Source organism: Haemaphysalis longicornis, unplaced genomic scaffold (assembly GCF_048455015.1).
Source record: "Haemaphysalis longicornis isolate Haplotype H1 unplaced genomic scaffold, Haemaphysalis longicornis Haplotype H1 scaffold_2, whole genome shotgun sequence".
Lineage (NCBI taxonomy): Eukaryota > Metazoa > Arthropoda > Arachnida > Ixodida > Ixodidae > Haemaphysalis > Haemaphysalis longicornis.
Window position 1 is genome coordinate 70,897,125 of NW_027526295.1, and position 72,089 is coordinate 70,969,213.

The 72,089-nt window shown below is 48.0% G+C and overlaps 1 protein-coding gene across 1 annotated transcript; it reads left to right on the forward strand.

Annotated features, from left to right (window-relative positions):
* Positions 1–22,551: 22,551 nt before the first annotated feature.
* Positions 22,552–60,535, forward strand: LOC144168049 (patched domain-containing protein 3-like). The gene is made up of 2 exons (XM_077697136.1): positions 22,552–23,709; positions 60,399–60,535. The coding sequence occupies exons 1-2, from the start codon at positions 22,713–22,715 to the stop codon at positions 60,533–60,535; spliced, it is 1,134 nt and encodes a 377-aa protein (XP_077553262.1). The 5' UTR covers positions 22,552–22,712.
* The last annotated feature ends 11,554 nt before the right edge of the window (positions 60,536–72,089 follow it).

Here is a 72,089-nt window from a genome sequence, read left to right on the forward strand (position 1 = left end):
AGGAGATGCAGTTTTCCCTCCCAAAACTGCATTAACTAGTTTTCCTGGCGGTGGTTAGCGATGTAAGACGCAGGACGAAGAGGGGAAACTGAACGGCGACCTGGTGAAGGCGAGCGGGGTCGTTGCGCACGTGAGCTGCGAGGGACGTCGTCAGTCTGAGGCGGAGACGGGGAGCGGCGTGGAGGCGACGGGTACGCACGCCGCCGGTAGCCGTAGTAGTTCGGGGGTACGCTCTCGCGCTCGTAGGCAGCATAACCACGTCGTTCATCCCGTTGGCGGCGTCGACAAAAGCGGGAGATGTGACCTCGAATGCCGCAATAGTAGCACACGGGCCGGTTGGAGAAGGCATCCTGACTTGGTGGAAAGTAGGGCTTTGAGCTCGGCGCGTGTGGCATGGCCGCAACATAGCCACACGAAGGGTGGCTCATGATCGGGGACAACGGCAGAGGTGTCCGGCCAGCGACATCTGAGTAGGACGGTGTTGATGGGGCAACTGAATGGACAGGCGGCACTAGCACAGGCATAGCCGCAAGCTCCTCTTTAACCATCTCGCGAAGGCCAGGAGCCGTAGCGGCTTGGCGAACACCGTGCGGAAAATGAGAGGTGTTGCCGTACACTTCTTCGCGAACTATAGCTCGAATCATCGCACGAAGGTCTTCGTTCCCAAGATGAGGAGTAGGCGCCGTGTCCCGTGGGAGGCGGATGGATTGAAGTTCGTCGATACGCTGACAGGAGGATCTTACGTCTGCTACGGTGGAAAGGTTCTGCAGGACAAGTGCGTTGAAAGCGAACTCGCCGATCCCTTTGAGAATGTGACGAACACGGTCAGACTCCGGCATATCTTGGTCGACGCGGCGACACAGCGCTATAACATCCTCGATGTATGAGGTGTATGTCTCATTAGCTTGCTGCACGCGGACCTCCAGCTCCCTCCTCGCGTTGTCACTCCGCGCTTTAGGGGAGCCAAAAATCTTTTGCACCTCCGTGGTGAAGCCAGCCCAGTCGGTAAATTCATGTTTGTGGTTTAAATACCACGTCTCGGCAATCTTCTTCAGAGAGAAGCGAACGTTGAACAATTTGAGGCGATCATCCCACCTATTGAACTCGCTGACGCGTGTGAAGCTGTCCAGCCACTCCTCCACGTCTTCGCCCCGAAGACCAGTGAACTCGGGCGGGTCGCGCTGGGGAGTGGTGACGATGCATTGCAGAGGCGCAGAGGCTGCGCTACTCGGAGTGTCTTGCGACATGGACATTGGTCTTGAGGGCAAGCGGCGACCTGAACGGAGCTCCAGGGGTGTCGAAGGAGAGGTACAGCTCGGGATCGAGTTGCAACTCCACCACTTGTGAGGCCGTAGATAGAAGGTGACGGGACCGTTGCTTTCGCAGCTCCTTTATTCCGATGAGTCAGGCGGGGACGAACCAAGATGGCGACCCAGCGTCCCTGCTGATGATGATTAATACCAATGGGGACAAATATCTCCTAGCAGGCAGCAAGACACAAACTCAGCTCACAATATAACGATTTTAGTGAATGAAAAGTAAACAAAGTCCTACAATTAATAATATTTTGTTTGTCTTAAGTACGGAATATTATATTTTTATTGCCGATTGAAGACGCTGTGCGCGACAGTGCTAGAAATGGTATCCGAGCGCCTTAAATGTTCCTCTGGGTGCTCATTTGACTCGAATGTCATTTCAGCCGAATGACTTTTTAAAACGCAGTGAAGCAACACGACTTCGCATTTGAGTAAATGCCAAGAAAATGCTGAGCGCTCGTGAGCGCGTGCCTCGCGGTGACCGCTGAGCGTTTCCGTCACGCCCAGTGGCTTTAACAAAAGAAGGACTGGCAAAAACCCCGAGGAGCGAGAAAATGCTGAGCGCCCGTGAGCGCGTGCCTCGAGGCGAACGCCGAGTCCCCGGCTCGCGCAGTGGCTTTAACAGAAGAAGGACCGACAAAAACCCCGAGGAACGAGAAAATGCTGAGCGCTCGTGAGCGCGTGCTTCGTGGCGACCGCCGAGTCCCCGGCTCGCGCAGTGGCTTTAGCAAAAAAAAAAAAAAACTCCAGTGCTGTCGCCAAGCGCTACTGCGCATGTAATGCTTCGCAAAAGCAACACGGTAATATCGATACGCATTCCGATGACTACTACTAGCCCAGTGCAAAGCAACGACGGAAGATGTAAATAAACAATTTCAAACTTGTACAAATGCAGGTTGATGTGTCCGATTCAGTGCTCACGTATAAAGAAAGCATGCATCTTCGCTACTGTTCAAGCCTCGCGAGACGTAGTGCAAGCTTAGACAGTTGAGCTGGTGGAAGACCACAATGCTGAGGATCACTTTGCATCCACCACTCGCCTCGAAGAAGGGGACGACCTCTTGGATTCATATGACGACGATTACTAGCACCGCAACTTTTCAAATAAACAATGACAGTGAATCCTAACTATGTGTCCGGCAATGCTCACCTACAACAGCTTCGCCATTCAGGTCTTGCGCGTGAGTGCAAGCTTCCCTGAATATTTATTCAAAATAACTGGTGTTTTGTAACTCGCTCAGCAATATCTCGGCCCTGCGGGACGTTGTTCTCCCCACAAAAGTGTTGCTCAATTTTTGTTTCACCATACTTAACGTCGGCAGTGGCGTAATCGGGAAAACAGAGCTATCAGCGCGTTCACTCTATGCTAGCACTAAAGTGGTACGATGAAGGAGTACTGGAAATGTTGCCTTCCTTATTCCTAGCGTTGCCTTAGGACGGCTGCTGCTCATCGCATCTATCCCTGTGTCGCCCTAAAGTGTGTGCATGAAATTGGCTGCTAAACGGTGACATACATTTTTTCCTCTTACGATAAGAGATTGGAACCACCTTCCCGAACAGCTAGTGTCCATACGTGATAATAAGTTGTTTAAATCAGCCTTATCCGCCCACTTCTCTCTGTAAACAGCTTCACCCGTATCCTAAATAAACCTTTGTGTACATTGACTATGTCATTTTGGCTGTTTAGTGTGTGTTTTTTTTTTTTCGTTACTGCCTTGCCGTTATAATATGTCTCGACGCCTGAATACACCATTCGTTGTATTACGCGCACGTGTATTTTTATTGTTAGTCTATTGAGTATCGCCTTTGAATTGTACATTTCTGCGCATGTGCGTGTCTGTTCTTTATGCCTTTGCAATCAGTGTTCTACGTTTATTTTTTGTTGTCGTTTTGTTTTCTTTTGGCACCATGGTACTTTGTATTCTTCTGCGCGCGTATTGCCTTCAGTCGTGTAATCATTCATTCTGCTGTTGCATTTCTTTCTCCTATACCTTATATGAAGTCATCACACCCACCCCCTCTGTAACACCGCACCCGGGCCTTGAGTTTACAATAAATAAATAAATAAATAAATAAATAAATAAATAAATAAATAAATAAATAAATAAATAACTTAAAAATATTCATAAGTTTTCTCTATGATCTAGCTTATTTGTCTAATGCTGGCATTATAATCGATGTCATTGTTATTGAGACTAAGCCATCTTGACAATGAACCAATCTCGCATTTTTTTTAGTGATAGTCCCTTTAAGCTAAATATTTTTCCTCTTTTAGTTATAAACTTACAGAATCGGTTTGCGAACAGGCTCGGTGCGCAATTTAACCGAACCAGAACTGAACCGGACAGAAATTATTTCATTGGAACCTGAACCGGTTCTTTTTCGTTCTTGTTGTTCGACACCAAGCCGTGAACCCCGGCTCCAAAGAAGAATTCCTCTGACCTGAGTGAGTTGGTGCCCATTCGGATGGGAAATAAGTTTGAACTTGGAGGAACGCTAAAACACGAGAAATACAGCACAACGACCTCTCCTGTACTTCTTGTCTTTTTGCGCTCATATAAGTTCAAGCTGATTCACATCCGAATGTGCTCCAAAGTACGCGCGCGTTGCATACGTTCAAGCAAAAAAATTAGCAGTGGCTTAGCTTGGCTATGCCAGAATATACGTAGCGTGAGATAAGGTTCAGCTGGTTATTCTTAGGTTTTCTGGTTGTCTAAGATTAGCTGATTATGTGCTTACTGCTTCTAAAACGATTTCCTATCCAATCCAATCTCATCCAATTCATTTCAAATTAGTCCAGTACAGACCAGTCCGGTCCAGTACAGTCCAGTCACTGCTCCTCGAGCAAGCGCAGTACGGCTCTCCAGGAGCCACGCGAAACAGCTATCAAGCGGCTCCAGCACAGCGTCAGACTTGGCTACTGCGTAACGGAGGCGCAGAGCTAGGCACGCGCCGGCGCCAGTGCGTCTGCCGCGGCTATGACGTCACTCCTCTGGAATGCACAGAACGGCGAATGCGCAGACCCAACTCTCTTCACACGCGTACTCCAATTGGATTGGATTTCAATCCAACACAATCCAATTTAATCCAATCCAATCTAAATCAGACCAAATCCAATCCAATCCAAACCGGTCCCATCCAAGTCAATCCAATCCTCTTCGCGATTGCGCAGAACGGCCCTTTACGGCACACGCGAAACCGCTCAACCTCGGCCAGTGTAGCTTACGCTACAAAAAACAAAAACACGCAAAGGGCACTCCCAGAATGTAGAAAATGTTCAAACGGGTTGCGAAGGGAGGCGCGAAAACTGGACAGCGCCAGTAGCGCAATGTGCAAAGACCCGGCGTTGTGCTCCTTTGTTGTCGGGAGTTTGAAGCCTCGGCGTCAGCGGACTGGATAAAGGAGGCTGCAAACACTCTAGAGGTGGCGGGAGAGGGGAGGGAGGGAAGGAGAATGGGCGAAGAGGATTCCTTCAGTCAACGCCACACAACCAAAACTGCCCCCTGCCAGCACAGACGTCAATGGGAGTCAGGGGCGGATACAGATGCCTACAAGGTCGGCGGTTCCAAATTGTCATGGTTTGTTTCCGGTTGCACACCAAAGCTCTGCTTTTTTCATCAACATCTTCCAGACAACCATTTGCCCGTTTTAAAAAAGGCTCCCTCCTGCTGCCGGACTGATACTCCATGAAGAGGAAAGACTGGCTGTGGGGAAAAAGCGATTTGCACGCTCCCACTAAGGCGGATGTTGAGTTAGGCAATATCAGACCTAACAGAAAAGTTACAAGTGAGGGGTGCTTTGGTCGCCGCGGACGGTGATGGTCATCGCCGAGGTCTAAAAAGTCACACCTGCCGAAAAGTCAATGTTCAATGTCGAGGGGCGTGAAAAGGGGAGGGGGGGGGGGGGGCGATCGCCCAACCGCGCCCGCCTTAAATCGGCCACTGGTGGGGATTATCGTCCAATAATTTCTGTTTCTTTAAGTTCTCGTCCACCTCCGGAGAGGCGTTTCTCTGGTATGATTCTTTATCCTTCGGTGACTGTTTGATTTTCTGCCGGTCTATTTCCGATGCATTGTTATAGGAATAAAGCACCATAGCTGTGGCTCCAAACAAAGTGTTCAGTTGTCCCGCCATCTCCTTTTCTTACCCAAATCGCCCATGAATGTAGCGCTTGTTGCCCGCAATGCACGGGAAGCCAGAGAGGCTTGGAGCCGAACGCAAGCCCAGTACAGTGGTTGAACCGCTCGGGATGCCGCTTATGTTCTTTGTTTGGGAGATCAACGACCCGCATGCCTTCTTCCTCATTCGGAGAGCCCCGCAAGTGCGAAGAGGGAAAGGAGGGCAGACAAAGGTGCGGTGGGGGGAAGGGGAAGAATGCCCCGTGCCATCGACGACGCGACGCGAAGCGCGGCTTCCGAACCTCTTCGAGCTTCTCGGGAGTAGCTTAGGCCGCCCCGTCTCGTCTCATTTTGCTGACCCGCGAACGGCAGGCGTTCTTCACAATGCCTGTGGCTGCTTGCTCGCAGGCGCTTTGTCGCTGTCGTGCTAGTGATGGGGGAACAGGTGACTGTGTTGTGTGCGCCTCCTTCCAAACCTTGGCCGCGTTCCATGGGTACCACATAACCGGTTGCCAGGCGTACAATGAGTCAATGACAGTATGAAAAGAAGAAAATAAAGAAGGGGCTCTCCGTTCCACGAAAAAGAAGCGGAATGGTAACCATGGATGCAAAACCTGGCAGTGATAACTGCAACGAAAGGGTGCTGCAATGCGTAAAAGGAGAAAACAGTTGCCTAAAGCTCGCCAGTGTTCGCTCGTGAACACTTTGCAGCATTCTGATGCTCGCTCCCTCAGCGGTGGCAGCCCCACCGGTAGTAAAGTGCCAAGCTCGGTATCGAACGCACACACCGACGTGACGAGTAGGGCGGTAACAACCCCTTATCATGCGGCTTATCGCGCCGCCCTACCCGTATAGTGATCACAACGGCACCCCTGGGCGGCTCGGTTCAGACGGATCAATTTCACCTTTATGCAAAGGGAAACCAGGAAGCACCTTTCAAAATGACCAAATGTACTTGCCAGAAAAAAAAAAATGCGTGGTGGGGGCAGGTAAGACTGCGTGCGTGATTTGAATGCTAAACCATTCTAAACCATTGTGTTTATTGAATATGTATGATCAGTCGTGAGCCTCTGGGCGATATTCCTTTACGAGATAGTCACAAGTAGTGTCACTAGATCTTCCGGTGTGACGCATAACATTAATTAATAGCGGTGGGTGATTGATGGATTAACCTTCCTATTAATGTATTAATACTCTAGTCGCGATTCGTTTTTTTAACCGTTTAATTGGTTGCAGTCATGTGAGCAAACTGAAACAAAAGGGCCATGTTGAAACTGTGCGCAAGCGTATCGAGAGTCATATTCGTGTTCAACCAGTTTGACGCCACAGCAGAAAAGGATGCAGGTACGCTCAGGGACAATCGTGATTAAAACCGAAAGCCTATAGCCAAGACAGACAAGAATGTGGCTACTATATGAATACAAATTTACGCTGTACAAAAATCGGCGAGCGGGCACTCGCGCCTTCTGGCCGTTGTGTAAAGTCACTCTGTCGTAAATAAACCATGATTAATTGGCTTCGCTTGAAATTACGGCGAGAACCGATTTTCCTGATTCTACAAAAGTGTGTGTGCGGAATGCGGTGATTAGCGCCTCACCCGCATCAGCGTCATCATAAGGACCTGCTTACCTTACGTAAACAGGCCGACGAGCACACACATTGTTCTTCTTCTTCTTCTTATTATTATTATTATTATTAATATTATCATTATTATTAATATTATTATTATTATTATTATTATTATTATTATTATTATTATTATTATTATTATTATTATTATTATTATTATTATTATTATTATTATTATTGGTAAATTTCCTCGTGCATGGAAGATTGCTCGAATTTTTCCAATATTTAAGTCTGGTGATAAGTCAGCCGTTACCAACTATCGCCCAATCTCACTCCTTTGTGTCGCCTCAAAACTCTTTGAGTCAGCTCTGCACAACATTCTTGCTGCCTGCGTCAAGAACGTTCTGATACCAAATCAGCACGGCTTTTTCTCGGGTCGATCGACGGTTACAAATCTTGCAAGCTTCATGACTCAGGCTTCGGCTGCAGTTTGTGAAAACGGCCAGTTGGATGTAATTTATTTTGACCTCAGTAAGGCGTTTGATGTAGTGAACCATAAATTATTAATTAACAAGCTTACTATCTCCGGTGTTGATGCAAGTCTTGTTGCCTTGTTGTCCAACTATCTCCTTGACCGGTCCTTTTACGTAGATGTAAACTTCAAAAGGTCTAGTGTTTACACTGCAACGAGTGGTGTACCTCAGGGTTCTGTGCTGGGTCCACTATTGTTTTCTATCTTTATCAATGATGTGTCAACAGTATTAGCAAAATCTTCATTTCTTCTCTATGCTGATGATGTCAAACTATTTAGGCACATTAGCAGTTTTCAGGACTGCTGTGCCTTGCAGAGGGATGTGTCGGAATTATCGGTCTGGTGCAGCAAAAACTGTCTAATTTTAAATCCAGCTAAAACAAAGGTTGTCACGTACAGCCGGAAAACCCATCGTCTACTGTTTTCCTACAGTATAGCGGGAGCTCCGTTGCAAAGGGTTGAGGAGATTAGGGACCTCGGGGTTCTTTTCGACAGTACCCTCTCTTTTTCTTCTCATATTAGGCTCATCACCCGGCGAGCACTCCGAAGTCTTGGAAATGTGTGTCGGATTACAAAGGAATTCTCTTCTCCAGATCCATTTCTAATGCTATACAATGCAATATGTATCCCCCAGTTAGAATATGCTTCTGTTGCCTGGAACGGCATCTCCAAATCTAGTAGTGAATTAATAGAACGTGTGCAGAAGAAGTTTTTATCCATATTTAAGCACCGTCATCACAATCACAGTTCGGGTCCTGATTCTGACTTACCCATAGTTCCTTCCATTCCTTCGTTGACCTGCAGACGTATGCGTGCAGACCTTACATTTCTTCACAAAATTGTTCATGGTGACCTTTCTTGCGCAGACCTGCTTAACTGTTTAGAGTTTAGTGTTCCACAGAGGCCCACCAGGTCGCATCGCCCTTTCTTGACCGCTGCGCGCAACTCCAATCATTCTCCTGTGCGCAGAATACAGAATTGCTACAACCGCTTCTCTGAACGCCTTGACATCTTTCAAAGCTCCTTTACAATTTACCGTACTGCTTTGTTGAACACAGTATGTTAAACATCTATGATATCTCTGTCGTTCGTTTTTCTTTTTTTTTTATTGCTGAAATTTGGTTTCTCTGTGGTTCTGTTTAACCACTATAGTTGCCTGTTTTTGAAACTGTTTACTTATCATGGTTGTCTTATCATTTGTCTCTATACTTTGTCATTGTTCTTGTCGTCTTACTGTTAAACTTTGTTCTCTGCTTGTTGTGTATTCATTATAATAAGCTGAGCCACAAAGGCATCTTCTTTTTCTTTTTTACCTGTACCCAGGCTCCGCCTGTGCTTTATTTCTGTAATTTTCGCTACTTCAATTTGTGTGTGTTGTCGCTTGTTTATTTCTTTCAATATGTTTCTTGTATTTTGTTTTCATGTAACTATCCGTGCGCCAGCACCCAGGCCTCTGGCTGTTCCTGGGCACGTAAATAAACATGATTGATTGATTGATTGATTGATTGATTGATTATTATTATTATTATTATTATTGTTGTTGGAAGACTGCGCGGGTTGTTCCTATATTTAAGTCAGGGTCAAAGTTAGACCCCACAAACTACCGCCCGATTTCTATTCTCTGCGCTGCTTCAAAACTCTTTGAGACTGTACTACATACAGTACTCTCTTTCAGCGTAAAAACTATATTATTACCTCAGCAACACGGCTTTCTCGCTGGGAGATCGACCACCACTAATCTCGTCAACTTCATGCTGCATGCTTCGGAAGCTGTGCAAGGGAGAGGTCAACTTGATGTAGTCTACTTTGATTTAAGCAAGGCTTTTGATGTCGTCTGCCACGAGCTCTTAGCCAAAAAACTATCTGAGCTTGATATACAACCATCCCTGATATCTCTTATATGCAATTATCTATGTGATAGGTCATGTTTCGTGCATGTAAATGGACAGTCTTCTCTTTCCTATGAGGTCACCAGTGGTGTCCCTCAGGGCTCAGTTCTCGGGCCACTTCTCTTCTCAATCTTTATAAATGATGTCGCGACAATATTTAATGATTGTAATTTTCTTTTATATGCCGATGATGTAAAAATATTTAAATCTGTTTCCAACTCTGCCAGCTGTTCCGCTCTCCAGAGAGCAATCTCGTCATTCTCGCATTGGTGCTCATGCAACAAACTCCTCATTAATACATCTAAAACTAAGGTAATGACATACACAAGAAAGACTGACAACATCTTGTTTCCCTATAACATCAACGGTGAATTACTCCCACGTGTGGTAGAGGTTAATGACCTAGGCGTCACTTTTGACAGTAAACTGAGCTTCTCTCCACATATTCAGGTAATTACTCGTAGAGCTCTTCGATCGCTTGGCGTTGTCTGTCGCGTGTCCAAGGAGTTCAAGGAGCCGATTTCTCTTCTCAAGCTCTACACAACAATATGTCGTCCTCAGCTTGAATATGCATCTGTTGTCTGGAACAGCACGAGTAAAACAAACCGTAAGCTTGTAGAAAGAGTCCAAAATAAGTTCATATCTATCTTCAACCATCGCTTTGGCGATAGTAGTAATTATAACCCTGGATCGCCCTCTTCATTGACGCTATCATGCTTAACTTCCAGGCGGAACAAGGCTGATATTCTCTTCCTCTTTAAAATTATGCACGGCATAGTGTCTTGTGGTGAGCTGCTACAACATGTTCGTCTTTATGTGCCGCAAAAGTGGACCAGGAAACATGATACCTTTTGCAACTCCAATTGTCTGCGTGTCTTGTGCCCTGTGTGCCGACTGCAATGCACGTACAATCGGTACTCGGATTACCTTGATATATTTAATGATTGTCCTACTCTGTTTCGCAAACATGTCTGTGAGTTTGTATTGGCGTAACTGCCAACTTTTCTTATTCTGCATTTGTCTTTTATCCTTGAGTTCATGCACTTAAATTACTTTCATTCCGTAACTTCAACATAAGCTATCCTTTCGTTTTTTTTTCGTATTTTATTTTGTATTTGAGAGATGTGTACATTATGTTTCGTGTGTTTCTGTTTCCGTGCGCCAGCACAAAGGCCCCCCCGGCTGTTCCTGGGCACGCAAATAAATGATTGATTGATTGATTGATTGATTATTATTATTGCTTCATGGAGCAGGCTGTCCCAGCAATCGTTGGTAGAAGCCAACTGGATGTGGTCTACTGTGACATGAGCAAAGCCTTTGATGTTGTCAACCACTCGTTATTGCTTGCAAAGCTCACTCTGTTAGATGTACACGCTTCTTTGGTGGGTCTTATACGTTGTTATCTCAAGGAGCGATATTGCTATGTAAGTGTTAACGGTCAAACATCATTTAGGTACAAAGCAACCAGTGGTGTACCCCAAGGCTCTGTTCTGGGTCCCCTTCTTTTTTCCATTTTCATTAACGATGTTGCTTCTGCCATTCAAAATTCTTCTTTTTTGTTGTACGCTGATGATATAAAAATCTTTAGAGAAGTGCGTAGTGTTCAGGACTGTAATTCTCTTCAGGTTGATATTGTGTCATTCCATCGTTGGTGCACCAAAAACGACCTTATTTTGAACCCTTCAAAAACTAAAGTTGTCTCCTATAGTAGAAAAACTCAACAGCTGCAATACCCTTATGAAATTGCAGGCACCACACTGCCGAGGGTGACCGAAATTCGGGACTTGGGAGTACTTTTTGATTCTCCTCTGACTTTCTCTTCCCACATTGCACAAATTACCCGTCGGTCTCTTCGTTGTCTGGGTGCTGTTTGCAGGTATTCTAGAGAGTTTAAAGGTCCGCTTCCTTTCTTAAAGTTGTATTCGGCTCTCTGCTTACCTCTTCTTGAATACGGGTCTGTTGTCTGGAATGGAACTTGCAAGTCCAATAGTGACCGCATCGAAAGGGTTCAAAATAAGTTCCTTTCTATCTTTAGGCACCGTTTCCGTCATGTACAAGAAGACGCAAACGGCAGCATGTCTTGTCTCAAAAGTATTCCTTCCCTTTGGTGTCGACGAATGAGAGCTGACATTATCTTTCTTTATAAACTTCTTCATGGTGATATTTTGTGTGATGACTTGGTTGCACTTATCAATGTCAACTTGCCGAACAAACTTTTCCGAAGATTTCGAACTTTCAGAACAGATGCTTTAAGTAGACGACGCTCGTCCATCTGCAGAATACAATGTGCATATAATGAATATTCCGATCGTCTTGATATTTTCCAGAGCTCTTTGTCTTTGTTCTCTAATGAATTGAAAACTGTTGTAGGTTAAGTGCCTTTATGTCATTTATGTGCCGTATTTCTGTTCCATATTTATTTTATGCAAATCATCATTTTGCTTGTTTGTTTTTCACTTTTCCTGATTTTGTGTTGCTTGAATTTCTGTCGGTTTAAGTGTCAGTGCTTGTAATGCTGAACTTCGTTTTTCAATTTTGAAACTTCCTAACATTTTGTTACAAAACCTTTGTTTTATGTGTATAATCTATCTCCGTCATGTTCATTGAGTATTTGCTTGTGTATTTTCAATTTTTCACGTGCCTTCAACGTTTTTGCTGGCCGGGTGTCATGGCTTCTAACACTAGGCTTCCTTTTTTTTTTTTTGCTGTTTTGCATTCTGGGATCTCTGTAACTATGTTTACCTTATTGTTTCTTTCATATATATGGTTTTCTGTGTTGTGTTGTCTTGATTTTAGTTTGTTTTTATGAATGCTTGTATATGGTGTACCAGTACCAAGACCCTAGGGTTGTTCCTGGGCACCAAAAATAAAGGTTGATTGATTGATTGATTGATTGATTGATTATTATTATTACCATTATTATTATTATTATTATTATTATTATTATTATTATTATTATTATTATTATTATTATTATTATTATTATTATTATTATTAGAAACTCAAGCAACTCACCTTCGGTAGAAACTCAAGCAACTCACCAACCTGGAGCCTTCTGGAAATACATTAATTCTAGATCTAGTACAACTAAAGATTCTATTCGTCTTCTAGACTCCAACGGAGATGAGGTTGTCAAGGTGGCCGACTGCTTTGCTCGTCAATTTTCTTCTTTTTTTGGGATTAGCGGTGGTAGTGACAACAGCAGCGCCCCTTGTCACCAGGGCGAGAACTCCGGTTGTTTACAACTGGACGAGAACATCATTCGGACCAGCATCAAGCGGCTCAAGCCCTCGCTTTCTTGTGGGCCAGATGGTATTCCTGCTGCAATCCTAAAAACATATGCAAATATATTCGTTCCTGTGTTCACTTCAATATTTAATAACTGTCTCCGGTCGGGAACGTTTCCTCGCTCATGGAAAATCTCTCGCGTATTCCCTGTTTTCAAGTCAGGCCTAAAAACTGATGCTATAAACTATAGGCCTGTCTCGCTGCTTTGTTCTGCCTCTAAAATTTTCGAGTTATCTCTTCATACGGTCTTGTCTTTCTCATTTAAACATGTCCTCATTCCTAATCAACATGGATTTATGCGTGGTCGTTCAACTTCCACGAACCTTGTATGCTTCATGGAGCAGGCTGTCCCAGCAATCGTTGGTAGAAGCCAACTGGATGTGGTCTACTGTGACATGAGCAAAGCCTTTGATGTTGTCAACCACTCGTTATTGCTTGCAAAGCTCACTCTGTTAGATGTACACGCTTCGTTGGTGGGTCTTATACGTTGTTATCTCAAGGAGCGATATTGCTATGTAAGTGTTAACGGTCAAACATCATTTAGGTACAAAGCAACCAGTGGTGTACCCCAAGGCTCCGTTCTGGGTCCCCTTCTTTTTTCCATTTTCATTAACGATGTTGCTTCTGCCATTCAAAATTCTTCTTTTTTGTTGTACGCTGATGATATAAAAATCTTTAGAGAAGTGCGTAGTGTTCAGGACTGTAATTCTCTTCAGGTTGATATAGCGTCATTCCATCGTTGGTGCACCAAAAACGACCTTATCTTGAACCCTTCAAAAACTAAAGTTGTCTCCTATAGTAGAAAAACTCAACAGCTGCAATACTCTTATAAAATTGCAAGCACTGCATTGCCGAGGGTGACTGAAATTCGAGACTTGGGAGTACTATTTGATACTTCTCTGACTTTCTCTTCCCACATCGCACAAATTACCCGTCGGTCTCTTCGTTGTCTGGGTGCTGTTTGCAGGTATTCTAGAGAGTTTAAAGGTCCGCTTCCTTTCTTAAAGTTGTATTCGGCTCTCTGCTTACCTCTTCTTGAATACGGGTCTGTTGTCTGGAATGGAACTTGCAAGTCCAATAGTGACCGTATCGAAAGGGTTCAAGATAAGTTCCTTTCTATCTTTAAGCACCGCTTCCGTCATGTGCAAGACGACGCAAACGGCATCATGTCTCTTCTGAAAAGCATTCCTTCCCTTCGGTGTCGACGAATGCGAGCTGATATTATCTTTCTCTATAAACTTCTTCATGGTAATATTTTGTGTGACGATTTGGTTACACTTATCAATGTCAATTTGCCAAATAAACTTTTCAGAAAATTTCCAGCTTTCAGACCAGTTGCTTTAAATAGCCGACGCTCGTCCATCTGCCGAATACAATGTGCATATAATGAATATTCCGTTCGGCTTGATATATTCCAGAGCTCCTTTACTTTGTTCTCTAATGAGTTGAAAACTGTTGTAGCTTAAGTCCTTTATGTCATTCCAAATTTATATACCCTATGTATTATGTGCAAACTGTTCTTGCTTGCTTTTCACTTTTTCTTGTTTTGTGTTGCTTGAATATTTGTACGTTTTAGTGTCAGTGTTGGTAATGCTGAAGCTTTTCCCCCTTTTTTTTTTTTTGGAACTTCCTAATATGTTGTTAGAAAACCTTGGTTACATACGTATACTCTATGTCATGTTGATTCAATATTTGCTTGTATAGTTCCTATTTTTCACATCTACTGAACGTTTCGCTGGCCGAGTGGCATGGCTTGCAACACTAAGCCTGCCTTTTCTTTTTTGACTTTCTGTTCTTTTTTTTTTCCTTTTTTGCTTTCTAAGATTTCTGTAACTATTTTTACTTTATTGTTTATGTCACACATATAGTTTTTGTGTGTTGTCTTGCCTTAATTGTAGTGTTTTTTTTTTTTTTTTTTGTATGGTGTACCAGTACCAAGACCCTAGGGTTGTTCCTGGGCACCGAAAATAAAGGTTGATTGATTGATTGATTGATTGATTGATTGATTGATTATTATTATTATTATTATTATTATTATTATTATTATTATTATTATTATTATTATTGTCATTCCATCGTTGGTGCACCAAAAACGACTTAATTTTGAACCCCTCAAAAACGAAAGTTGTTTCCTATAGTAGGAAAACTCAACAGCTGCAATACTCCTATAAAATAGCAAGCACTGCACTGCCGAGGGTGACCGAAATTCGGGACTTGGGAGTACTATTTGATTCTTCTCTGACTTTCTCTTCCCACGTTACACAAATTACCGGATGCTCTCTTCGATGTCTGGGTGCTGTCTGCAGGTATTCTAGAGAGTTTAAAAGTCCTCTTCCTTTCTTAAAGTTGTATTCGGCTCTGTGCTTACCTCTTCTCGAATACGGTTCTGTTGTTTGGAATGGAACTTGCAAGTCCAATAGTGACCGCATCGAAAGGGTTCAAAATAAGTTCCTTTCTATCTTTAGGCACCGTTTCCGTCATGTACAAGAAGACGCAAACGGCAGCATGTCTTGTCTCAAAAGTATTCCTTCCCTTTGGTGTCGACGAATGAGAGCTGACATTATCTTTCTTTATAAACTTCTTCATGGTGATATTTTGTGTGATGACTTGGTTGCACTTATCAATGTCAACTTGCCGAACAAACTTTTCCGAAGATTTCGAACTTTCAGAACAGATGCTTTAAGTAAACGATGCTCGTCCATCTGCAGAATACAATGTGCATATAATGAATATTCCGATCGTCTTGATATATTCCAGAGCTCTTTGTCTTTGTTCTCTAATGAATTGAAAACTGTTGTAGCTTAAGTGCCTTTATGTCATTTATGTGCCGTATTTCTGTTCCGTATTTATTTTATGCAAATCATCATCTTGCTTGTTTGTTTTTCACTTTTCCTGATTTTGTGTTGCTTGAATTTCTGTCGGTTTAACTGTCAGTGCTTGTAACGCTGAACTTCGTTTTTCCATTTTGAAACTTCCTAACATTTTGTTACAAAACCTTTGTTTTATGTGTATAATCTATCTCCGTCATGTGTATTGAGTATTTGCTTGTGTATTTTCAATTTTTCACGTGCCCTCAACGTTTTGCTGGCCGGGTGTCATGGCTTCTAACACTAGGCTTCCTTTTTTTTTTTTTTGCTGTTTTGCTTTCTGGGATCTCTGTAACTATTTTTACCTTATTGTTTCTTTCATATATATGGTTTTATGTGTTGTGTTGTCTTGATTTTAGTTTGTTTTTATGTATGCTTGTATATGGTGTACCAGTACCAAGACCCTAGGGTTGTTCCTGGGCACCAAAAATAAAGGTTGATTGATTGATTGATTGATTATTATTATTAATATTATTATTATTATTATTATTATTTCTGGTATTTTTTTCTAAGCTAACGCAACCGATTAATTGATCAATTAACCGATTCATGTCAACTGGTTTATCGGATTGAAATTTTTGACTCATGCCCAGCCCTATTAATTAAGCGTGTTGATATGCTGTCCCTGCACCTCGACCGAAATAACAGATCCTAAGGCACCTGCATTATGAAAATAAGGCGTAGAACTGACCTCACGGAGCATTTTACAGTAGAAAAACGAGGGTTCTAGACAAAAAATGTCTGCGTTGCTCCGGCTCGAACCAAATGGAGGCCGTTCGCGTCAACGACCGGGACTTTACCCTAGGCCTGTAAGGTTGAACAGCGGAGGTCTTTTAGCAGTTGCGCAAAAGAATGGGAGGAGTGCTATGAGCGAAGCAGTAGATGGCGCTGACTGCGTGCGGGAAAAGTGAAATGAAAGAATCGGAGACAACGACATGGAAAAAGCGGATGGAGGCAAAGAAGTCCTTAGATAGGGTGGTTAGAATGGGTGGCTAGAAAGCCACCCTACCTTAGATATCTACAGAATCGGGAAGAAGGAGATCACGAGGGAAAAATTATTTGATAATAGCAAATGGGGTGCATTGCTTTTTGAAGCCCGGGCGGGTTGCTTGCGGACAAAAACGCTTATCCATGAACCAGTACAGAAAAAACTGTGCCCGGCATGCGGTAGGGGGCCAGAAACCATGCGACATATTGTAGCGGAATGTAAAGTTATCCGTCTAGTCCTCGGTGAAGACGAAATCCAGCTTCCGGAAGCCCTTGGCTTTAATGTTAACGGAAAAGTTAATTGTACAGCAGTAGAGGTTAGTAAAAGAAGGGGGTTAGAATGTTGGTGGGAAAAGAGTAGAGAACAATCTGGGAACACATGCGAACAAAGAAGTCGGACTAGTGCAAAAATTTCATAAAGGATCTTTGTTTTTGTTTCTTTGTTTTTTGGCGAGGTGATTCCACAGTGGCGTTACGACTGGGGTCACTGCGCAACGCTACCCCGTTACAAAGGGGAAGGCACTAAGCATCATCATCATCGAACGCCGTGTTTGTGCCCACACGGGGACGGAATGTCGCGAGCGTATCACACAGCTGTCATCTTCTCCCGATTAACCCTTGATCTGGATTGTTGAATAGTGCATGAAGTTCTGATGGCAGCTATCATCGTCATTGGCCAATCCCCTTGGGGGTCATGTGACCGGTCCAAAGATCATGCGGAACTCTGTACTGAACCCGCGAATATCTTTATGGAAGTTTAACCGAGAACCAGCATGAAACACATACGCGATGTGGCGGGAAATAATCGGCGGGGCAGCCACAATGCATTCGCGCTAAAATCATGTAAGCGAACTCAAGTGTACCTCCAAAGCCGCATATCATGTGGTGTAGGTGTACAGTACAACAAAATATTTACCCTCTCTTCCTAAGAAAGTACGAAAGCTACAACTGCGTCCAGCCTTCGAAGGCCCAAATCACGAACAAAGAACGAACAAAGAACGAACGTCTCATGCGACGATTTTTCTCGCATGAGACGTTCGCGCATGAGGCGTAATAGGAAACTCAAACTTGCCTTCCGCCGGCCTTTTTTAGGTTCTTGTCATCTCGTTGCCACTGTGTTTTCTCTTTTTTTTTGTTTATTGAAGGCACATGGACTTTGGGGGCCATTCGCAGCTAACAGCACTAGGATTTCGGCCTTGCTGGGCACATAATACTTTCCCATTTAAAATCGGCACCCCACTGTAGCAGCTCAGTAGTTTAGGCGCTGTTAAGTACTCAAGTCAAGTATTAAGCCGCTGTTCACGAGTACACGGTTTGGATCTGTGAGAGGGGCGGAGAGCGAAAACGCCCGTGTGACAAGATATCGGTGCACGTTAAAGAACCCCGGACGCTCTAAATTACCCTAATTTCACGATTGTAATGCCCACTTTTTTTTTTCGCTAAAATTAGCCTTAACATTAGCGTGCACGTTAAAATTCGGCTCGTAACCAAAATCGGCTTTCAATATTGCCTGCCTTCATTGTAATGCCAGGAAGAGCTGGATGGATAAGTTTATGGTGCGAAAGGGTTTTCGCTGGCACAGTTGCGTGCGTCAAATAAAATGCCTTCAGCCAGGTTCGCGGTCTCATGTCTATTACATCTTCGCGCCGGTATAATCGACTTCAAATTATATTTTCGGATTTAAATGAGTAAACTTACCTGCGCGTTACAATCGGGGGCGCGTTATAATCGTGCAAATACGGTAACTCGTTTACCTGGGCGCGGAAACCTGTTTCGGCTTTTGCTCCGCAAACAAAGCGGCACGCTGTGGGGTTAAACACCCGCTAAACGTCAGCACTGCCACGCCGGTAAGTCCATGAACGCTTGTAAAGAAATGTCGACATTGTTTATTTGCGTAAGCAACCGTCGATACAACACATCTGCGGGTGTACGCGCCTTAGGGGCGACTGACCTAATTTTCAGTTTCTGAAGGTTGCACGTAAAACGTGGTCCTGTACGGTGCTGCAACGGGGAAAATACCTGCTCGGGGCTTTCCCGGCGCAAGTCGTAACAGTACTTTCCGGTGCCGCTGGACCTCCTTTCAAGCTGCCTGAATGCTTTTGATTGCTCCTCACACGCGCGCGTGCCTCACCCGACTCTCTTATGAAGGGGGGAGCAGTGTGAATTGGTAGTGTGCCCTGCTTGGAACACCCGTTTTTGAGGCGGAAGCTTTCTTAGAGGGGCCGATCGCATACTCTCATAAAGCGAATGCATTTACCCATAGACCGGTTGGTCGACCGAAAAACTCTGTGAAGATCTCTGGACCCACTGCGCGTGCGTTAAACCGCGCTTCCATTGTACCAAAAACGGTCCCTTGAAAACCGCGAAAAAGGAACGAGTGGCTCTGGGCAGGACAATGCACGTATAGATCATGAAGTAGAAGTGCAATAGTACACCTTTATCTCAAAAACCACAACGTCTCGTTTACATTATATCGTTCGTACACGTGCGCTTACTTAATTCGCGAAAGATCGTCGCGTGGCTTCGTTCTTCGTTTTCGATTTGGACCTTTGAAGGTGTATGGTGATCGATTGGACACACTTTCAACAAAGGTTGAAAGCACTTTTAGCGAAGGTTTTGACAAACTTTTGACGCACTTTTGATGTCGGAAAGCTCTCGCGCTTCCCTGAACGTTCTTTGAGAAGGAATGGTAAACTATTTTGCGGAATGCTTTTTTGCAGGCCCTTTGTGCACACTTTTGCGCAACCCCGAAGCCAAAAGAATAATTGCAGAGCACCCTTGCTCGCTTTAGAAATGATATGTTTCAAGGAAAGTGGACGTTTTTCTTATTTCCTGGAATAAAAGATCCGTTGGTTGAAATAAGCCGTCCTTTTAAACGTAATTGTGTACCACCAGTGGCGGGTTTGCATAAAATCATGGAATACATAAATTGAACAAATGCTCGTTGAAAGTAAATGTTTAAAAAAGAAGTTTCTTCTTGCTAAGCGGGATGAGGGCATTTCAAATTACGGAATTTAACGCAGACTTTCTAAATGCCTATAGCCTACCTCCAACCGAACCTCTCTCCCTACACCATTGGCACGGTCCAGAACTCATGCGTTACCACACCTTTTCACCCTGTACACTTTACCCATGAACCCCCATATGCCCTCATATCATCGACACTCCTAGCCTCACACTGCACCATTATTTAGACAGAGCAGTCTATAGCTGTCAGTCTGCCCTTCACGCCGGTACCACATAACATTGAAGCCACCACGATACCTCCCTTCAACCCCCCTCAACCTCCCGTCCGATCGCGCCTATAGAGCCTTTTTTTCAGTAATGAACTTCCCTGGGCTCCTAATTAGGATATTTGAAACATTAATATCACCTGACACATCTACCATGACAATTAACACACGATTGTCTCGCCGTTCCATCTTCAAACTGGACAAATTGCGTCACCTGAGCGACAAGTCTAGGCTTGTCGCCCAGATGGCGCAAATTGATGAGGAAATGAGCTGCTATAGCAGCTTATTTCCTCATTTAACGTTCGTTTACTTGCGGACAGAGGCATAATAACTGATGTCGTCGACCTCCATATCAAATCGACTCGATCCTTTCAGTGGGACGTCAGTTTAGGGCGGTGGTGTCGGAGGCTGCGATCTATTCATTTAAATTAAGAAGCCTTGAATTCAACACCAGAGCACGATGGTTTTACGTTTAGAGACGTTGATGTTGGACGCGAGGCCACATTGAGATATAAAATTCACAGTTCTCTATCTCTTTCTCTCTGTCTCCGCTTCCTTTAATGTGCACTAACGCTACTTAGCATTTAGAACAAACAGTCATGAGGGATTACCAGATTTTGTTGCTGAACATATAAGCACGCAGATTTACGGCCAGAGCCGATAAATCGTTGTGTAGCAGTATAATCAGGTCCAAAGAAGAAGTAAGCAAGTGCAGCGTTCGGGGTTGCAACACCAATTGTTTGTAGGGATCGAAGCGTCGATTTAACTGGTAGCTGAGAGACGTAAACTTGCAGCTCAGTGGACGCGTGTTTTGAAGGTGTATTTGATTTGGTCGTCAACTGTAAGAATTCAAAACGTAATTGATTGGTGATGGTCTTTAACGCGCCGAAGCTACAGGTGGGCTATTAGGCGCGCCGTATATATAGTGGAAGGCTTCGGATTGCGTGACAATCACCTGCGGATCTTTAACGGGCGGCGAAATCTCGACACACGGGCGTTTTCGCCTTTTTCGTCCATCGGAAAAGCAGCCATCGCGGCGGGTATTCAAAAAGCGATGGGAAAGTGTCCGCCCTGACTATCAGTCCCAGAATCTTGGGCTCCACCATTATCTTGGCTCCAGCGTCACGTTCAACCTACGACGTTCAATTCTCACGCAGTCGCAAACTTTTCTCGTGACTCAAGCAGAGTTACAAAGAACTGTTGTGTTGTTGACATTGACACAGACGATGAAAACTACTCGGTCTTATTTCTTTGTAATTTTGAAATGCTAAATCGGTAGTTATGTAAGGAGAGAGAGGGACAGATATAATAACTGTATTGTCTGAAGAGGAACGAATGCCCTGATGGGGAATAAAATGAACTCGGAGGAAGGGAATGATAGAAGGCGGATCGCGGTTCAAGGTGATGCGGTTCGTGCGAAGTTCGTAAGGTCACAATTCACTTGAACTGGTTGGCATCATTTCGTGACACTTCGGCCGGGCACCGCAGCCTAAGCGACATGCAGTAGCTCCGAATAATATTCGCTTAAACATTTTTCTTCGTCTAGGAGGCGAAGGAGGAAGAGGAGGGGTGCACGAGAAGCTGCTCATGAGCTGACCATGCGGCCTGAAAAGAATCGACACACGTGCGGCGCGTGTATTGATCGCGTTCACCCATGAAAAAGCGCCGGTTGAAAACAACGCTCCCAGCGTGTTGCATATGTCACCGGCGGCAACTACCAGGCGCCACCGTGTCAATCGACACTTCGCGAATGCCGGTGACCGCGCTGTTGTGTGCGCCGTTCGTGCGAGACATTGATCGCCTCCAAAAGAATTAGAGGGCGTTGAACACGCCGGCCCTAGCAACCATTAAAGAGTCATTTCGCACCGCGCTTGTTCTTGTACACAGCTCGCAAAGTAATTATCGGCTTGTTGTTGTCAGTACCATTCCACCGACACTTGGGATGCTGAGAAAAAGACGTGCGTATAAACCAGCGCCCTGGGCCATGCCAGCTTGGAAATTGAGGTGACGCGCGAATGAATGGCCATTGGCGCGTCCACTTTCTGCGCCTGGGCCAGGCCATGGCCGGTCGAGCTTGTTATAATTATAGGTGCACCTACGCAGCTTGTAACCGATCAGTCTATAAAAAGAGCCGTGCCTTTTTTCTTTATTATTGTCCGGACGTTTTCCAAATATGCCATGAATACGCGAGCTTGCCTTCAAACCTGGCCGTCAGAGCACCGTTTAAAGCATTCTCGATGTGGTGGGTGGCTGAGCGGGGCAACTGAATCGTCACCATCTCAGAGCAAAGTGGTAGTATATCAAGGACTTGTAAACAGTGAGCTGTCCTGCTTGCGCGTGCGTCTATTTACTTATTTCCACAGCGGACCAAAATCCCCGCCGACTGGATCGTCCACTTGAGTGCGCCGAGGCTGAGCGGATTAGGCACAACGCCCAATTGTCGTGCCGAGCGTACTTTCCGGAGCACCATTGCACCACGAAGTGAACAAGACGCACTAAAGACCGCCTTCGTGCACCACCACACCGGGCGTATGACGCAGCACCCAGCAAGCGGAGGAGGCGTGGCACTCTCTCCCGTGCGTGCGACGTCCGAAACGCCGACCTTGCCTCCCGGCGGAAGAGGGGAGCGCTTTCTCCCTTGCGGCGGCGGAGGAGGCCGAAGGAAGTTTTTCAACTCCCCCTCTCCCCCGCCGCAGCCTCACCTGGAGGGGTTTCTCTTCTTACCTGGCGGGCCAGCAGTCGCGCGTGGAGGCGAGCCATCGGCAGCGTCCCGCTTTTCCTCAGACCAGCCCCGAGTGGCCCCCCGTCGGACGGCGGTGGATTGTGCGACGGTGAGCAGTGGTGCCGTGTTGTGTGCAGTGCGCGCGTCGGAGAGTAGCAGGTAAGCGACCCGCGGGAAACAGCAGCAGGCAAGATGCGCATGGACTGCGTGGACCGCGCCGTGTCGTGGCTCTTCAAGGTGGTGGGCGAATTCATCGCGCGCTACCCGGGCTACTTCGTCATTGTGCCGCTGCTCGTGGCCGCCTGCCTGGCCACGGGCATCCAGCGCATGGTGTACGTGGACGACCCCGAGTACTTGTTCAGCCCCGTCAACGGGCGCTCGCACGATGAGCGGCGAGTGGTCGAGGCGCTGTTCCCGCAGAACACCTCCTTCAACTTCGACATCGGCCGACAAACCAAGCCCGAGAAGTTCGGCCGCCTGATCGTCGTTACTCGCGAGGGAACCAACCTACTGTCGCGGCGCGTATGGGACGAGATCGCGCTGCTGGACCAGATCATCAAGAACATGACGGTCGAGTGGGACGACGACCTGTGGACGTACGAGCAGATCTGCGCGCGCGACGGCCGCTTCTGCTACCCGAACGAGCTGCTCGACTTCTATCCGTACATCGACCAGATCGAGAACGGCACCTTCAAGCTGGAGTACCCGCTGCGCATCGACCGCGCCCGGCAGAAGATCTACTTCACAGGGGCCCTCATGGGGGGCATCGAGCGCGACGCGGACGGCTTCATCAAGTCTGCGCAGGCCATGGCCATGTTCTATTACCTGGACACGTCCTCGCGCAAGGCGAACCTGCGCTCGCAGGCCTGGGAGTATGCCTTCCTGGACCTGATGGAGTCGCTCGAGTTCGAGCACATCTCACTCGCCTGGTTCACCTCGCGCTCGCTGGCCGACGAGCTGGAGAAGAACACCACCACGGTGACGCCCTTCTTCAGCATCACGGTGGTGATCATGTTGATCTTCACGGTGACCACGTGCCTCATGCGAGACGCCGTGCGCTCCAAGCCCTGGCTGGGCATCCTGGGCTGCGTGTCGGCCGCCGTGTCGGTCATTGCGGGCTTCGGAATGGTCATCTACCTGGGCCTCGAGTTCATCGGCATCAACATGGCCGCGCCGTTCCTCATGCTCGGTGAGTGTCGCCGTCGGATGACCCCGCGTGCATCCAGGTTTCGCTTTCGCCTTCGCGGGAGCGCGTTTCCACGGCGCTTGCCCAGCGCCGCCGCGCGCCCGTTTCGCGCAGCGCTCGGGGGCAATATCGCTGCGTGGTTCTCTTTATCAAGACGTCCCGAAGGCGAGAGCTTCGCGGTAGTATTTTGCACAGTCATCCCCTCCTCATGTCTGCATATGTTCTTTGCTGGGGGCGTTGAACAGTGTGTTAATATTTCTGGTACTTTAACGGTACAAATTTTAATCTGTACCTGCGTTGTTTCGCTGTCGTGAAGCGAGAGTCGCCGCGAATGACAAAGTAACCCCTGTTCCTTACAAAGCTTCAAATTGCGACTTTGCGCGTGGCACAGTATGGAGGACCCGATGGCAACCCTCAAACTTGGGAGCATACACGAAATGTTTCCGAAGAGAAATGTTTATATTGACGTATCGAAAGAATAATGCGAAAAGGTGGCAGCGGAAAGCCCCGCAAGTTGTTCTGGCGTAAATTAATCCAAATGCGCTCCAACAAATTTACACAGTAAAGGAAAAACATTGCCGGCATACTTATAGAACGATGAATACGCGCCATCATGTCGTAGTATGTGAAGATACGGGCGCTATTTTGCGCCTGACAAAATGGTAAAACACATTCTGGTAGGGAAAATGTGCCTAACCTACCTTCTCAAAAGCTTCCAGTTGTTTCCACCTGATTTGCATAAGTCCTACACAGAAAATACCCTTGTCATTGTTTGCAGAATAACAATAGATGTTTAAGAGTGCTACATTCCCACTTTTTGAAAGAGTGCATTGCAAAAAAAAAAAAAAGAAGACATAAATTAAAGCCCATTAACTAGTGTGACGAGGGAACAGCGAATTTATACTAATGGATAAATATATTCGCTTATAATTGGGTTACTTACATATTGATCGCATCAAGACACATACGATAATGTTTTTAGAAATATTTTTTTAAATTTATTTGTTGCGGGATAGTTTCGATAACACAATGTCACAGCTGCTTGCTGTAACCATACTCCCTGCGTATACACCTATGTATTGACAATACGGTAATTCTTTGACGTTTGCAACTTCAGTGCGAACTAATCGGTGAAAACTATGTGAAACTGGGCATCATGATGGAGTCGTCTTAGTGGCCAGTTCGAGTATGACTTCTCCAAGTTAACTATATTAGATTCAGAGTATCCAGAGCATTCAGCGAGGGCGCGCGATTCTTCGTCGACGCCACCCGATAGAGGCACGCAATTTTCGCCAGAACAGACCGCAGGACACCTTCTACGTAGACAGAGAGAGACAGAGCTCGTCAGTTCAACCCCGAGGCTTGGGCGGTGTATAAGCAACCGCTCGTAAAGACTTAACTAGCTCTCGGTGTGGTCTCCGGCGTGTACGTGTGACACTTTGGGGTCGCGACCCGGCTTTCTTAGCGGGGCGTCGTCATCGTCGGGCTCTGCGACGAGGCTGATTCGTTTCCTCGGCGCATACATGCATGCGGATGGATGGCGCGTTCCGAGAGCCGCCGGGTGTGCGACGCACTGCAACTGCGGCCAGACAAGCTCTCGGCATGCGTATCGGAAACCGCCGAGCCAGATGTTACCGTCGGTCGTGCAGCGCGCGGTACGCAGCTTTTCATCTCCTCCGTCACGGCAAAACTATTTTAACCAGCGCGGTAACTATGGTGTTTGTAGGCGTTTTCAAAACGCCGTGATCTTTGAGTCATGAAGGTGCTTTTCAAGTAGAAGATGCCACTCGGTCTCGATAGCCGCGAATCCAACTGAATAGTTTTGAGGATACTGTTTCTGTCGGATACATGCAGTAAATCCCTTTGTTTATTTACTTTTACGTTCGCGGCCTCCTAGAATAAGGGGGCTAAACTCACGTCTCTACCATCAAACTTCAGTTAATTAACGTTTATTACTACTACTACTAGGCGCGGAACGTGCACTTCGTTCCGTCGCGGTACAAAACGGGAGCAATATGGCCTTTCAGCCATTAGTGAGGGTTATCTCGGAGTTCTGCCGACACTGCAGCTCACGTGCTCGCAAGCGTTTTGCGGCGGGTTTACTCCTCCAACTATCAGCAAAATGTGCGGAAAGTTCGTTCATCTCAACGCAACCACATCGACTAATAATTCTGACTGATGGCGTGGTTGGACACGAAGCAACCTACCGACAATCGTACATGCTTGTGGACACACCTGCTGCCGAGGCCCTCTTTCCGTCCCCAATTGCGATATCTTCGGAGCAGCCAGCCGTTCCGCGGATGTTTACATCACGCGACACCGTTGCAATTGCACGCCGCTGCCCATGCGTCGCGCGACGCTGTGAAGACGGCTCATTGTACTGGCGGTGAATACTGCACGGCTGTTTCAACGGCCTTCCGAAGGCCGTTGAACCAATTGTTTATCGAGTGCCCCACTGGAAATACATAGGAAGCAGTTGTGGGCAAGAGTCCCATTGTCAAATGAAAGTTAGCGAGTAGCACAGGCATAAGACGGATCGAAAAGGATTGCCGTGTGAGACATCTGTTGCGCGGACGTCGTGGTTTTGAGCTTTAGGCGCCGGGATGCGCCCGTTCACGAATAGGAATTAAAGTTTCGTTATCTCCAACTTGCCTAACCTGGTGAATGAATGGCGCGATTTATTGATTAGGTTACTTCGTCGGCATCCTGCAAGGAGCAGGAGGCAAAAAACGCCGCGACTAGTGAAAGGCCCCATCGATACAGAGATAAGTAAAAATGTGAAAGCAGAGGTTGTTGTAGCAAAGAGATAACTAGGTATCGAATGTTATTGTGAAGGAAAAACCTAATTAAGGAGCATGTGACTTCGCGGTCAATAGTTACTTCAACGCAAATTTAATAGGTCCAGGTAAAGTTATCCATGTTTACATTTGAGACACGTGTTAGAAACTCGAAATGCATTAACTTATTGAGAGGCATTGAAGAAAAAAAAAACTGCTTTTTTTTCTTGTTTGAAAGCACTAACGTTTGCTAACTCAGTCTGCTCAATTCCAGCCACGAAAGACGTTTTATTACCCCCCCCCCCCCAAAAAAAAAAAAAGAGAGACAAAAGATCCCACGTGACAGTGAAAAACTTGCAGACTTCGCGCTGCAGTAACGTAATTTCAACAGGAGCGACGTAATGTGGGTCGGGCACTGAAGTATTTTTACAGTATAAATTAACTTCACGTTAGCGTTCAAGTGATAGTATCGAACGCAACTAGAGGCCCCACCGGTATGCATTGCCCGGTCAAGTTTCTTGGAGGTGGCTTAGGTCGGCAACCGCTATTCGCGCGGTACCTTGACGTCATAGATACTGTGACGTCATAGATGCTGTGACGTCATAGAGCCGGGGTCGGCAACCTGCGGCCCGCGGAGGCCCCCGGCATGACGTCAGAACCCCCTCCCCTTGTCGCTTCACACCCAGTTGAAGGCTGACATGGTAATTTTAACCCCAGTTGGGGTTAGAAAGGAACAAAGCAAGACCGCTTCCACTTGGAATTGGCCCCCATCTTCACATTTAGCCAGATAACATCTTCAATTCTTTTCTTTGCATCGGCAAAAAAAAAAAAAAAAAACTCCCCCTCTTCCCGCCTCGATTTTTCGCCCGCGAGCCACCTTGCGGTGTTGGCTTCATGCAAGTCGGCCCTCCACCTGGAAAGGCTGCCGACCCCTGCAATCGCCAGAAAGGGGCTGTGGATTCGCCACTGGTTCATTTGTTTTTTCAAATATCTCCATTACTTGTGCGAAATTTCAGTTGAAATTCGTATCATTGTTATCGTGACAGAGATGTATTTTTCACGAACCAAAGCTTATTTTGTCTTCATGGAGCCTTTAGGCTAACTTTATCGCAAAGAAAGCTATGCATCACGAAACGTGCGTGTATGAACCCCGGCCTCGTTCATTCGGTTCGCGACGAAGCCATGACGCATATGTGAAGCCAGATGCCACCGCGAGGTTGAATTCTGGGGCTGCTTCACCCACGTCACTGCGAGTGGCGGTGAAGTACAACGCCGATAAACATATTAAGGCAGAACTGAAGAGTCTAAAGTGAAAGGAGTGATAAGCGACCGCACGCAACTTTTCTCAGGCGAAAGCGGCTTCCGACTTAACGCGCTTAATCAAGGGGCACCCTAAATGATGATTGACGATCAGGAGCGCGTTGGTGATTATTTCGCATCACTTTTTGTATGTTTTTAATATAAGGACATTACGCAAAATTTATTCGAAGACGTTGAATAATGTGTGTCTGAGGCTTTCGTGTGCGAGAATGCGGACTTTACTTCAAGTGATATTCTCTATTTCATGATATGTTAAAGCTATCTTCCACTTTTAACTTGCCGAACGCCTTAACCAAATATCCATGAAAGATGGAACCGAGCACGACGCGTCGACGTGCGGCATCAACAGGTTCCGGTGTGAAACAGCTGCATTGAAACCAAACAGATCCCGTTTTGACGACATCAACACTTGCGTCTTTCGGATGTACAGTACAGGTGCCGCCATAAGTGAATGGAACAAGGATTGGTGAATATCACAAAATATTTGTCTTACTGGCTTTATGACAGCCATTACCGGTTTAGAGGAAGCTTTTTCTGTTAAGGAGGACTCCTTTAAACGCACAGCAACGCAGCCCAATAGTTTTTTGAGAGAAGAAATTCCTCTAAATTTACGAGACCCTGTACCAATTACTTTTGACGGCACCTGTACTTCCCTATAAAATTCCCCGCATTTCCCCGAGGGGAAGAATGTGAAAGTGCGAATGCACGAGTTGAATTGGCGCGGTTCGGTAATGTTCGCGAAAGAGAGATCACACACACACACACAACTACAAAGAAAGAAAGATGCATTTATTCACAGACATCTATTTGTGTTGTCGTTGTACTTGATTGCTAGAGCGGATCTCAGCTTTGAAATTTCGTGTCAGTACTCCTTTAAGCGGGTGCATTAGCCCTTCTCACGCCCGATTCCTGGCCAGTCCCCCACGTGGGTATGTGCCATGTCAGCGGCCAGGCAGCGCGCGCCTATCTCCCCCCGTTGCCAAGGAAGACGAGGAGATTCCTGGCCAATCCCCCACGTGGGTATGTTATGTGATGCGGACATCGCCGGTGGACGCAGGTTCAGGGTCGCTTAAGAAGTGCATTGCCTATAATATCATGGTGGGCTGGCAGCTGCGACAGGTCATCACGTGACCATTGACGAACACGGCGGGCCTGCGCGAGCGCGGGCTCAGATCAAACAGATTCTGCTCACGGCGGTAAGCTGAGCCCGAACGGAGCCCCTCGGTCACGCTTACAATTTTGCGTCCGGTTCACCGCTGGCGGCCTACATTGGGCGCGCTTGTGGGCCTCGCGAAACGCGTGAAAGCCGTTCCGGGTGCACAGTCGTCCCTTTTCTCTGAGTTGCATGCCTCCAGCGCCGCCGGCCCTTCCAGTGGGGCCAAACGCAGTGCACTGCTAACGTACGCACCACCTTTGAGACAGTCTTGAGGACTTACAGGTATCATATATGTCCCTGTAACTCTATGCAGTTGCAATGAAGCGGTCTTCCTTGCATGAACACTGGACGATTGTTATTTTCTTAACGCGAGAGCGTCATGCTCCATGATAGAAAAACTGGTCTATCCGTGAAGCCTGCTTACCGAAGGAGTGCCGAGTTGACAAGAAGGAGGGAGGCGCCTCTTTCTTTCTGAGTGAAACGCTGTCGACGCAGGCACAGCGCCGTTTCGTTGAGCTGTCTGTCGATTGGCCCGCTGTATATTTCAATTTAAATTCAAATCTGTAAATCTTAAACCTGGAACATATTGCGAGCTGCGTGTATGCCATTGTCGACCCGTTTACCAGCGTTATAACCGTGCTAAGCGTGTTAACGGCAACAAGTGTTCATGTACTGTCAAATATTGAGAACTTTGCACTCCGAAATATGTATAATGCGTTAATATTTTGTTCTTACAATGTTCCAGTCTTAAATTTATGCTTTTTCTGTTATTACGTTTTCAAATGCCCCCCTTACTCTATGCCTTCCACTGCGGCCTGTAAGGTTTCTATGAATGGATAAATAAATAAATAAACCAAGAAGCACCAACAATCGCCAAGGCGCAGCATCTCGCTCTCGCATTATTCTTCAAATTCATCGCGGGATATCAAGGCTAAATTTTTAGACGGGCACCACCTGGAAGCAGGACCCTCAAGCTTTAGAGCATCGTAACGCGAAGGTAGCGGCTGGATCGCTAAGACACGAACGATAAGACGATGACCCTTTATAGCAGTTCGCGAGACAGATTCGTCAGCTGAGACGACTTTCAGGCGACAATTTAAAAAGAAAACTTTTTTTCTTGTTGAAACAGATATGTTTTATGAAATGTTTAAAAGGAATAAGGACAGATAGAAAGAAGAGAGGAACATGCACTCCGGGTGAGATCCGAACCCACGCCCACACAGATACACATTGAAGGAACAGGGAGTTGGGGCGTTTATAGGCCTTGCTTAAGTAGCTTCTTCAACTAAATTTTGCGAACGCAAATTTCAGCTGCGCATACTGCGTGCTCCACAATTTAATAGGTGGGAAACTCGTCTTTTCCCTTTATGAAGTCACTCCGCTGCCAGTAGCTTTTTCTTATTTCCCGGGAAACCCGGGCCTGTTGCTCCACCTCTCGCGTCGTTGTTCGCTGACTTACTCTTCGTACACAAATTGTGCGTCATTCCATTTGCCACCGCTTACTCAACCATCGCCGGGGAATAAAGGAAGTGCTGCTGTCAGCCGCGGCGTATATATTTGCTGGAGTGACGACAGTCCCTCGCACGTCGTTCTTGACTGTTACACGCGCGCTGTGCAGTCCATATGACTCGGCGAACATCAGCAGTGTCAATAAATTGCGAGTTAGAGATAATTCAGCGTCCCATGTTTGCGAGGCCTCAAACATCGCTATTCGATTAAGCGTCGACTTCGTACGTGGAACACGTCCAAGATTAAAGCGCGCAGCCGTAGGACGTGGCGCAGTGCCAGACAGTCACCCGCGTCCACTTCCACCAATTCGGCTCCTGACACGAGACACTGCCTCCCCCCGCCCGCCTTCCCGCTTGTTTTCCGTAACGCTTCTCTATAACCTGTGCACTGCCATCGCACGCATTGGACAATTGTGTATACACCGTAACGCCCTCTTCTCGGCGGCGACACAACGATGACGTTTATTGAGGAAAGCTCCTGGCAAGGACACCCGTGCGCGCGGGAAGGAGTGGGCCCGGCGGCAGCCCGGCGCTTCCTTCTTCTCGAGGGTCCCATTGTTTCGAGCGTACAGCGCATGCCCGGTGCCAACGCTGAGACCCCGTGTTCGCGGCGATGTGTGGAAAATCTCTGAAGGAAGAGCTCTTGCTGCTCGTGTTTTGCCCCTTTCGTGGGCGGCAGATATAGCCTTCAGTGCTTGAGTAGAGGCTAAAACTAGAATAAACGCTTTTGCCGTAACTTCGCTGGATATGTTGCCCCACTGTTTCCGGAAGCAGCCGCGTATCGCGCGCACGTCCGTTGTAATTCTTTGGTTCTACGCTCACGTCCAAGTATCATTTCCGTGCGAAATTCGAAGGATTTACAAAACGGGATGCGGCTCCTGCCGTCACGTAGATTTGGAGCTCAAAAACAAGTCGTCAAGGCTACGTTCAAGCTGGCCTCGTGCAACTTAGTTTAACGGATATACCGGTGCGCGATTGAGCGCAATCCGCTTTTATCGAACGAGGGCTGTTCCGTCACAACCGGGGTGCTAATTCGTCACGCCCGTCTTCGCGTGTGTCTGTTCTTTCGCATAGTCCGTGTTTCCTTTTTCCGCGATCGTAGTGCAGTTGAGAATCACCAAAGCGCCCGGAATTGCAAATAGGTTGGATGCGTTCCAGCTTTTTATTTCTGTGTGTTCTTCCCGGTGCCCTACGTATGACTCATTTGGAATTCAGCTCGAGTTGTAGTAAAAATTCAGGTTCAGTTGTAGTAAAAATAGCGAATACCTTCGGCAACCTGCCGACTTATGCAAACCAGACGGTCTACTCTGTGACGTTGAAGAATCCCCGGTAGATAAGTCCGAATGAACGCACAAAAGACATCGTTTCATTTACGGAGCAAAAGAACCCCAATTAGGAGGTTCGTTTAAGCTCAGGGCCCAGCGGAAGCCGGTTCAGGGCCCCCATCTTCTGCAGTGATTTCGCGATATTTCGCCGTCAATTAAGAGGTTCGTTTAAGCTCAGGGCCTAGCTAAGAGGTTCGTTTAACCTCAGGGCCTAGCGGAAGCCGGTTCAGGGCCTCCATCTTCTGCAGCGATTTCGCGATATTTCGCCGTTAAGAGTTAACGTGAATCTGCTTAACAAAACAGTAAAACGGCTCAGGTATACCCCTGACCCTGTTGACTTCAAGGCATGCGGTTAATAGCAAGCAACCCCTGTGTTTTAGACAACATTGTCTTTCATTTCATTCAAAGTTTCCCCTGTTGCACAAAGATGAACGAGTTCACATGTACACAAATAACTTTGTGTATAAAGTCCAGGATTCTTGTGTATGAAGTCCAGGATTCTAAACTTTGTGTATAAAGTCCAGGAGTCGTCGATGGAACGGACCAAGAACGCAGCGCTACAGGTCTAAAGGGCAAAGAGGGTGGAGGCCGGTTCCACGAAGCTGACGTGGTAAGACTTGATGCCGCCCTGGGCACGCCCGCATCAGATGCCGAACATTCACTTCCTGCATGGCGGATCCGCAGGGTACGTAGGTGGAGCCGTATAGGCCGCGATACTACGATGACCACGACCACCCATACGACTCCATCTGCCCATCGGCGACTCCGCGCATTTCCACGACTATACAGTGCCGAGGACGAGGCGTCTTCTACCCGGCGTTCGTCGCCCGAAAGCGTATTCGGCGTGCGCGACCGCAGCTGCTCGGCGGCGACGACACACTACTCCAGTTGCCGTCTCGCCGCGTTTGTTCGACGACGTCTTCGAGCGGCGGACTTGTCGCCGGCGTCCCCCGCCTCGCCGCTGGCGGGCCACTTTCGCTAAAGGCCCTTTCGCTCGTCGGCGCCAAACTGGTTTTTTTCGGCCAGCGTCGCGCAGCCAGGAAGCTCCGACCCGTGCGTCACGGTTTCGCTCGGCCCCCGGCCAACTTTCCCGCCACCGGCCTCGGGAAACGTCGTGGAGACCTCGACCACGCGAAATTGGGATAGAAGCCAAACTTAACGGGCTTAGCCTCGAATGCATTTCACCAAGCTTCTTCTCGGGGTAAACATCAGTATCGTCGAGGGATTGTGCGTCGTAGCACCGCGTGCACTACCTCACCCCAATTGCGGAGCAAAGTCGCTAGATTTGCATAAACCAAATTGTTGCCACCGATTTCTTTACAACGACATTGATTTTCATTTCGCTAAGCTGCTAGCGTCAGCGCGCATTCAAGTAAAGTTGCAAGCCAGTTGCGATGACTGCCAATTATTCTGGCACCTGTTCGCGACCTCTCGCGACACCGCTATTTCATTTACTGTTGTTTCTTAAACTACAGTTTGCGGCGAGAGAGAGAGAGAGAAAAAGAGAATAAATTTATTTTGAATCCACTACAAGGGGAGGATACAAACAAATGCTTCCAGTAAGTATAACATACACTGTAACAGCCTTAAGATATGCTTGGGTGTTTAATTACGCTTGCGAAACTTCCAAGCGGAGTATTTCAGTCATGCTGAAGAGCTTCAGCACCCCGCAAGCCCTTACAATGACAGCGAGAACTGTGTACAGCAAGTTAACAGCGGTAGAGACGTTAGACCACCTCCTTGGGACATGTCCAGGACTCCATGAGCCCGAACCCGGGACATGTTAGCCGCAGGACACCGACCAGGCCGCCTGACCGATATACGCCGGTGGACGCTTGGTCCTCTTACAGGCAGCTCTTTGACTTTCTTGTTGAAACTGGCCTATACGGCATTCCGTAGTCCATGAATCCGCTTACCTCCCGCCACATTGGTTTTTTTTTTTTTCTTTCAATTCTTGGATTCCCTGGGGCAAAATGGCACAATAAAAAAAAGTTAACAGCGCGACGCCACAGAGATGCGCTGGGGGAGATTGCCGTTAAAATATCGGCTGCGGGAGAACTGTTGGCATACGGGCGGCCAATTACTCCAATTTTCCACACCTTGCTTACAAACACGAAGTAGCCCTATCAATTCACGTGACGCCACCTGACATCATGCAGGTGACGGTGGCACTCATATCTGTAGCGACTGTCGTAAAATTAATAAACGCGCATGGACTTAAATCTGAAAGGCACGCACCGCCGCAACAAAAATTAAACATAGCAAGATTAAGCAAACATAAGAGAAATGACAGCATTGCACAGCTTCATTTCCAGTGTCTTCGCAAGTGTAGACATTCCCGCGGAGCGTAGGGTTGCATATACCAGAATATGGGGAAATCTGGCGCTAGTGTCTACGGTAGCCGCACTTCAACGAGCGGGGTGTCACTGTCATGTACCGCGGAGAAGCGTTTCCATCGTTACTCCGCATCGTCTTTAAAACTCTCACTTTTAAATATGTTGCTTGATTTCTGGAATTACCCAGATATAACAGAATACTATAGATTTAATAAGCAAGGAACACCCACACGTGGATCGTAAACTCCGCAAAAATGAAGAGGCAATCTGGCTAAAAATACAGGTTGGAACCTACCCAAATCCGCTACTCCTTAGTAAACTCTACCAAGGTCAATTTGAACCTAAATGCAAACATTGCGAAAGTCTGGCAAGCATGGTCCACATGATATGGACGTGCTCACAGATATCACACGGCACACACATCATGACGCTTGGGAGGCTATGACGCTCAGCTCAACCTAGAAGCTCAACGGATGATCATCAATCAAGTTCAGGCAGCCACCAGGTCCCAAGGCATACTGGCCGACTCCTAGCAAGGGTTAGAAAAAACCAATGATTGATACTGAATAAAGTTTTCATCATCATCATCATCATCCACATATTGCTTCCCCACGCGGTATCAGGTGCTCATCTTCACGTTGGCCCACAAACCACCGCGCGTCATCGCGTGGGGTTCGCGTGGACGCGCAGGTTGCAGAGACCGACACGTGACACGTGACCATCCACGTGTTTATGGTTTGCGGCCGCCATTGAAGGCACGGCCCGGCCATTCAGAATGGAAGCGGCGTGGTTCGCGATTCGCTTTGAAAAGCGGGTTCCTTTCGCCGGTCGAAAGGAGACGCCGTGCTGTTGTAGGTCCGGCTTTCCACTGCACGGTTATGCACTCGGCCGTGTCACGGCGTCCTTTCTTTGGCCTGCACGGCACCGCCCTGCCCGATGACGTCGAAAGCGGCAGAGGCATGCGAAAGCAGAGTAACAGCGGGAGTCTATGTTTTCCTTTGAAAACAAAGACGGAGATGGGAACAGAGGCGGGGGCAGGTGTTACAACACAGCGATGAAACGGCGCGTCATTGAGGGGCGTAATATCGACACGACTTTTCAGATATCAAGTTAAGATAGCGATTTTGGTTTGTGTGTGGATACTCAGTAGCATTGAAAATAGCGCTAACGAGCGGACAAGAAAAGAGAGCAAACGTACGGCGCTCACTACCAACTGGTGGTTTATTCCGCGGGCTAAGAAATATATCAAAGAAAGAGCAGGAAAAGAGGCGAGGAGGAACCGGAAGTGAATGCGCAATAGAAAGATAAAGGAAACATACAAGTGGCAATGGGCACGTGGTGAGAACAACATAGAAATCGAGCTTACGCCTTATGTTGATGCACGTTACATAACCCCAGGTAGAGTAAAGTATAATAAACGTTAACACTGAAAATGAGACAGAACCAGCAACCCTTTCCTCGCAGCAAGGTTATTTCATTCCGCTGGTCTTTAAACGGTGTCAGCCAGCCGCGTTCGGCGGGACGGACCACTGACGCTCCACACCGAGACGCCTGAAGCATCCAGAGTGGGATCGAAAGTGGCTCGAAGGTTCGTTCCGTGCACCAGACCGGAAGGGCTTTAAGCGCCCTGCCCACACCTCCAAAACAAACGGGCATTGTATCACGGAAATGTCACAGACGGTTACACATCGCAGAAGCCACGGGCCTCGCCCGATGCGCTTCTATTCGATGCGATTCACCCCTCAGTGGCAACCGACATGCGAAAGCGCGTGATGTCCGTTTCGAAGTATACTATCGGCGTCAAATCAAACGCGAACACGAAAATATGAACCTGAACACAGAAATAGCGCGATTCCTTTTCATGCAAGCCAAAATGACGCGTTCGTAAGTTACAAAAACAAAGTTGGGAAAAGGGATTTCCAAACACACCAATAGCAAGCCATTATGTGAACGTTACGAACAGTATTTTTCCATTTTGCACGTTCCGGTTCATTATTTCGTGTTCGCGTTTCGTTTGACGCCGATGGTACACTGGTCATTCAACGCCAGGGCAATAGTATCGCATACACACGTTTTCGTCCGCCCCACACAAATGCCCGATCGTATGGAGTTTCAGTAATCTGTTTATTTTCAATCTGATTCGAGGGACGGGGAGGGATAGCTTAGTCCTCACGTCTACACTTGTGACGTAATCACGTGTCATGAAGTGCCGCTAACAGCGTGCACTCCGTGGGGACTCAAGTAAAGAGAACAGTATGTGGCACTAGTCTTTGCGCAGTAACATGTAGAGGAGGCCTGGTGACCAAAGGCATAAAATAATTCCAGAGGTACAAAGCGGGTTTGGCTGACGCAATAGTGGCATAGATTCCTCGAGTGATGAACTTCCTCGCGCTGTCTGCGCTTCGTGTGCGTCTTTGATGGCATCGTGTGAAATGCGAGATGACCCGCCGTAAAGGTCAATGCGTCATGGGAGGTACGGGTTATCGGTCACGAAGGTATACTTTAGATACAGCGAGAGATGAGGCTTTAAAAACGCACCCTTATAACAGTTTTAGATATCATAAGCCTGGATGGCAAGGCAGCAAGGTCGCATCTGACCAGCGGGCGAGTAGGAACTGCTGTATGGGTTGGTTGTCAGTTAGATTAGGCAGAACTAAAATTGGCGCGAACGTACCACACATTCTGCCTGCAACGATTTGCGACGAGGCAGGTTGATCGAGATTCTGCAGCAAAACTTTGCGAGCTATTTTTTGCCTGAATTGCTGTTGAAACCCATAAACGTTGGCTAATTTAGAACACACTGCAGCGCTAGTGAGGTGACAACACGTCAGAGAACAGCCAAAGGCGGGAGTAAGTATAGAGGGCGTGGAAGAGTACGGACGAGTGTTGCGCATAATTGAGCTGGACCCGTATAGCACGGGGATGCCTTTGGAGCGAGGTAAATGAGGGCAATTTTAGGAATGAGCAGTGCAGCAAAGGCCGAGAAGAACAATCATGGAGGGTCTCGTCTGGCGCTATTTCTGGGCGTGAAAACTGCACCGCGGCGCGCACTAATGGCGTATGTGGGACCTCGGGAGCGCGTAATGGTCACCGCGAGAACCTCGGAGCAGCGCGGGCTTGCCTGACGAGTAGCTTTCGCCGGACTATTAAAACTGGCAGAGTTAAGTGTGCACTTCAGCGTGAGTACTAAAATGAAACAGCTTGACACCGCTCTTTACGACGTGGAAAGCTGGGAATGAAGTGGTATATGTCACGCGGTATATATTCGATATTTTGTATTAATGCCCGTTTCCCCGCAGGGGCATTTCAGAGTAAAATTCCCTCACGACCTCTAAACATGCAAGTCGCGACGTAAAAATCTTGCGGAGTTTGAATGCACCTCCCGCATGGCCGACTCTTTCGAAGGCCTTCTCAATGCAGCAATTTCCTTAAACGCAGTGATGGCCATTTCAATATTCCTGTCATGTAAAATACGACTGCTGAAAAATGCGGTTTGTGCGTGCGACTAGGTCAATGCACGCGTCCTTCTTTGTGTTTTCTACCGCTGAAGGTATTACGTGCCAAATTACATCACAATTCCTGCTTTTTGACCACTGTGTTATCACTGTAGTGTTTTCAACAGAAGCAGCCTAATGTTTCTCTACCCTTCTGTCTCACTCAAGTCATAGGTTATTTTCAGTTAGCAACAGCTGATTGGTTACCTTGTTCCTTCGTTGGTGTTCTTGGCTGTTGCCTACGTTCATGTCTCCAGTAGTCCATCATATCAACTAACCCTCTCTCTCTCTTTCTCTCTCTCTTTCTCTCTCTCTCTCTCTCTCTCTCTCTCACACACACACACACACACACTCACACACTCACACACACACACACACACACACACACACACACACACACACACACACACACACACACACACACACACACACACACACACACACACACACGCGCGCGCGCGCGCGCGCGCACGCACACACACACATTATTTGCTCTAAATCCTAGTGGAAGTCCATGTTTTGGCATCAGTATAATTTCGTGCTAACATACAGGTTGCTGTCTTTCTATATCTGTATCACGGCATCAGGGCAATCTTGTTCCTCATGGCGGTTTTGGTTTCCCGGCAATTCTTTTTTTTTTCTTTTGCATAGCTATAGGGAACGGACGGTTGCCTTGCAAGGGCAAGTTGCGCTCGCAAAACGTTTTTCTTTTCAAGGCTACTCAGCCCGCTTTGTTTTCGAAATTCGCGACACACTATTCTGAAAGACCGCGGCGCTAATTAGGGTGCGCCTACGTTATAAACGCGCGTAACAACGCACGAAGACGCCGGCTGCAACAAAGAGAGGGGGTGGAAAGTAGTTGGCGGTCCCACGGTTTGGCCGCGTTTGCGGAGTGTGCGTTCGCGGTCGCCATTAAAATTCCGCCAGTGTACAGCCTTCCAGAGAAGTCGGTGGTTTTGGCTGAGCAGGGCCTCGTTTCTTAGTCGCGTTGCGGGGTAAGAAAACCCTCCCATTGACGTCACCACGGCGACCTGACCTTGCGCGGCGTTTAAGTGCATCTCCCCGGCGCTTCTCATCGTTCTGACGTCAATGGCGGCCAGCCAGAAAGTCCACCGGTGGCGCCATGTCCACGGAGGTGAGGAGGATGTCCTCTGTGACATGCAGGCAACGTGCGCGTAGGTGTTTGCTGAGCGAAAGAAACCGGTAATTTTCGTTCGTTGCCCCTGGCAGTGTTGCGCTCGGCCGCAACCTTCGCTGCACTGGCATTGGCGTTCGCCATTCGGAAGACAGGTGGCCCTCATTGTTTAGGAACAGAGGTAATAAAGGAAGAGCGAAATTCACGGAAGGCCGATGAAACCCGGGTATTTGGAACTGCGCGCGTGGTTTCTCTTTCGTTTTCAGCTTGCGTATTAAACACAGTGGTTCGGTTGAAGCAATGATGCCACGCCCTTCAAATTATAGTTATACATATCCCAAGCGATACTCTGCAATTCCCCATGCCGCTTATTGTCTCGCTAGCGCTGCGGCGGTTGCATCGGCCCTGCGTGTTCTGATACACTTAGAACAGCTTGTGCCTGAAAAAAAGAAATGCATTTCTGCACTGGGGGAAGGAACCACATTGCTGCGTAGGGAATTCCGAAATTTATTCCGGCAGACAGCAAAGTGCGCGCACACATCTGACCTAACATTCGCCTTAAAATTGATGTTGAGTTCTGCTTCAGAAAACTGTTCTAGGAATTGCCGGATACTCGCTCGCCGAATGCAGACAAACTCGGCAAGGGAACGTGCCGTTCTGTGCCGAGTGCCGTATCGTATGCGGGTAAAAAAATGCACTCCCCACGCTACGTAATGGAGAGATGTCAACGGAGAGCAGTAGCGAGCGCCTTTCGCAATAACTTCCTTCCCACGCAGCCACGTGTCGACAATCCTATTAGTCATATCACAGCCATCCGGTACTCCGAGAAAATAAATGAATTCGAGAGAGAGACAGAGAGAGAGAGAGAGAGAGAGAGAGAGAGAGAGAGAGAGAGAGAGAGAGAGAGAGAGAGAGAGAGAGAGAGAGAGAGACTACAATGATGGAGAGAAGTCATCCTAGCAGCGAGGTTGTCGTGATACTCCATATGCGACTGATGAATGGTGAATACCAGTGAAGACGTGTAGTCCCATAAGAACGCGCACAAATACTAGGAGCTGCAGGCACTAAAACGCTAGCCGGCCTATGAACGTGTACTATCACACACAAACACACAGTCGTATGTTTGAATAAAACTTCCACAGAATTTGGTCTAAGCAGACGCACAGCACGGCTTATCTCGCAAATCACGGCACTAACGCTCATGCCATCAGTATGACCACTTTTTGTATCTTCTTCCTTCTGTCTGTGCAGGACATTGCAAGAATTTCTCCGGTTATATACCTTCTTACTTCTTTGAGTAACGTACTTGCAAGACTTCGTGATTTGTACTCGCATAATTTTATGATATCATGGCGTTGACGATGTTATCAGTGAGCGCCGGGGAATACGTTCAGGCACCCCTCCTAACCCGCGTCCCTGTGCCTCCTTCCCCACTGCTGTGTCCTGTACGGTAATCATCAGCGATCAGAGGGTCGCAATTTATAGGCAGCTAGAAGAGGCCGACGTTTTTGTTGAACACGTAGCCTGAACAGTTTTCGTGTTACGTTTACACCTTTTCAGTCGCCCTAAGAAACGTCGAAGGGTCATGAAGGGGGCACTCATTTGGTCATAAAATATCAAAGCAGAAAGTTATGTAACTATGGAGCTGCAAGCTTTTTAAACATTTTCACTGTTCAATTAACTGTTCCTCCTGTTTCGTATACAGTGTCACGCGCTCTCTTAAAGGGTTATATTTTCATATTGCGCGAGAACCTTTTATAAGATAGACGGGCGTGTGCTTTATGTTTTTCGATACAACCTTGCTCGTTTCCTTTGTCCGACTTTATCTCATCGCGTCTAAATTGCCCCACAGGAGCACCCTACTCCCCCCCCCCCCCCCCTTAAAAAAAGTGGAAAGCATTCTGAAGGTTGATTCGTTTATAAATAGTCGTTTCTTCGCCCTCCTCCTTCCTAATTGTCCCCCCTTTCCCTCAATTCTTGTTCTTGAAAGACCCGAACGCATTCGTTTCTCCGTTCAGATTATCGAGTTAGCAGGCGGAGGGTATACAGCTGCTTCGACGTACAAAAGCGAATTCTGGTAGTGACATAGCTGTATTTATCACTGACTATGAACTTCCCTTGAGCTGCTCGAGTGGAGCTAGCATTCGCAAATCCCCAAGACGAATTGTTGGACGAACACGGCGCCGGTCAAAAAATTTACCATACCTTCCCGAAGAAAATTCAGAGGAACGCTAAAGCTAAAAGCGCACCCAACCCTTGCTGAGAGTGCGTCCAATCGATTGTCAAACCTTCAAAGACCGAAATCGCAAACGAACCCATGCGACGATATATTGCGCACTAAGTAAACGCCTCTACGAACGATCTAAATGCATACCGACACGTGCTTTATGAGATGAAGACATAATATTGCACCCCTTGTTAATGATCTACGCGTGCACTGTGTTATCTAGAACCATTGCTTCTTCACAATTTTCAAGTGACAGTTTTGACACAACGCCAGCCCGGTTTCACGCACATATAAGAGCTTATCAGAGTTCTTATCAGAGCTTTTCGGTCGACCAAGCGGTCTATGGGGAAATGCAGTAGTTTTGTTACACGACACCTACGGGCCCACTAAGAAAGATTCGCTTTAAAAATCTCTGCTTAAGGTGCGGTGCAATTGAAGCGAACGCCCGAAGCCCCGTGCGGACGATGCGGCGTTCGTGATAGAGGACGCGCCCGTCGTGGTCGGCGCTCTCGTAACGGGCGTCCTGCTTGAGTGCATCAAGGACACCACCCCGGGATACGCTTCGCTGTTGGCTGCGCGCGCTTCATTATGCTGACTCCCCTCCCACTTGCCTGCGTGCGTACCCTTTCCCCTCGCTATTTCAGCTGTTTATGACTCAGAGAAGTACACGTTGAAACAACAACAAGCGGTACTCCTCACTTATCGGTCAGGAGTTCCAACTTTAAACAACCTGCCAGACTAAGGTGCAATATATATATATATATATATATATATATATATATATATATATATAATGAAGAAAATGAAACACGTCGAAAGAGGAAAAGAGAATAGGCCTTCGTCAGAAGGCCTTCTGACGAAGGCCGGTCCCCGGTCGAAACGTTAAAACATATCCTCTTTCACACTCGCTGTACTATGGCCGCTATGTAAATAGCGTAAATAGTAGATCGCTCATAATTTAATCATTATTAGTCTCATCTTTGCGTTGCCGCCACTGAAGACGGGACGCACCTCTCAAACGGGAAGGCAGCCGCTCCCACGTGCGGCCTTGTATACTCCGCCGATTGTGACTCAGCCATCAAGCGACTTGTGATGATGACCATGCACAAATGACGATCATAATGGGTATGTGCACGTGAGAGATTTATTCCAGCGATGGAGGATGGTAGTCCGACGATGCATGGCTGCACGAGTACTCGCTCACATTTGAGGTTAAAAAAGAGGAACTTTGGCAGGATTTTCCCTCACGAAGGCGTCTTCTTACCAAAACGTTGGCACCACACCGGACTGAGGCGGCTACCTTGATCTGTGTCGGTTTCCTTTTATACGTGTAATAAATGACCTTACACACATATAGAGGTGTCTTGAGCACTATTCCCCGCTTACAAGCTGCGTACTTGGTCCGGCGGTTTATTCCACACCCCGTGGACAAAATCGTGTTCATGTTCCAGTGCAGACTACCAAAGATACCGCTTTCATGGGCATGATAAAAGGTGCATTTGCCAGACTCGCCGATGAATAAACGACTTGGCACACGCGGCCAGTTGAAAGAACATATCTTCAGGCCACTTGCCATGCATTACCGGCACTGCAGCGATATTCCAGCGGATTCCTACGGCGTCATCAACTCTCCCAAAAACAGAGACAGGCGTGTGCGAAAAATGACTGAATGAACGGAAATTGAAAAAAAAAGAAGATAAAGAAACATCACGTCATACGCCAGCACAGCGTCGTTTGCACTCGCATAATAAAAATGAAGCCCATTTTTAAACGACATGTAGGGATAGTTAAAATGCAAAGGTCTCTTGTGCAGCCTGAGTCAAAGTCGACGACCAAAATCGAAACTGCTTCAGCCGTATCGGACAGGCGTAATCAGATAGGCGTCGGCTTCATAACGAGAGGTACCCAGGTTCGATTGCGACCACGGCAAGTGCTTTTTTTTTTTTTTTTTTTGAGGCGCTTGATGTGCGTTTGAGGAAACCCATTGGGGAAGTTGGTTGTCCTGCAGTGCGTTTCGGGCGCGAAGATTTCTATTTTAGACTGAGTACGGACTTTGAAGACATTGGTTTTCGAAGAGAGAAAGCTTCGCTTCTCAACAATCGTTCACTTCAGCCACGATCATCATCATTGTCAAAGAGAAAATATACGTTCCTGCAAGTGCGTTGTGCCCTCGACGTCCGCCATCGGTGAGACGTAGAAAGCTTCGCTTTAAAAGGACGAGTTCTTTGTGCGCACTGACGCGCCACGACGACGTTTCCAGGAATTTAGTCAATGTTCCCGGGGACAAGGGGAATTACCTTCAGTTTTGTGACCTCAGCGCTGTGTGTCGGCGTATTTTTGTTTTCCCGGGTAGTATTCGTATAGGGGCGGCCGTAAACAACAGAATTATGCACCAACACGTTAGATTGCCTATTATGCCATCGCAGCGCGCCGAAATGCATGTGCAAAGCGACCTGCCACAGCTAAACAACGTCCATGCACTACACCGAAACGCTGAACTCAGCGAAATATCTTGGGGACACAGTCAGGGTCCAGTACTGCCATGCAGTTCCCCGACTCCGCCTCATCTTCTTGCCCCATTCCCGTCCCGGGCAAAATAAAGTTGTTCACTCACTCACTCACTCACTCACTCACTCACTCACTCACTCACTCACTCACTCACTCACTCACTCACTCACTCACTCACTCACTCACTCACTCACTCACTCACTCACTCACTCACTCACTCCACGTAGTAAAAGTAAAAAAAAAATACTTAGGTGCCCCGTCATTTTAATTTCTGTGTTTGGCTCTGATGAAACCAAAATTTGTTCCTGGTAAGAGTTTATCTCGGATTAGGTGAGAGCGCTGGACACGATCAACGCACGTAGGCAACGATGTACAGGTAGGCGTACAGGTTTTAACGTGTACGTTTTCCGACGTCTCCGTGTACGATTTCCACGCGACGCACCGCAGACGTTCACCGACCGACAGGCTCACGTAGCAAGAAGGGCTCTTCGAATGCAAAGCATGATTTGAAGCGTCTGCTTTGTCTGCATACAAACACAAGCAAAGAGCGAGCTAAACAAAAGTCGCGCCGACAGGCGGGGTGAGTGGCGTGAAAGAAGAGCTGGCAGACGTAGTCGAGGTCGAGGGACGCGCACGATGGGCTTGCGAGAACCGTACGCGACCGGCTGGCATTGTCCTGGCAGTTGCGTCACACCGCCTTTTTTCTCGCTTATTCTCCGTCTTCTCGTTTATGCATCCCGCGAAAGCGGCCATAAATAGGGGCGCACAGCTGGGCTCTGAGGCGGTGTGCACGTTTTGTAACACGTAGAACCCATCAGTGACCACGCAATCTTCAGCAAGTTCTTTGTGCTTTCAAGCATGGCGGCTTCTATTGCGTGACGATACGAAGGAGCTTCGGGCTCAGGTGAATGGCGCCAACAGGCAATGGCCTTGTGTCCTTGCGTCAAAAAGGCGCTGTGTGTTTGTATATACACACATTACGGTAAATCAGTCTGCGTTGTCGTGGAAAATTATGGCTTTTTGTAAGCTACGACAGAAAATAAAATGAAAAGAAAATGTGTGCTCTTATTGGGATAAGAATAGAGCCGTGTTCATTGCCTCCGTATTCGTTCAACGAGCCCCTCATTTCCAATTATGATAAGGTACCGGTACCCGCCGCGGTGGCTCAGTGGCTAAGGCGTTGTGCTGCTGAGCACAAGGACGAGGTGGCTGCTTTTCTGATGGAGGCGAAAATCAAAAATGCCCGTGTGTTCGATATTTCGGCGCACGTGAAAGATCCTCAGGTGGTCAAAATTAATCCGGAGCCCTCCACTACGGCACGCCTCATAGCCAAGGTGCAGCGTCGGCGCGTTAAACCTTTACCCAAATGTGAATTTGATAAGCTACCGGTAAAGTGCGGTCAAAAGTAGTCAAGAGACTGTGGAGAGCGGCGATTGGTGTTGCTTCCCTGACTTCGCATGAGCACACAAAGAATGCGTGATCTTTGAAGGGTGGAGAAAAGAGAAAAATCCTTTAGAAGGTCCTCAAATTACCTAGTGTGCGTAAAGGAGGAACATTATGTCGGGAAATTCCGTGGCCGCTGCATCTAAAGACCGGACTCCCGCGGTTATTAATCATGTTCTCAGGACGTTCGATATCTTGCAAAAAAAAAAGGAAAGTGTCTCACAGCACTCTGAAAGCTGCTCCAACTCTCAGTCTGTGAGAAGAAAACGAAGGCCAGTGCAAAAGGCAACATCTGTTACGAGAAGGCTGTTGGTACCCTTATCGACACCCCAGCAGATCTAACCTTCAGGTATACAGCGGGCTGCAGATAACAGAATAGCCTTGGTTACGCCTGCCCTGCCACATCACGGTTTTTTTTTTTTTTTTGTAGTTTCCGCGGTGTAGGTTACTCATCCGCGGATGTTTCATAAGGTGTTCCCGTCAAAACGATTTTATATACACGGATTTTGCTGCACGCTTCCGTTCCATATACACTGAACCGCTTTTCGAACGTAGCACAGTTGTTACATTCCTTGATCTCACTGCTTCGCGGAGACTGTTTAGCAGAAGCGGTGGGTTGACATCGAGCTTCCGCGTCGTCAGAAATGGTCTATCGAGCTTCCGCGTCGTCAGAAATGGTCTACCTCCACAGAGACAAGTGACTGCAGTTCCTTCGGGCAGGACCACTGCCCGACATTCCAGCAAGGACTAGCCTAGGTTACGACACGACCAATACTAGCTTGACAGCAGGTCAGTCCCCAAATCCGCCAAAGCCGGCAGTGATCATTGCAGAACGCCGGACCTGGGGGCAGTCACGCACTTGTTTATTTCGCGCTCAGCTGACGCAATTTCCGCCGCATGAGTGTGGTCGTCATGGAGGACCTCGAAGGCGAGAACCCTGGGAAAGGGTTGTCCACTGATACTGTGTTCGGTAACCATAGTGATACGTCTCCGAGCGAGCAAGCGAGTGAGCGAGCGAGCGAAAGAGAGAGAGAGAGAGAGAGAGAGAGAGAGAGAGAGAGAGAGAGAGAGAGAGAGAGAGAGAGAGAGAGAGATCAAACTTTATTTGAAGTGGTCCATGTCCGGGCTGCCTTAAATGAGGGTCTGAGTATCCGCCGTTATCGCTCCATCACTGTAGGCAGTGCTTGATACCTGTGCGTGCGTTGGCCGCATGTCCTGGGTCAGGGGTCACAGCACATTTACTAAAGGAGCCCGGTGAGCACGTCTTCACAACACGGCGGGCATAGTCGCAGTCCTAACAATGGGCCTGTGTTTCGCACGCGGGTTCACAGCGAGCCCAAAGAACTCAGCGAGCTCCTGCTCCCTCCGCGATCCAGGCGGTCATGTGGGGGAGGTCACGGCGCGAAAGGCGCGAGGCAGCGAAAGTGGTCGGTCGGTCGCTCCGCCGCCAGTTGCCGGCATTGCGGAAGCAGTGGCGCGGTTGCCGGGACTGCACGCTGCTCGCGAACTGGGACAGCCAGCGGCAGCGCCGGCGACCGCCTCGTGGCACGACGCGCGCGCACACGTTCTCCCCCCCTCTTCCCTCCTCCGTCTCTTCCACGTCCGTTGATCTTTGATTCCTTTATTCCGACGGTTATTATTCACTTGTTTGCTTGGGTTTTCCTGGAGAGCGAGACACCGATCGGCAGTCCCTCTCGCCCTTCCTCTGGCCGTCGATGTTGCGGCAGATGCTCGGGCAGGACGTCCATCGTGGGACCCCTATCTCCTCGTCGTCTATGTGCTAGTTAGTGCGACATCGCGCGCACTTGCATTTTGGTCACCGTTTGTGAAGACGATTTGGGTGTGAGTGATGTGCAGTTAGGTTAGGGAGCGTTAAACGAACACGATTTTCCCGCCATTGACCCTCCTGGACAGACACGGTGACATCCTTTTAACAGAAGAGGTGTTTAAGCTTTTGGTTCGGCCGTCGAGCGTCGCCAGAAAACTCAGGCCAGCCGATCGCGCGTGGGCGTGTGCCTCGCGAGGAGCGCCCGGCGTCGGCCAGCTCGACTTACGAGAACACTGCGCCCAGCGTTCGTGGCGGGATCTCCCGTGTGCTGTTATCTTCACATGAGTTCGCGACTGAAGTGGAGAGTACAGACGCCGGGTTCGCGAAGCCGGTTGCCTCGGATTCTGGCCCGTGTTAACGCGGTCCACTTTGGGAAAGATGTCAAAGGCTGCGGACGAAACGATCCGGGCCTGCCAGTAATGGAGAACTTTCAGCGGCAAGTTGGGAAATGCATGTGAGGTGGAACAGCCGGGTGTCTGACGAAGGGAAAGGGGCCGCAAGTTCTGTTGTTTCTCCAGCCTTGCGGTACTAGTGCAAGCTGCCACTTTTTTTTTTCTTTCTGAAGGGGGCGGAAGTTGGAGGGGGGGGGGGGGGGCTGTCAGACGCCCTCCCCGTCTGCAGCCGCATGTCTCTGGGTGTTAAGTTCCGGCATACTGATTAGCCAGCACCCTGAACCGGAGAAAAATGTTTAGCAGAACATCTGTCTTCGAAGTTGCTTGAATCGGGGCGTCTAGTAAGTTCTTGCTTCTCTCTGCTCCTGTGACGCGTAAGAATGATGAGGCTTATCAGGCCGCTTATATCTGTCGCGCTCTAATCGTGGTTACCTTTTTGTCGGTCGCTTAGTCCTGACGACGATCGCTTTTGCACGCATGCTTCGGTTCGGGTATTCGAACTGCTCCGGTGTGGCGCATACCGCTGGCAGCAACAAATTCGCAAGACGCAGTTGGGCCATCGCCAACAAAACGAAGTAAAATAAAAGAAACGAAGCATACACTCCATTCATTATGCCATACGAGCATTTAGCAACGAAGGCCACTGACACTCCGACATATTTTCATAAGCCTTGATGGACCTGGAAGGTCCAACCTCCTAACAAATGCCATAAATCCCGTCCTGAAGGGGCTTTATTTATACTTCACGTGCGCTATTCCATGTTCAAACTGGCCAAATCCGGATCGTCCCGTTTGGTGCAAATTTCGGAGCTTTTCAAGATCGAGCAGGCTCGTCACCATAAGAGCAAACGGAAGGTCGTCTTCGATTTAATACGAAAGCGTTTTCTGTGTGTATATTAAACAAGGACGCCCTGTGAGGTATAACACAAATGCCGCGCGAAACTTGAACAGGAGCCACAGTAAAGCTATGTTCACGGTTGCTTTTGCTTTGCAAGGCCGAACCATTTTTGTGGAGAAAAGAAAACAAGAAGAGGAAGCGCGGCTTCTTGTACAGCCGAATAAAGCGACTGACCTTGTTGATATTTCCGGGTCATGGAGGGTGGAGGAGAGAGCTGGAAAAGGAATTACAAATCACGTAATTAATCTCCAGACGTGTACAAGTGAGAAATGGTGCGGGAGCGCTCCGTAAATTGTCGCTTACATGTCTGCAGTTAACACGGGCGTGCGGTAACTCAAAATTAATGTAACGGCTGGGTAACGTCCTTGCTTCGACTTTAGCACACATGACTTTGTCATGCATATGGCAGAGTTTATAGGGGCCAAGAAGACAAAAGGAAACTTTGGCTCATTCGAAAGATTGCCTCGTTACAATAACACTGACACCACTTTCAACGCAACCTTCACTAAAACAAGCTATATAATTAGGAAAAAAGAGTATGGGCATGCAAACCACAGGCGCATACTAGAACCTATTACTTATTATGTGCCGCTGTGTGATTGGCTACGGCCGTCAAGCGCAAACGCAAGTTAGGAATGCCTTATAAGGTTGCAGAAGGAGCTTTCTTCACTTAAATTTAGTGCGCATTATTTTTATAGCAGCAAGAACGGTGGGGTAACCCATGGAAGTTACGAACGATTGCTTACTGCGCGCACTATGCCGGTTATAGCTGCACAGCCGCCCGGCGCGTTGAACTTCCACTGGCCAACTGCATAAGCGACATTCTCTTCTCTGACTCTGTTTGATTGATTGGTTGCGGGGTTTAACGCGCCGACGCAACGGAGGCGTTGAGGCGCGCCGTAGTGGAGGGCTCCGGATTAGTTTTGACCACCTGGGGATCCTTAACGTGCGCCGAAATCTCGTATACACACGGGCGTTTTTGCTTTTCGCCTCCATCAGAAAAGCGGCCGCCGCGGCCGGGTAATCGAACCCGCGACCTCGTGCTCAGCAGCGCAACGCCTTAGCCACTGAGCCAGCGCGGCGGGTTTGTCGAGCATACCCCGCGGTTTATGTAACCGTTTCTATAAACCGTAACAAAAGTTAGCCATGTACAACACCGGTCAAAAACAAAGCGAGTGTGGACATCGGTTCTTTGCAGTATCGTGGCGCCATCTAGGAGGACTGGCGGTAAACAAGGTGTTTCGCTGTTCGATGGAGCCCTAGTCAATTTACTAACGTTCGCTTACGCACCTGCCCTGGACACGTCATTCCATACGTAAAGAAACACACGATTCAGCGAGAGCATAGAAATTTTGCCTTAAAATATTTAATTTCTTAGTGAACAAAGCATCGTTTGCTCCAGGCCAAGCGCTGCAGCACTATTAAACACTAAATCTTTAGAATAAAACAAACTGGTATTTTATCGTCTTGTATTTTGTCTTCATTTTGTTAGGGTTAGTGAGGTTGGGAAGACACTACGGGTCGTGCATCAGCAGCAGCCGGTTCGTCTCGCTAGGAACAACAAGGCGTGATTCATCGCCCCAGCTTTGAATGGCGTGTTTTGTGTTATCTCGGGAACTGTGCTTGTGTGTCTGTTTCCATTTGAGGACAGGTACGTATTAGCAGCCGTAGATTCACCTGAGTGACTCTTGAGGAAAATGACTGCAGCGCGAAGTTCCTTGAGTGCATAGCTCTTGTGCGTGAGCCTGGCCCTTTGCATGAAACGGGAATGGTAAGTGCCTTGCCATGAATTGAAGAACTTGGTCTGTAATGCGCCGGCTTTGGCAGCCAGGCAAGCATTTTAAAGGTGGATAATTACAGGGCAGGCTTGTTCGGGCATTTCAAGGAAGCATTCAGGACTTCGTGCTGGTTTAAGGCGGCTTGCAGGACAAGTGCGTGTGGAAAACGTGTGCGTGAAGTGACACGTACGAGGTGTGCCAAGGAGACGGAAGGACAATGAAATACAGCTGCCAGGATATTTCTAATAACAAAGGCGTATCAGTATTAATGCCCCTAGGCACGCCCTAGGCACACGACGCGCACTTTGACGCACTTCCGACGCAAAAGTGTCTTCGGCTGCCAAGTTAGGCTAGAATTTTTTTTGCTTCCTTATCGCGGGATCTATAGTCGGTATATTTAGCCTTTAGAAACACTGGAAAGCCAGGTCCTGGAAGTTATTTTTCTTTCACAAGCCCTGCGCTGCGCTTAGATATCGTCTAGAAAAACTACACCGCCTTTGTACAGCGTTTTTTTTTCTCTCTCGCCGAGCTGATATGTTTCGTCTAGGAACACTATGTGCTTGGACACCTGGCGAGCCGCTTTTGATATTATATTATATTTTTTTCGCGGTGTATACAAGCAGCTACACAAACGACCTTGCTTTGTTAAACTTCGTGTTTACAACAAAGTAAATTGAGTCCGTAGTTAATTGTGGAGGGTATTTATCGCTCGTTTACAGCAATGCGCGCCGTTTATTGACGTACAGAGATGTCCGGTAGCAACATGCCTTGCAGCTGTACGGGTAATTATTTTAGACGCCGCTATAGTGACGCGAAACCTACGTCGGTGGATTGCCTGAGTATCGGATCCCGGCAAAATCATGGCAGGAAGCCACGTTGTTGTGCACAGTCCCGAACTTGTCACAACAATTTTTCTCTGGAGAGTAAGAAAATATCTGGCTGCAATTGACTCTCGACCATTTTACATTTGATGGAATCGTTAAGGGAAACGTGACAGGAATCTCCGTTCTCCCTGTGATGCGCACACTGAACGTAAACGGTTCGCTTAGCGTCACAAGACCACGCAAGCCAACGTGGGTGCCCGAGAGAATTAGTGCTGAAACACACGCTAGACAGTTATAAAAGGGCGCGGTGTCGTTTATAGCCTTTGCACCCTTTCGTTCATCTTTATTGTGGGTTGGAAGCTTTGCTCCGCGTGGCGTGGGAATGGAGTGGTGAACTTGCGTAGCCTTCGTAAATCTTAGGCAGAGTAGCTCACTTGTAAACCTTTCTACGGTTAAGTTCAGTCACCAAATAGAGTTCCTCCACTACAGGTCTAAAGTGTAAAGGCTAGTATGGTGTAATTTCTCATGATGGTGCCGCTCTTCGTGGGATCACACCTCGTTACGTCGCGCCATGCTCTGTCACCCAAAACGGTGGCGCTACGGGACTGCAGGCATGAGGAAAGGCTGCACTGGTTTCCTCAGAGTAAACGTGACCCAGCTTACATAAGCTCATGTTACGTATGTGGATTGCGTTTACCTACTTTCATCGTTGTTGGTTAACATTGAAGAGAAGCGAAGACGTCGTTCTAGCATTCGCGAGTCACCCATGAGGCAGCGTGGTCGGTCATCTTTAATGGTTAGTTTTTCTCCTTCGGAATCCATTATATTTAGCAGGAAACAACAGCTGCTAATGCCACAGAGTGTGCGGGCTAGCGGCCTGCTGACGCTGGCTAGTTTATATGTAGGAGAAATTTGCAAAGAAAAAGAACTGTTCATTAGAAAACAGCTGTCAGCTTCACTGCCTTTACAATCCGACCACCGAAATTAGCGAGAACTCGCCCAAACTGAGAACTCGCCCAAACTGATCTGATACCAATTTACAGCAAAAGAAATAACAGAACAAACCAGTCTCTAGCCTTTGACAAAGGGTGCGTGAGAGCGTGGCGGACGCTATGCCATCCGCACAACGCACGCACGGCCTCGGAGGCTTTCCATGCGCCTCGTTCCCACTTTCGGCAGGACTCACCACCTTTCCTCCCGGCCTGATACGAAATTCGAAGTTGGACTCACTTGGAAAGTACGTGCCGTGCAAGTTTCCTTGTAGTCTTGGGTTTCGGCACAGGTTAGAACCATCCTGTTTTTTTTTTCTCGTACGCAACGGCACCACGGTTCGTCTTTCCGCAAGCTTCTACGGAAAATGTGAATGCGCCATCGCTGATTAACTGAACGCCCTATATCGCTTGCCAGCGTAGGCCGTGTTGGAAACGGCACCGGTTCCTGCTGATACGGCAAATGCATATGAACTAATGGCACGTAATGCACCTTTAGTCCTCACTTATTAATCTACTGTTGGTTCAAGGAAATTAAGGATGCTAGCCCTGACATTTTGCATTAGGTATGCTATTTCAAATGCCTTAATTTACCTCTCTATAACACCAGTCGAGATCACAGCAGTCGAGAACTGGGTTAGTTTGTGTACATTTTTAATGACGGAACAGCCCAAAAATGATGCGATAAAGAGAAGACAACAAGGGAACGCTCGTGTAGTTGTCTTCTTTTTGTCCCGTCAAGTTGGGGCGGTTCTATCATTATTGTTATTGGAGATACTGGCAGCATTGTATTATTTTAGGTTGCTCTGTATTGTTGCGGGGTCTGGTCGCCGTTTATTCATCGAATCCAACCCTATTCAAACATTGCGAAGGTAATATGTTTTGTTTTGAATGCGATTCTGGTTACAGTCGACCATACACTGTGATGTTATTTCTTTGTACTCACTGCGATGGTGTAACATCGTTGTAGTTTTAGCCTAAACTGCATCAGAAGACTGCTCAAAGCGCGAAAAGAAACAAAATCCTTGAACGCTTCATCCACTGTGTTTTCGCGGCACATCAATTTAGAAAAAAACCTGTGAACAAAATTCATTAAACTCTAGTCGTTCAAAAGTCTTGCAAGGGCTGGTTAGTGTTTTAACATTTTGAAACGGCCTAATGATGTCGTGGAACATTTGGAATACCTTGGTTCGATTATTCTCGCTATTGCTAAGTGGACTTTGGAAATGAATCTACCAGCAGTTATCACACCTTTTTTCGGAATTTGTTTTTTTTTTAAAGCTGTAAATGGCGAGTGGTTGATTACAGATGATAAGTTGTTACTGGGAATGAAATTTTCCAACGGAGAATATCGAAGACAGCGTTCAAAGCAGACAAGTAAGGAAAACTCTTGCCATAGCTAGTGCAGAAACTTTTACAGAAATGAAGTTCTTTCCATTCTTGGTCTGCGACATTTTTAGCGGTTATATTGTCAAATCCACTTCAAAGAAAGAATGGTATGTCAAATATTTTTCAGACAACACAAATGATACAACCAGTCCCGTCATTTGAATTTATTTATTTTATTTATTTTATTTAATACATACTGCGGACCCTAAGGGGTCCAAGCAGGAAGGGCACGTGACGCATACCACAAAAGTAATGACGTACATCATACGAAAATGACGCTTTGTTTTACACGCTACAATACACTTCGTTATGTAACAACAATGCGTTTCGTCAAACGTCAAAACGTCAAATATCAAAACGTCAAACATGTCAAATAAAATACCACTTTCAATTTCAAAATTTCTGCTTCAATTTGTCGATAACGCCTACGGTTGGAAGGCGTAAACCATGCCTAATATGAGAATTATGCGAAATATTCATAGTGTTGTCCTTGAAAAAGCAAGTGTAGTCTTTTGGGGGCCTGGAGAGATTAATCAATGGGGCTTGCTATTTCCTCGCATTGTTTGGATTCAACCCGGTAATAAAAAAAACACGCAGAACTGGAATTCGTATGGGGCATGTAGGTAAATTGCTAGGACCTCAAAGTTTAGAAGCGCAGGCGAGTTGTAAATGAAAAAAAAAAAAGAACGCTAATTGCATCTTCGACGTGCCAGTTCTGACGAATGTCCCTGCCCCGTCTACGGGCGTGCCATAAACGCGAGTGAATGATAGACTGTTTTCTAATTTCTGCACGCCCCTCTCATTAAGCTTCAGAATCTCGCTATCGGAAATGCAGCGCGAAAGATCGACAGATCTGCGTCTGGTACTGGGGTGTGTTTTCCCTTTCGAATTCACGGACGTTGCTGTGAGCGAGGTTTGAGCCTGCATATTACAGCGATGCAGGCGGCTACGAGTGCACGGAAAGATTATATCGAAGTGTTTACGCCTACGTCTGGGAGGTTATCCGCCATTGACGTGGACTCCGGGTGCGTTGAAGCGAAGCATAATGTGGCAGATATGGTCTCGCGGAGCTCCCGTCCTTCGTGAAGGATTGCGGTCGCCTTAATGACCAGCAATCAGTCGTTTTTGCTTCACCGTGTGGGCGTGTTATCTGATGTGCACCCGAAGCTCAGTGAAAACGAGTAAGACACAAAGATGAATCGCCTTAGGTTCACTGGTGGGCTGGTTTCCACGTTACTGGTGGTGGCCTTGCATTTCGTGTTTCTCAGGCACTTTCACATGGAGCCACTGTGTCACGGCCATTGTTCGCACAGTGCTAATTATCCGGCCCACCGCGGTGTTGTGTGGCGTCGGTCAATCTTGTTGCTTGTTTTTGATGCAGATAAGATCGAAAGCGCCCTTTGGGAAGTGGCCATGACGAGTGGCCATGATTCTCATCGCGTTAAGTGATCGATTGGCTCAGCTTCGCTTCGTTCATTTCTCGCTGTATATTTATCCCGCGTTTCCCAGAATATTCGTTTCATTCATTTCGCCTCGCCTTCCTAACCTTCTTTTTTTTCGCTCACCTATACGAAGTTTACCGTATTTTCCCGGTTCTAACGCGCCCCCGATCGTAACGCGCAGCAAAGTTTACTGATGAACATTCGAAAAAAAAAAATATTTGACGCATGTTCGATCAGGCGCGCTGATGGAAAAGACATGAAATCACATACCTGAGAGAGGACATTTCATGTGACGGACGCAACTGTGTCAGCAAAGTTTTTTGTGCTTCATAAACTTTCTTATACAGCTCCTGATTGCATTAAAACTAAGGCGGGTAACATTAAAAGCGAATTTGGTTTTGAGCTCGACTGTAACGCGCACGGAAATGTTTAGGCTACTTTTAGCGAAAAAGGGTGCGTGTTAGAATCATACAAATACGGTAAATCAGACTATTAAAGGGACAGCGAGCTGATTTTTGTGGAGTGTATGTCCTCAAGCTCGTATGAAAGCCAGCGTTTTATGTAGCGTGGCGACCACAAGTGATTTCGAAATAATTCGGCAGAAATATTTTAGTTTGGCACTAAACCTTCCAAAACTTCTGAACGGTAACGCCACGTAGTGTTTAAGCGTGACACTACCGCTCGTACGCAGACAGCTTTGTTTCGGTTTAAATATGTGATTAAAATACCTGGGAAGAAGTTCTTAAATGCCACCTTTCATCTCACGCACTGCTAAAAGTATGTTGTAAAAAAGAAGGCGCGCGGTTTTCTTTCGTTTCGTTTCGGTAAGATACGTTTCGCATTCGTTTCGGTAGGATACGTAAGGCGGATGGATATAAAAATTCGGTTTTCAAAAGTTCTATGGTCCTATCAAGAAAACCTTTTTAGTTTCAAGGTGTTTTACACGATGCCCTTTCATCAGCGATAACGAGCGTAGACTTCAGAAAAATCCTTGGTTTTCCCTTTCAAAAAACAAGTTTTTATAGCAACACAAGAGAAAACGCTGTCTTGACTGTCATAATGTAATGAAAACGCTAAGCAAGTCATTATAGAATGACTTGCGTAGGTTTGACAACCTTAACACCAAGCCTCAGTGGCTATCCCACACAGTATTTGCATCCGCAATTCAAAAACGCCGTTGAAATTCCACTTGAGCCTTTCCACATTCCACATGTATCCTTTGGCGGCGCATTGGGAATCTCGGTCAAACTTCGGCTGCATGCTAGACAAGACACTAGACAAGCTCTGCAGTGCTGCAGACGTGTCTGTAGTATAGCAGAGCCTGTCTATCAAATGTTAGCCTTGAGCCTTCTGGCACATAGACGGCGCCATGTTTGGCTTAAGACTCCGTCGAGAACGCTTGCCGTACCGCCAGTTGTATAAGTAAGTATGACGGCATACTGAGGGTGGGCGCATAAAAAATCAACACTAGAGACGAGCCGTACACAATACCAGAGCTTCGGGGTTCTTGTCAAAGTACTTGTCTCATGGCATTATTTTTTTGTTCGATTTCACTTTTATCGACCTTCGACATATGTCTCCATGAAACATCAGAACAAGCTCCATTGCCAGCTCTACAAAGACTTTGTTTCTCATGGCCTAGAGTTTTGGGCTTCATGTCGCTGACAGAATTAATTTCCCGCCGAAATTCACAGTAGCAAACTTATCACCCTCGTGCTAAGGAATAATAGAAGTCGAGTACTATGGTCGAAGATAATGTTGGAATGTTGCGATCGATGCATTCCTGAGCGCCTTTGATTTGTAGTGTGGCTCGTTCTGCATAGGTTTCTCGAAAAAGGGTGTAAATATGACGATCCTTGCTTGCATTTGCACTCTAAAACGTAGTTAATGCGAAATAACATAGAGGCTACGGTCAGACAAACCATCGAGATTCTCAGGCTCGATTGCTGCAGTGGGTTTGGCGTTCACCCTGCCTCCACAAGTGCGTCCATCCTCTTCACCGCAAGACGTCGCGACCTGCGTGGCACCCTCGGCCAATCAGACGGTGCTCGTCAATCGTGCGAAACCTCGATCTTGGCGACCAGTTTGAGCAGGGTAACTGGCACGATCGCGAAAGAGGTGCTTTCGTCCTCGACTCTTCACGATAGAGGCGCGCCGCGGAACACCCTGCAAGCGCGACTTGCCCGCGGTGAGGGTTCGGCAAACAGCGGCGGTGTCAAGGTTCCACCTCGCTCGAACTCTGCAGTGAGTGCCGCGTAGACCACTTAGCTGGCCGGATGGGTAGATGGCGGGATTTGTGCACAAGGGCATTGCAGGTGTGTTAGCCGCTGACGGAGCGCACGGCCAGCACTTCTCATTCTCGTATAAGACGTACGAAAGCTTTCCGAAAGCCTCATGTGCGCACGTTAGGGGGGCTGGAAAACCACTAGGCGTAAATCACGTGTTTTCGGTACCATACGATCGTGTACAGGATGTTAGAGAGATATTTTTCGTGGATGTTACTTCCTCGGGGGCCACCGTGCAAATATCTTGGTTGTGCTTTCGTAACCCACTGGCCACTGTGTAGGGCGGCCTTAATATGTGTGTCGGTAGTTTTTAAGCTCGTGTGTTCTTAAACGGTCCACACGTTGGCTCGGCGTTTACCTTTTTTTAAAGTAACACAGCTTACTGTATGCGACGTTGTTCCTACTTCTGTGCAAGAAAGGTGTGCCGATCATCACAATTCAAAATTGTGTTTATTAGTACAGGGCTCTGATCCAATGCCATGTTCCTCCCTTGGAGTACGAAACGTAGGATGCTGTGGGCGGCTATGAAGTCGAGGGGGTAGGGGAAAAGTAATTCGACCGTGTATCTGTGTTATGCCACAACTCGAAAGAGCAACACAGAAGAAAATAATTAGAGGCCTTTGCTAGATTAGTGTGTCGCGATGAACACCACGGAGTTGCGGACGCGTAAGCTGAGGATTGTCGACTTCAATCAATCAATCAATCAATCAATCAATCAATCAATCAATCAACCAATCAATCAATCAATCAATCAATCAATCAATCAATCAATCAATCAATCAATCAATCAATCAATCAATCAATCAATCAAGCAATCAATCAAGTCTCAGTGAACCAATAATTCATATCAATCAACCAACACGCCAATAGAACGGTGGGTCGACCGATCACTTTCGGTGAACCGATAAGTGCATCAATGATAGCCTCAGCTCCCATTTGAATTCGCAGAACTGAAGAGTGGCTGTCCCCAGATTTGTATTTCGCTTTGGTATTAATCAGGCTCATATTTAGGCACCGTATACTTTTTCGAAAAATCTTGAAGGTAATCAGAAAACTGCCCGCCGGTATAAGCCTTCGCATCGCACATACTCGTCATAAATAGCTGGCAGCTGTGAATGGCTAAATAAATATCAAAACCTTGAAGGTCATGAGGTGTCTCTACCCCCCAAGGAAAACAACCTGCCCAAGGCCAATAGCCGTAGACACGTACACTGGTATGGCCCATCACCGCGCGGGGTATCGGCCAAGGATAATTACTGCCATCATGCCACGTACCAAGAACACAGGTTCGCTTTGCTTGCTGTGTCGGCCATTTCCCTGCATCACAGTTGATAAAGAATGCACGGCATGGCGTTGACCCCTCGGCGTCATGGGGAGACATGCCTTCATGCTGGCGCAGGAAACAGCGTAGAAACTGCGTTTTCTCCGCGTTTCTCTCCGCCATTTTTAAACGCTTCTCCAAAAATTTCTCCTGACTGTAAACTACGGCAGCTTTTGAATCTCAGTACGGAAAGCAGTCGCAGTTCAGTATCTCCTACCCGTTGGTTCCTACTACCAAGCCGCAATGAACATTTCTCCCGCGTTACGCTGCCTCTGTCGACCTCTTCAAACAATAGCATGTGGTTTGAAGCTAAATGCTCATATCTGTCTCTATGTTTCAAGCACGCGCGTTGTGAGGTACAGAAAATCGGTTGTACAAAAAAAAAGTTGAAGTGTGGTCAAAGCGAGTGAAAGGCGAGAATCACGTGCCAGGAAAGGCAAACAGCCGCTCCAAAGGAAAGCAGGCGCTGCTGCGGCGCGTGCGTTAAGAGCCGCCTTGCGGAGTGAAGACACCGAAGGGGTCGAACGGGAGGCTCCTAGCGATGCGAGCGAGTACAACGATCTTTGGAAGGCGCTGTCGAGGGTGCTGGTCAAGTTAAGACGGGTGCTGCCGCAAAGTTCAACGGAAAGCTCAAAAGCTTATCAACAGAAGGTCAAATAAAGCTTCTACCTTCATATTCTGAGAATATTCGAAGCATCCCAAGTAATTGTTTCACTCAGACGCACTTTCCTTCTGTTTTTCTTTGTTGTTTTGTTCAAATGGCTACGGGCGAGGTGTTTACAAAGGCTTCGATGCGCACAACGGGCATCGAAGGCGTGAGGCCTTGTCGGGGAGAAACATAACCTTGAGTTTGTTTCTTTTTTAGCCCTCTACCAAAAAGGCCCAGCGCCGAACACCATATATGAAGCCGATGTTTTCGCATGCTGGTCAATGTTTCACCGTCATGCATGTACTTGAACGGGGCGTGATCTTGATGCTAATCTGTAGCGGACCGTTAATGTCTTCGGCCTTTCTGCTGCCATGTCCTTTTTTAGCGTATAAATGCAATGGTTCAGATAACCGTTTATGCAGACGATAAATGTTTTCAGAAAGCATTTCACAAGAAATAGTCCAAATATGAGCTGAGGCTTATTTTTGCGCGGTGGACGGAGTTATCGGTGATTAATCTTAGCAGCCCAGCAGTTAGGATCATCACATTACTTTGGGCGAGAATGGAGAGGCAACGGAACGCACCAGAGAGGAACGTCTGTCGGGAATGGTCGTTGGAGAGCTTCAGGGAGGCTGAAGTGCTCCTCTTGTAGCCGAGATGCACGGCTATGCTGTCCTTCGCAAGGCAAGACGTAGAGCTGTTTGCAGACGAGGGACGAACTAAGAGGACGCTAGGGTACACCGAGCGCCCTGTGCGTCCTAGCGTCCCCTTAATTTCTTCGACATTTGTCCGTCATGGTGAACAGTGTATACAAAATTTGCTCACCACCTCGCATGATCCGCTACACTGCTGGCAGAATAAGACTGCACTGACGCATGAGCTACAAATAAAAAAATCACTGGCGCAATTCCCCTCCACTAATTGTCCTTTTAAATGCATAGAATCCCTGCTTACCTTGGTAGGAGTACCCGGGTGACTACCTAAAATTAGTTGTAATTACTTTGGAGGATTGCGCGTACCTACGTGCTTGAAATTGCTTAATATTTTCATACGGCCTTTCCCCTCGTCCACGCTCTGCGCTCTCACGTGGCAACGCAGAGATAGATGTCCGAAGGGAGGTGGGTTTACAAAAGAGACACCGTATAGTCACCGGCATAACTACAGGTTGATGGCGCGCAGCCTGTCCACCCGAAACTCCGACTTCGTCGTCTCTTCGTTTTGTCGGTCATCCATCAGTGTCCTTCAACAGCAGCACATACCCAGATAGGGAGAGATTAGACGTATCTGGATATGCAGCTACGCTTAGTGTCAGTTTCCAGGGAAGCTACTCAGAGTTGGCAACATAACTCCCCGGCCTCAGAAGCCCCGTCCCGATGCTTGTTATGAAGGAGGATCAGCGGTAGGTGGATCGCGGGCGTGGTACGGCTTGAGGCTGCTCACTTGAACAAGCTGAGGTGACGAGTGCACAGACGATGTTGGAGGCACCAGAGGCACAATTCCGTAGGGGACGGGGGTGACGGCACGCTCCATGCGGTGAGGGCAAGTAAATGGGGACATAAGCTTCTCACACAGTCCAACGTGGCGGAAAGAGGTCCACAAAAGAAAATAACCAAGGAGCCCAAAGCAAAGTTTGCATGGTGGGACTTCTGGGATGCTTGTGCTGCCCAGAGCCGTGCGCGGGCAACCTGGCGAGCCAGCTCAGCGTGGGCGATGACGTCACGAGCATACGCAGTGGTCCGCTCAGGCGATCGAAGCAGGAAGCGTGGTGTCGAACGGGAAAGCAGGCTCACGGTCAAAGAGAATGAGGAACCGAGAATATCCAGCAGTGTCGGGCTGGGAGAAATTATATGCAAATGCGACATAAGGTAGTGTAATATCCCAATCCCAACGCGCCGAAGGGCATTGGGATTGGGATATTAATTAAGCGGCTAAGCTGCCATACCCACTCAAATTTTCAGGAAACATTTTGTGTACGCATCCTGCTGATGTTACTGCGATCGCCATGCTGTGCGCTGGCTTTGGACTTTGGCTGAGTTGAAGTCGACTTTGGCTTTGGGCTTTGGCAGTTGGAATTTTAGATTTTGGGATCGTGAAGTTTGGACTGTTTGCATGAAGCAAGCTTCGCGTTTTAACCATCTCTCTCCTAAGAAAGGGACTTTGATTTTTCAATCTTTCACCTCCCTTTTCCTGTGCTCATTACAGCCAACTACCCCTCTCCCCACGCGCAGGATAGCCAACTGGGCTAGAGCCTGGTTACCACTCCTGCCTTTCTTTCTCATACCTTATTTCTTCCTTCTCGTTTGTAAGGTACTTGCGCAGTCCGAACTTTTCTTCAAGCTGGCAGGGCGCTCAAAGTTTTGTATTAGGTCAATTAAACTCTCAGCACTGCAATTTTGAAACAAAAACACAACCAAATCCAAGCACCCTAATCCGCAGCGTGCGTGGCTTGTCTAAGGTACAAGCTTAGGCCTGTCGGTAAGTCAGTCTTGTTGGTGTTGTTGTTGTTGATAAATGTTAGTGAAACAAACAAAAATACCAATTTCCGGGGCTCTGGAAGAAAAAAAATAGAAAGAAAGGTTAGCTTTGCAGACAGGAGGACGAATGTGAGCCACCAAAGCTCACCTCCAGGCCACCCAGTCCGTCCCCTCCGGCTGCGCGAGCCAGCCTTGGGAAGAAGACGGAGGGGGAGCACGGGATTTGAGGTCAGTTGAAAGCGATGTGTGCGACCAAGAACCATGCAAAAACAGGGCGGCATTGTGAATCGCTCGTAAACATTCTGTAATTATTTCAGAATTACGCTTTCATGTTCCTAAGAAGATAAAAAAATTGGGCCCATCTCCCCGCGAGGGAGACTCGAGTAAATGCGTCGCATAGGGGGTGGGTGTATTGCGTTCACGTTTAGTGTTTGGGGAGTTGGTGGTAGTGAATGCGTTGTATCAGCAGCTTCTTGACGTAGTTTGAATGAGTCAAGGATATAAGGCGCGTTCGTAGCCTTTCATTCTGTGTCGGTTTTGTGACGCAGTGGGAAGAGCACCATGTACCTCGCGTTCCGCCCACAGGTAGTGAATGCGTTGTATCAGCAGCTTGACGTAGTTTGAATGAGTCAAAGATATAAGGCGCGTTCGTAGCCCTCCGTTCTGTGTCGGCTTTGTGGCGCAGTGGGTAGAGCACCATGTACCTTGCGTTCCGCCCGCAGGGTCGTGGGATCGAAACCAGGCGCCGGTAAGTATTATTTTTTTATATAGTGTAGGGGGAGGGGTGCGGACTACGATGGACAACTAGAACGGGTGACATCGTGAGTTAAAGAAATGCTCTGCATTTAAAATACAGCGTAATGGGAAATCCGGAACACTGGGAGTACAGTGCAGGGCTGGGATGGCCTTCTAATCGATGCAGTGTGTGTGGGGTAGGAAGGCTGTCCGTTTGCGCTTGCCGGATGAGTCAAGCATAAGCCCGGAGTAACAAATGAGATAGAGAAGGAAAAATCTGCTTATCCCTCCTTGACTAAGTCTCGCTGTCTTGGTACAGCTTGTAAAGAAGACGCAGGCAACGCCTTGTCTTGGTTACGTCTTGTCCGCGTCTTTTTTCGCACTGTCCCAAGAGTGGATTGTGGGCTCGTAATGTCGTAATTATAGTCGAAAAATGCCCAGGCAGTCCGCCAGACAAACAGGTGAGGAATAGTTGTGCAAACATCCGCATGTAAGACAGGCGCGTTGCTCACCCAAGGTAAATTTCCTAAGGTAAAAAGGAACGGGGTGCCGGAGCGACGAAAAACACTTGGAACTCTGACAAGGACAATTGGTGTGGTTCACGACTGCGTTTAGTAAGCAGCGGTGAAACACGTGGTCTCATCGCCATACGCTCGGAGTGAAGTGGCTGCGGTTACGCAAGAGCCAAGCTCGTAATTCAAGATCGCGATGAATGTTTGCTCCCAGGTGTGTTGTCGCCGTGCATTTCCTCGTGTGCACGTTTTTTTTTTTTTTTTTTGCCTCCGAGACGGCTTTCCTGTCCTCTGCGGCACCTGCGCTCTTTGCGCATGCGACAGATAGCACGTGCACCGTCAACAAGCCTTCCTGTTTCCCTGTATCCTGGTCTCCATTTCCTCGTGCACGATTCGCTTTCACGCGAGCTGAGTGCAAAACATGGGAGTTTTGCTACAAGTGCAAAAGTGGGATAGTAAAGCAACATGTTTAGCTAGTCATACGTTTCATAAGTGTAGTTTTCTTTTTAGCGACAAAGCCCCTTGCTGGGGCTGTTAACGTCTCCTGTCGTCGTGTTCGTCGTTGTAATCGTCCTTCGTCTAATGTAGTCACCGGGAAACTTGTTTACGCATCGCGCTACAACGTAACGCGTACTAAAAAAAAAACTTCGGCAGACTCGTTTACGGTTCGCGCTGGAGCACTTCGTAACGCGTATTAAAAAAAAATTGGCCGCGTATCTGCTCCTTTAGTTGCAAACGTCGTCAAAAGACGATGGTCTTTGTAAACATTTGCCAAGGAAATGCCCCCCTTTGCTTTCCCGCTCACCTCTCATGCTGTTCCTGTTCTGTCGCGCTCATCCCAAGATAAATAAACTAAAGGTTTGCTCAAGGCGATTTGTATTTACTGCGTTCCACTGCTACAGGCCGGGTTCCTCGATGCCAGCGCTGCAGTACGGCGGAGGCGCGCGTGAATCGAGGCGGCCGACTTCAAAGTTTATAGAACCGCGTTGCCGTGCTCCACGTGCGTTCCAAGCAGAATGTGGAACCGAGCTAGTGGAACCTTTCGTTGCTGTTGCCGCGGGATTTCTCATATGCCGCCAGGAGGTGGCGCGGGCAACAGCAGGGCGGTTTTCTGCAGTAGATGTAGATTATCATTTTCTATCGAAAACCATTCACCCATGAATATTTTAAAATAAAGGAACACTGTAAATATCCCTTGTGTATTACTTTTCGGTCCTATATTTGTGTAATGTGTGGTTCATGTTCAGCAAAGTTGACAAGTATGGGCTTAGACGCTCACATTTGGCTGTGAGTATATAAGACGATTGCGCAATATGCATTTTACTTTGGCCGGGTGGCTGAATTGAGTCACAGACAGACAGACAAACATACAGACAGACCCAAATTTCTGGGTTTAAGTAGCCCAAGAAAGACTATCGTCTTTAAAAAAAAACACCGGGACACTCGCCTAGCACTAGACATCTTCGTGCTTTGTCGACACTGATGTTTAGCGTTCGTCGCGTGTCACTGTCTCTTTTTCTGTCCCCGTGTAGCGCGCTTTTGACCATCCCGCGTGGTTCGGAGCCAAAGACCGCATGACGGACTACGGCGAGATCACGAAGGCCTACCGCCTGGCTCGCAGAGCTCTCCCACCCCCGCACCCGGGGCTGAGCCGGGCGGAGGCCGTACTTCTAAGACAGCTACAGACCGGGTCGCTACCCACCCCGGGCTTGATGCATCGAATGTACCCAGAAGCGTACCCGACCGACAGGTGCAATATCTGCTGTAGGGAGACGGCCGACCAGAACCACATCCTGTGGGACTGCTCCAAACAACCGTAGAAAGGGGCACCTAGAACCATTCCGCCGCGGCTGGAAAAAGCCGCGAAGAGCTGCGACCGCGAACATCAACTCTGGGCCGTCCAGCAGATCCTGAGCGTGCTCGAAAGGCACGAGACTCGCGAGCCGGCAACGGCGAGCGGCTGGCTCGGACAGAGTAACGGCTAACCCCTAGGACGACGCCGGGCCCGTGTCACGGCGCACAAAAACGCTGATCTGCAGGCATAAATAAAGTTTACTCCAATCCAATCTAATACCACGTCGAAGTCGTATCACCAACTAGCCCAAATTTCTGCGTTGGATAGTCCTCGTGCTCCAGACGCGGGACTTTTACAGCAAAGCTGTACACCTCCACCTCCCAGTGGTTTCATCTCCGTTGGCAAAAACGCCAAGGCGTCAAGAGTACACTTATACACTGCTTGCTTCGCCCCTCCCCACGTTTCACGTTAGTGAATATGGCCGGGAATTTTTATTTTCGGTCCGTCGTCTTTATAAGACCAAGCGAAAGGTAATGAAGAACTTCCATTGAAAGCCGTCATCGTTCTACTATCTTACCCACTGAGCCACGCAACGCAAAGATCTGGTTACTAGCCAGGCTGATCCTATGTAGCAGGCGACTCTCTTGTTGCTCACGCTCGTGTTAACATATTCCGCCCACAGCCAAGGTCACGTGGTTACTACACCCGTTCATCTCTCCCATCGTTTGAGAGGTTAACAGGAGGCGGTAACACGATCTTGGCGAGCGGCGGGGGGTCCTTCTCGCCCAGAGGTGTGCATGGCCACTATGCAGCATCCCAGGGTTCCAATAATAAGGCTAAAGAAGTAAAGGCTAAGCAGGCTTGCAAGATGGTAAACAGGCACCTCATGGTCTCCCCCTAATTGCTTTCGGTCCAATGCGAGATCCCGTTGGCTGGCTATAACCGGGCTTTTCAGAGAAAGGCGATAGAGCCACGCAGCCGGGCGCGCGCACGGTGCTCCGGTTATCCGCTCGCATCAGCCCCGTCGCAGGCTTATCGCCAGCCAGCATCGTCTCGCAGACTTCTCCGTTGCCGGCGCTGCTGTCTTGTCGACCAGCGGCCTTCCGGACTGCTGCCGGCGCACTGGCGGAGGAGAGAGCCCCCGTTTCTCGGCTCTGCTAGTCTAGCGGCTCGTTCGGCCTTGTCGGCACCGGCTGCGCGCTCGCCTTCTGCGTGGCCCGCCACTTGGGCTGAAGCTGTGTTGCGACCTCCTTCGTCTTGTCTGTCGTAGTGCACGGGAGCGGCGGCGCACTTGGCGGGGGAGATGGCAGCACGAATCGCCGTCGCATCGCCCCTCTTCCTGTTCACGCCCGGTGCCTTGTGATCTGCAAAAGTGCATTGAGATTTATGACCGGACTGAGGGCGTCCTTCTTCGTCATATTCGATGAGCGCATCGTATATGACGAAGAAGGGTGCCTTAGTCCGGTCCTTCCTCCTTGCTTAGTCCTTGCAGCTACAGCAGTCGCAACATGGGTGACTCTGTGGGTGCATGTCTATGCATCTTGACACCGTCCCTCTACGTCCGTGGTTGGTCGTGCAACCGAGGCGGTCGCATTTCGGAAGCACAACCCTGTGCCTCTTAGCCATCAAAAGAAAGACAGAACTCAGTCACATAATTCTGCGGAGGCGTCATTTCGGGTTCTTGCTTACTTTTAAAGCGAAGCTTTTTATGGGTATGCAAAGAAACAACCAGTGGCCCTCAAGCTCCTCTTTCCAGTTTATATACCCCTTGTTTACATTTCAATCCCTCCTTTCACACTTCTAATGTGTAGGGTAGCCAACCGGACTCTTCTGTTGTTAACCTCCTTGCCTTTCATGTGCTGTGTTATCATTCCCTACTCCTTCTGGCCGTGTGGTGTACGTACAAAACTTATCTGGTGGAACCCGATAAGCATGCTTGAAAAATTCATGTTTGAGAAGAGTTAGGATGGGAGTGGGAGCAACTCCGGCTGGGTTTATCTCTGTCGCAGGAGAGCGCCAACGCAGCGAACTACTGCTTAAACCACAAATCAAGCGATAATCAAGGCCATAATCAAATCGATAATCACAGATCAAGGCGGGCAGGGGTGTAAGGCGGTGCGGGTAATGCAGCATAAACTAATTTGATCCGAAATGTTATTTTTCTTTGTTGCGCCGTTTAATGAGACTGACTGACTAACTGACCGATTTACTGGCTGACCGACCGACTGGCCGACGAATTCATTTGGTTCTTCGCTAATTTATTTCATAAGCGGGAACTGCAGGAAACCACTTCAGAACCCTTTGTTGGAGCAAGGACGATGTAATATGCGCATTTTAAGTTGGCCTAAAAGGAACGAGGAAGGTTGATTTGCAAGCGCAGTGCTGTTTGAAGTAAAGTGCTATTCAGCGACCCGTACCTTCTGCATTCGCACCCACAGCAAAAATAATATCTCTCCGTTTGGCGACAAGTGAATCTTCGCTCTCGTGTTTTAGAGACTGCTCCTGCGTGCATACCAGCAGTGAGGCCTACCGTAGATATGCTTGCAGTGAAGCAGACTACTTTCGCTGCCATGAGAGGAGGGAGTGCTGCTGTTTTCGCGCCCAAAACACTACATGTCAGTGTCTTTCCGCTGTCGAAGTCTCGCGGAGAGCGACGACAACTTAGTCCTCTTTCGCTCGGGGAAAGAGCGAGTGTCGCACACCGTGCTAGTTCGTTTACAGCGATTCCCAAGCGTTCCGCTCAAGAGAAACAATGGCGGAAGTCTCCTTGTAGTAGGGCCCCAGCGAAGCGTGACTCCCCCGGAGTTGTTCCAGCGAACGTTGTGCCCGAGACGGCGGCGGCTCGGCGAACGTATGCCGTTGTGGTTGTTGCCACTCTCAAGTGCTTCGGGGCGCATGCGCAGCCTTTTCCTTCACCGCCACGGATGCTGCGGCGTACGTTCAGGGTTAGCTACGGGACGCTACACGGCTAACCTCTTCTAAATCGGGCCCCGCATAAGCGCGCGTGCGGCAGCGAACACCTATTATGCTTGCGGCTGCCTCCCTGAGCTGGCAGGAGAGTCCGTTTGTGTGTTTGTGGTAAGTGTTCGCAACTGCGGCTGCTTGTAGAGCGGTAAACGCTGGCAACCGCGAACGAAACGGCGTTGGCACGGTGGTACAAAGAGCGTCGATGAGTCGATCAGTTGCTCAGACGACCGGTTTAGGGGAAGTCTTACAAGGGGGAGTAAGTTTCTGCGAAGGGAAGATTTGACATCCACCTAACATGCATTTTTACGGCTACAAATGCAAACAACACAGCGTTCTCAGAATTTTCGCCGGTGAAGAAAAATGTGTCCTGGTCCGGGATTCTAACCCGGGACAACCGGCTAAAAAATTAGTCCTGGTCAAAGATTGCAAAAGTACGTCTACCACTTAGCCAACTTTCGCCGACTTTGTAAACCGCAGAAATGAATATGATGTGGACAGGGGTGGACCGTTGAACTTGAAGGTTCCGAAGTGTCAGAATTGCGGGAGCACACATGCAGCCATTTTGTTATGCACGTCACACAACTTAGAATCAGCAGGAGATTTGAAAAGGGAGGGGGTGCGGTGAGTAATAGGGTCGTAGTAAAGGAGGGGTGGGGGGTGCGTTACTACGACCTGACCTGCCACTAAAACCCCGAATGGGCAAGATTTAAGCTTTAAAACCTTTCTAAAGAACGCTACGCTACCGGGAGATCCGTTACGCAACAGTGGCAACGTCTCCCGCGTAGCGTCGGCTGCGTCATTCAGCTACCCGTGTTCATTGCGCGCAGTGCCGAGATGAGAAAGAACGTCGGCCGCACCGCCCCTTCCCCCGCGTGTCATCGCGCGCGGTTGCTCGATTGAGAAGAAAGTAGGCGAAGGCCACAACCACGCGCCGGAGACGGATCCACACCAGTGTCGGATGGATGCCTCGGCACGCGGAACACCGCCCGTGCCTGTTGTCTCCCAAAGACACGCACGCCCTGGCAACCTTGACCCGAGAGCGTAATGACGTCAGGGGGCAGCCACCCCGTGGGTGGCGATGTAGCCACGCACGTCATGTGTGTGCGCCTGAGCTGCTCGTAGACTGGCGGAATGTCATAAACGGCGGAGCGAGAGGGGCACCGAATCGTTCCCCGCACTGCGGTTGACGCCCTCATTAAAGCGCGGTATGTATGTGCTCCCCCGACTAGACTTCGCAGTAGAAAAACCACTTGATTGCATGGGTCTGTTAAATGTAGCGCTTTCAAACATACGCACCATTCACTCTATATACACGGAGGTTTAATTAGTGCGCATAAACTGCCTGATTAGGGGAAGAACTGGGCAGGTTGATGCGGATTCATCTTGCGACAAAACAGCGCTGCACCGACGAACACGGAGAAGAAGAAAGGCACAAGGCAGGCGCTGAAGAACAACTGGATTTTTTGGCCGAAAGAACAAGGGATTTGTACACGGTAGAACCTTACCGCTCACGTACCTAAACACGTTGTTCAAAGGCATACTCCTTACTACACGTCGGATGCTTTGCTGTAAAAATGCGTGCTCGAAACTTTTTTACTGATTTTGAATGCTTTGTGGCCTAGTTTGGGCAGACGTAAACAGGAAAGGAGAGTGGGATGACCGTCACGTTCGTCCGGTCATGTCTGCTGGCGCACGAACTCCCACAAAGAAATTATCGTGCTTGCTGCCTCTAGGTCCGGGAGTGGGGTTGTCCATACCTCCAATGAGGTAAAGCCGGGTGTTTGAAGCCCATCTTGCTCGCAGTCTCCCTCCACTGTAAGGTGTTCTCGCTTGCGTGTTCGCTTGCTTGTTTGCTTGTTTGCCGCTAGTTTGACAACAAACGCGACACTTGTATTCGACGGAGCCCTTGTATATGAGTCGTTGTGGTGCAATAGTTCGTAACGCGGTAGGCCCTCCCTCTGTGATCGCACTGTTCAACATTGCATTTCGTGCACTCCATGTCTTGCTCGAGAAAGGGCGGGGGAAGGTTTTACGCTATGTTGAGTTTACCGGGCGCTTCCATGGTTTTTTCTTTATCACACGTGCAAGAAATCACGATTTTCCCTCGTCCTCTGGGGTGTTTCGCTGGAAACAAGACCAAGGCAGCCAAGGTTCCTGCAGTTTAATCGTGCAAACAGCTGACACTTCAGGGCATCGTCCAATTGGGAACGTTGCCTGGTCATGTTTGATGTGGATGCACTAATTCATAAGCTGTGACCTTACAGTAAATAAAAAAATGCTTCAACTCCCCTGGAGAGTTGGGAGTCAGGTGGGTTTCTTATAGCTTTGTCTTGCGCTCCAGTTGATTTGGTACTCGTACGAGGGGGTCCAGGTTACGAAGGGGGAGGAAGGGGTACGCGATGACTGATTATGCGAATAAACCAAGCAAGCTGAGAAGCGGCTTTTTTTTTGTTTTGTTTATTTTGATATCTACCAGGAACGTAAAGACTCTACCAGTAATATATTTCTGCATCATATCAACGCGATATTTTCGTGCGCGCAACTACATTCTTGAGTGTGCAGCGTAAAGCTCCGTTAAAGCGCCTCGAGTTCACCGAGGTCAAGAGGTCACAATCGTCAACTGTAAATTTAGGCAGTAATGTAAATCTCTGCCAGACGAACTTTCTGTGCTAGTTTGGCTGCAGTTCACATTCCTGTGAACATAACCGGTACGCTTGCTGTCAGTCGCTGCCCCGCGCCATCGCTGAAGCAGATGAATTGTTGATTTCACCCGCATGCACGCTGCCCAATGAAATTGCAACATGTTTATGTCCCGAATTGCAGGCTAAGTCATGACAAAATACAAGCGTCGCTACTAACGAAGCATTTAGAACGTTTCAGAGAGCTGGTATGGTCGGAAGGAATGTGTCCTCAAACGACGTCACCGAGCCCAAATAAGAGGCGTCGAAGAGGCAGAGCGTGTCTGCTTGGACGGATGGGCACGCGTTTAAAAAAAAATAAATAAATAAGCAGCCTGTTTGGACTCAACCACAGTATATTTGTGGCCATGCAAAGGTCGTTTAACGCGGATGACTGATGACAGGCGAGCTACCCTACCACAATGGCAATCAAAGCAACTGGATGAAAGCAGCGTATACAGGGGAGACTCGGTGGTGGGATGAGTTTGGGATGCGGTGATGAGATGGGATGCGGATGACGCAGGTGGAAAGACTGTTCGGCGAGACCTTCGTCCTGCAGTGGATAGGTAGGTTGATGAAACAGATGGCGATGATGAGAGATATTTAAATACATTCAAAATCAGCCTGGGAACAATTGCACCACTCAGCCTCGAACCGATCTTTTGAAAAAGTAATTTCACGCTGTCTTTAGATACCAACAAGTACGGAAACTCTTTCCCCTGTCTAAGCGCTTTAGGTTTCCTTTAGAGGTCAGTACTCCGTGTGCAACGAATGGGTGGATGTTTTAGGGGCGATGCACCTTAAGGACGAGGCTTGTCCGGCGTCCGGCGTCCGTGCTCACGGCACAGAACCGTGTAAATCAAAACATCTGTGAACAAAACTTCACAAAAGGTTAACAAGAACAAAATAAAGGTTCACAAAAGGTTAGAGAGAGAGAGAGAGAGAGAGAGAGAGAGAGAGAGAGAGAGAGAGAGAGAGAGAGAGAGAGAGAGAGAGAGAGAGAGAGAGAGAGAGAGGGGTACGCACAGCACCGAGTAAATCGAAACATCTCCTGACAAAAGGTTCGCAAAAGGTTTACAAGAACAAAAAAGGTTCACAAAAGGTTAGAGAGAGAGATGGGTGTGTGCAACCGTGCTGCGCCTGCGCGAGGAGCGTTAAACTGGATTGGATTGGAATAAAGTGAATTTGGATTGAAATGGATTGGATTGGATTTGATTGGATTGGAAATCGTTTTAGCAGCAGTAAGCACTCTAACGGGCGATTTACGGTAAGAACGATCCCTGTTGCTTCGCCCACTCGTCATGATTCACTTCGTGGAGATGCGTGAATTTTTTTTAGCTTACGTACCCAGCATGCACTCAACTACTGTAGTGCATAGGGTTCTAGATTGAAACGCCGTTTGAATTGCCACCACGGAGAGGCGAGACATGTGAAGGTCATATTTTTTTCCTGCGGCCGAACATTCGACCCAACGTTTGTGGGAGACGACATGTGCGAATGAGCCTTGACAAATGGGACTGACCACTATCGTAAAAAGGATCATTGCCGCTTGTTTCTCTTATTACTGGCCTCATGGCAACCACTGTTACGCCAGTTTCATCAGGTATGGCAACGCTTGCGTACGTCCTCAGTCATACCCGTCGGGTCGTGGCGCAAGATGAAAAATTCAGGCGCGAACCTTGAGAGAAAGTCGCCTTCTCGGTGGGAGGGCGGCTGGTCGGACGGGGGGACGGAATTGACCCAGTTGCGGTGTGATCGATCCAAGGCTATGAGCGGCGTGTTTCAAGGTGAGGTGCGTGAATGCCCTTCTAGGAGGGCGAAAGTGCCGCGGAGGTATGGCAACGGAGTTAAGGCACGCCATTCGTTTCGAGCTGCTACTTCCTAACACCTCGGCAACGGTTCGATGAGAAGCAACAACGGAGCGTGCGAGTGCTATCGATTATACGCGTACACCGCGAACAGTGTAGGTGGTGGTAGTGGAAATATGTATTGATATGTTTTTGTGAGAGTGGTCGTCCCTCAGTCCATCGGTCCATGGAACGATCGGGGAGTATTCGTCGTGGAGCCAGAGGAAGCTGGACTTCCATGTGACCGGTGGCCATAAAGTTCTCCAAAAGCTCAAAGATTGATTGATTGATTGATTGATTGATTGATTGATTGATTGATTGAGCTTTGTTTGAAACAGCAAGCACGATGTT

What these genes read in the sequence shown, in the direction of transcription:
- LOC144168049 (XM_077697136.1), top strand. Translation starts at nt 22,713, where the DNA reads ATGCGCATGGACTGCGTGGACCGCGCCGTGTCGTGGCTCTTCAAGGTG. An exon ending in CGCGCCGTTCCTCATGCTCG is followed by an intron (nt 23,710 to 60,398) that starts GTGAGTGTCGCC and finishes TGTGCTGCCCAG; the next exon opens with AGCCGTGCGCGGGCAACCTG.